The sequence below is a fragment of the Neolamprologus brichardi genome, chromosome 14 (assembly GCF_056152115.1).
Source record: "Neolamprologus brichardi isolate AB-2024 chromosome 14, ASM5615211v1, whole genome shotgun sequence".
NCBI lineage: Eukaryota > Metazoa > Chordata > Actinopteri > Cichliformes > Cichlidae > Neolamprologus > Neolamprologus brichardi.
The window spans coordinates 18,032,344-18,104,432 of record NC_142117.1 but is presented as its reverse complement, the minus strand read 5'-3'; the positions used below and the strand labels follow the sequence as shown (position 1 = coordinate 18,104,432).

At 41.2% G+C, this 72,089-nt stretch overlaps 2 protein-coding genes and 1 pseudogene across 3 annotated transcripts; all 3 read left to right on the top strand.

Moving 5' to 3' along the window:
- LOC148098860 (sodium- and chloride-dependent GABA transporter 3-like) overlaps positions 1-3,120 on the top strand; it is a 6,034-nt pseudogene extending 2,914 nt beyond the window's left edge.
- A 26,716-nt stretch (positions 3,121-29,836) lies between these two features.
- LOC148098859 (von Willebrand factor A domain-containing protein 7-like) lies at positions 29,837-41,703 on the top strand. 2 transcript variants are annotated; one of them, XM_087850929.1, is made up of 16 exons: positions 29,837-30,034; positions 30,718-30,977; positions 31,170-31,403; positions 31,523-31,619; positions 32,676-32,810; positions 32,946-33,141; positions 33,256-33,425; positions 33,860-33,972; positions 34,097-34,213; positions 34,861-34,909; positions 34,994-35,073; positions 36,553-36,685; positions 37,047-37,199; positions 37,339-37,431; positions 37,515-37,795; positions 41,184-41,703. In XM_087850929.1, the coding sequence occupies exons 2-16, from the start codon at positions 30,744-30,746 to the stop codon at positions 41,271-41,273; spliced, it is 2,175 nt and encodes a 724-aa protein (XP_087707055.1). In that variant the 5' UTR covers positions 29,837-30,034; positions 30,718-30,743; the 3' UTR covers positions 41,274-41,703. The 2 variants fall into 2 exon arrangements, with proteins under 2 accessions (XP_087707055.1, XP_087707054.1); XM_087850928.1 differs by having other exon boundaries at positions 34,861-35,073.
- A 2,162-nt stretch (positions 41,704-43,865) lies between these two features.
- On the top strand, positions 43,866-56,076 carry LOC148098858 (sodium- and chloride-dependent GABA transporter 2-like). Its single transcript, XM_087850931.1, has 14 exons — positions 43,866-44,642; positions 45,641-45,775; positions 49,811-49,951; positions 50,052-50,139; positions 50,309-50,441; positions 51,589-51,723; positions 51,795-51,898; positions 52,009-52,133; positions 53,599-53,711; positions 53,788-53,925; positions 54,080-54,182; positions 54,435-54,535; positions 54,612-54,782; positions 54,950-56,076. Exons 1-14 carry the CDS (start codon positions 44,483-44,485, stop codon positions 55,040-55,042), a joined length of 1,740 nt encoding a protein of 579 aa, XP_087707057.1. The 5' UTR covers positions 43,866-44,482; the 3' UTR covers positions 55,043-56,076.
- The last annotated feature ends 16,013 nt before the right edge of the window (positions 56,077-72,089 follow it).

Genomic DNA, 72,089 nt, shown 5'->3' with positions numbered 1-72,089 from the left:
CCAGCCCTGTATTGCAGCCCTAAACCTAACCTTATCCCTAGCCCTAACCATAACCTTTTTCCTGATCTTAACCAGGACTTTAATGATGTTAAATAGCGTGTTTCTAAGCGATTTGGAGAAAAAGAGCGAACATGTGTAGATTGAGTCCATACGGTTCTCATATTTCCTCATTTTTCCGAGGTCATCATTTAGGAACGCGGTGGGTAGCCGAAAACGTAATATGTTGATGATTTGTCACCTACTGTAAAATGTTACGCTGTGGGAGTGAGAACGTGTTGATATACACACACACACACATATAGATAGATAAATAGATAGATAGATAGATAGATAGATAGATAGACAGGAAGACATGTACCGGTGTTACATATTTAAAATACTAAATATGAGTAACTGTATTCCGTTACAGTTACTATTTAAAAAGGTGGTATTCAGGATACAGTTACTTTGTTGAAATAAAGGGATTACACGGTGGTCTTTTCAGGCAGGCATAGCCCTAAAGAATGTAGTTGTAAAAAGCTTGTTAATATATTAAGTAATCCAAAGTATTCAGAATACGTTACTCTCATTGAGTAACATAACGGAATACATTACAAAATACATTTTGGGGCATGTATTCTGTAATCTGTAGTGGAATACATTAACTAATTAAGTAACTTTCCCAACACTGTATACACACACACACACACACACACACAAAATTTAACTTCTGCATTTAATTGACTTCTAGACGACGAGTGCTGGCGATCTCAGGGGGCATTGAGCTAATAGGTAGCATCCGATGGGAGTTGCTGTTTTGCCTCATCGCTATGTGGATCATCTGCTACTTTTGTATCTGGAAAGGAGTCAGGTCTACAGGAAAGGTATTTGTATAGCTGCAGAATTGTGGTCAATAACGATATTCAGGAGATTTATATATGGTACATATTAATTAAACATTTTAATGCCCTCAAATTTTGCTTTTTCCCATAGGTGGTATATGTCCCAGCTACCTTCCCCTATGTAATGTTGTTAATTCTTTTGATTCGTGGCCTCTCTCTTCCTGGAGCATTAGAAGGAGTGATGTTTTATCTTCTGCCTGAACCCTCACGACTGATAGACCCTCAGGTACGAGCTCCAATCTCTAACAGTGTCTAATACAGGTGGACAAGTGTAATACTGTTGCTTTGTTGGAACAGGTGTGGATGGATGCTGCGAGTCAGATCTTCTTCTCCTACGGTATCGGAGTGGGTGTCCTAACTGTGCTGGGAAGCTACAACAACTACAACAACAACTCATATAAGTATGCTGATCATTAATGCGGATAGTTTCAGTATTAAAATTCCCATGTTACTAAATGCCGTGACTGCACTTTGCACTTTGTTTTTGTGATTTGCAGAGACTCTCTGATGCTGTGTTTGCTGAACAGTGGTACCAGTGTTGTAGCTGGTTTTGCTGTGTTCTCAGTGCTGGGATTCATGGCTCATAAGCAAGGTGTTCCTATTGCAGAAGTGGCCGAGTCAGGTATGTATCTTGAACATGCAATCACATCCTTCTGGAAACATTTTTACATAACTTCAACACTTTATTTGAAGTTTTACACTTCATTTTGAAGAATAATAATAAACTATATTGAATGATTTTTTTTGCTTATTAACATTTCATGTAATCCCATTACTTTTTTCAAGTATCGAGTAAAGTAAGGGATTACTATTGCAAAAAGTTAAAAGGTAATTAGATTACTGTTACTTTCCCGTAAGCACGCTGCGTTACTGCGTTACTAAAACCGAGTGTCTCATGACAATGACGTAAGAAAGTGTGACGTTCGTGGCAACAGCTGTGTGCAGATCAACAATGGATAATATATTGAGTGCGGGAGAGAGTATGACCATGCAGCGTTTAAAGCGTGGAAGTACTGACCTTACTTTGAGTTTGATTCTGTAAAAAGTGACAAAAACATTAGCGTCCGCTGTTCACTGCGTGGGAAGAAAACTTTTTTCTACAGCAAAAAAACCCCTAAACTTCCGAGCAAGCACAGAGTACACTGCCACGGAATGGGAAATTCGCAATTCAACTCGTGGATTCTTCCACTGTCCGCTGCGGCACACCTGCACCAGGGCAAACCTTAAATTTTTGCTTGATGCATGAAGTTAAAAGATTAAAGCAATAATTGTTTAAATATATAATAAAACAAATTTTAAAAAGAGTCTTTTCCCATTTGATTACATTTTATATGATAGATTAGCCAGAAAGTAGAATTGGGCTGAAAGATCTATTGCTTTATCACCTATTCACCTCAACTGTGGTCCATCTGTTTCTTTGTTATGCTCATTCTCTTGGGTCTGGATACACAAGTAAGACACACACAGCTTTGGAACTTTGCATTTATGCTTGAAATTTACTAAGTGTTTTGTCCATTCTCTGCACAGTTTGTTAACATGGAGGTGGTGATGACGTCCTTCACTGATATGTTTCCCAAAGTGTTGCGCAGGACTGGCCACAGGGAGATTTTTCTCCTTCTCTTCTGCCTGATATGTTTCTTCTCTCAGCTTGTCATGGTTACTGAGGTCTGTATGTAAAGAATGCAAAAAATGTTTTGGAAATGTATGTGTGGGTCTGAAAGAAAATATTAAACATTACATATCCTAATTTTCAGATTTTAGTAACAAAACTAAATGCATGCAAAATAAATATCTGTGTCATTGTTTCTAGGGAGGGATGTCTGTGTTCCAGTTGTTTGACTACTATGCTTGTAATGGAGCCTGCATCCTCTTTCTATGTGTGTTTGAAACTCTGGCACTGGGTTGGATATTTGGTAGGTGTGCTCTTCCTTTTATATCTGACACTAAGGATTTTGTGATGATGACATGATCAGGGAAATGTTCTCATATATAGAAGCAAATCTTGCAGACACTTGTGAGGACATTATAACTACTAAACCATCTCCTTTTGATTTCTCAGGGCTCTTTTATATGTTCTTTAATCGAGTACCAGCCTCTGACCTTTAATCGGTGGTACATCTACCCATCCAGGGCATATGTGCTGGGGTGGATACTGGCCCTCTCCTCCATCCTGCTTGTTCCAGGATGGGCCCTGTATAAGCTGGGCACTGAGACTGGGACCCTAAATCAGGTGGGATGATTGTGGTATAAGATTAAATACAGTGTGGGAAATAATTATTTTATCCCCTTCTGAATTTGAAAGTTTGTTCACTTAGAAAGAAATGAACAAGCTTTATTTGTGTTTTAACATCAAATATATAGTTAAATAAAATGTATGGTTTTCATGTTTACAGGGTAATTTTTAACAAAATAGAAATTATTATAATGATAATAGCTTTTTAGAATTGTTATAAAAGTTTTAAATAATGACCAAATATTTTTCTCCATTTTGTAGCGTTCCCAGCATCTGTGCCAGCCTAATCTTGAAAATTTAGAGACCCAAGAGAGGGAAACTGAGTTATAGATCATCAGAGAACAGAGCAGTAGTACACACACACACAACTGATACAAAATGTAATCTGATCCCAAAAACACCTACAAGTTGGAGCTGAAAATGATGTCACTTTCTCTGTTTTCCTTTACATTCTTTCTCCTTTTTCCACTTTTGTACACATTTTAGTTGTTGTTTTTAGACAGATGAGCTCAAAGTGGAGAGTGGAGAATTCAGAGAAAACCAAACAATATAGCAGCACACACACCTCATACCAACTGTCAAGTGGTGGAGAGATGATGATTCCTCTTCCTGGCACATGCTGATTCATGCAAAAGGAGAGTGATCTCAAGCACAACAGGAAATCTCCAGCTGAAAGCTGAAAAATAAAAGAATCAAAGTGTTACAATGGCCTGGACAAAGTCCTGATATCAACCCAACTGAATTAATGTAGCGAAAATATAAGACAGCTGCCCATAAACAGATGTCTGCAAATGTCAATGAACTGAGGCAATGTTATAAAGAAAAGTGGACCAAAATTCCTCCACAATAATGTGATCTGCCTTTGCAACTGATGCCACAACTGCTGTTGGGCCAGTGGAGAAGAACACCTATGTTTGTGTTACAGATCTGAGTCATTAAAAATGAAAATGCTATTGCATTTTGATATCATATTAAACATCGCACTAAGTGGACAGAATTATTTCTGATATGTTTGTATTGTTAATTTTTACTTTGAGTGTCTGTAGAGGAAAGCGCAAACCTGGGAATATTCCACAAGTTAATTTAACCTTAACATCAACACAATTGATAATTGTATTTTGACAGACATGTTAATGGCACCTATCAAGAGAAATACATGCAATAAACATGAATGCTCTGTGTGCACACTGCTGAGAAAACATGGGGAGAGAAGTTTTCATTGTGTCTGATCTGTGTAGAAGTTTGACTAAAAGCCTGAAACACTGGAACCCACTCTCCACACCTTTAAAAAGAAAACAAGATTATTACTTATGGGACTTAGCAGTGGATTCTCTAGTTAACCCCTCTTTCTAATCTTCAATTCTGCTCCATATCAATACCCCCCCCCAATAATCCTAGAATAAGAATATTAGTCAAAATTAGTCAAAAGACCAAGTTTTGGCACTGCACCCAAAACTTTAAGCCATCCAGTTACACCAGTCTTCTAATAACATCTCTCATTTCATTCCGACCTGTGCAATGGCCTTGCAATGATGTACAAGTGTTTTTAACCCTGTCCAGTATGTGTACTCCGAGGTGTTTATGGTTCTCCACAATGTTCACATCAACCCCCTGGATTGAAACAGGGGTCAAGGGTTTCCTGGTCCTCCTGAAGTCCACAATCAATTCTTTGGTCTTTGTCATGTTGAGCTACAGATGATTCTGCTCACACAACATGACAAAGGAGTCAACCACAGCCCGGTACTCTGTCTCATCACCCTCACTGATGCATCCAACCACAGCAGTATCATCAGAAAACTCTCTGCACATTAAATGCTTGGGCATTCAAAATATTTTTGCCTATTCTCCAATAAGTAATAACCACATTTTTATACCATCTTTGTTAGATACTAAATTTGAGGCCTGATGAAACAGAGGTATAGGTAGCATAAGGGAACTATACATTGAGAACACCTTTGCCATCTTTGAGCAATTATCTATAACGTATAGCCTATCAAGTACATATTTTCTACATACATTGACCAGCGTACACTATATTACTTTTTGTGCCAGGGGATCCTTGGGGTGGACCAATTTTTGGAGCAGCGTGTTTTGGGGTTTGAAAGTCACAGAGATGGAGTGTTTAGAGAAAATGTGTCTGAACAGTTCCAATACTCCTGACACACAAGGGATCACTGAGAGTTTTTGCTTAAGCAGCAGTAGTCCTTCTTGTCTTCGGGATCGCCTGAAGCTTTCTTTAGGTGACTTCTCAGCTTTGACAAATATCCAGCTGAGATAACGAGATTTACTCAGGCCCTTCTTGATATGATGTACAGTGGCGTGCAAAAGTATTCGGCCTCCTTGAACTTTCCCACATTTTGTCACATTAAAGTCACAAACATGAATAAATTTTATTGGAATTCCACGTGAAAGACCAATACAAAGTGGTGTACATGTGACAAGTGGAATGAAAATGAATGTGCTTTCATGGCCGTGGTATTTGTGGGGATGGTGTTCACTGTTATGTCTACATATGACGGACCTACAGACTTACCCAAACTTTCCTCTATTAAAGTGAATTGTTAAATGTTGTCATTTTTATGCTTACCATCTCTACATTGTTTCAAACTGTGTGATCAAAGACATTCCTTTGTCCCCCTCCCCAGCCTGTCGAGGTTGTGGGGGAGGCTCTAGTGTTTTATCACAGACACATCCCATGTGAAGGTTCTGTTTGTTGTTTGGTAAACTTCCTGCCCTTTTATGGCTTCACCTGTTTTGTGCATGGTGAACCAATAGAGGGGTTACGAGGGGAGGTGCTTGTGTTGTGTAAACTGTAACTATCATGAGAATAAAAGGCTACGAGGAGGGCTGCTCTTTGAAGGAGTTGGTTGGAGATAGGTGAGGAGCGTTAAGCTCCAAGAGCTTGGTTCCGACCAGCCTTCCCTTGCTAGCAAGTAAAAGTTGAAGATGTTCTGTCTTGCTTTCTTCATGAGGAATACGTTTCTAAACTAGCGGGGCCTGTGGAAGCACAGACCCAGCAGCCTCAGGGTGCTTTATATTGTAAGGTATACCCTACAATAATACGAACAGAGAAAAAAGCCAACAACCCCCCTATGAGCAAGCACTTTGGCGACACTAGGAAGTGTTACAGATTCAAATATTGGGGATGGATACAAGAGGAAAACCAAAATAACAACACTGTCAAGTCAAACGATGATTTAATGAACACACGCGTGGGAGATGGACACCATACAGCAGACAGCATCACATCTCAAAATGGTGGAGCCTTGATCAAACTCTTATAGCCTCTAGTGGCCCCCACCTAATCATAAAAGCCTAAACATTCACATTCTTTCTCTCACACAGCGCCTAAGCTACGACCTTGGCTCCCTGTTTATCTGCTCCTGGTGAGATGGGGCAGAATGCTCTGTTCTCTTCTAACCAGACAAATAAGGCGATGACTTTCTGTGAACAGTATTTTCTTATAACTCAGCAGTATAATGCATCATAAAACAATATCATTCATTCACAATAAATCAGCAGTCTAATGTAATGCAGATCAGTTTACCAAATGTAATAGTTATCACCTTCTTCTAATTCAGGAGAATAATGCAAACTAAAACTACATAATAATTCACAATCTTTAATTAGGGGTCTAACATGGCATAAAATAATATTATAATCCAACAATTCCCCCTGATGAGCTCTTTAGACTTAAAGAGCTCACTTACACCCTGCAATCCAGTGTTGCTGGGTTCATTTCTTCTTACTCCTGAGGCCCTTTGTCCCCCTGTTGGGTGAACCATATGTGAGATGATCTCTGTGTTTGCGCAGTTCAGATGCAAGAAAAACTATTATTACAACAACAATAGTAGGTACAGATGACACTCCCATCACTCCCCAGTTCTCCCACAGCTTTATTTCGGTGCTACCTTATATCCTCCAAACGTACTCAGACTAGAACCTCTGTCCGAGGAGCTTTTAGCCTTTATTTTATTGCTGTAGGCACCAGTGTCTTCCAGTCGGGTGATCCTCTGCTCTTCTTTCTTCGACCTCAGGGGTTAGACAACCCTTCAGTCGTTGCACAGATCAGGGGATTATTCTGCCCCGATTTCAAACAATGATCTGTGTATTCTGGGGTCACAGCTGTGTTCCCCTTTTGACCGAGAGCCTCTCGAACGTCGTTGGTCTGGTGTTCCTGGATTTCTGCCAACCCCTTCATGGTTATTGCTGTGTTTATGGGATCCATCCTTTTGAGGTAACTAGCTGGAGCCCAAAATGCCATGACACTTGAACCCAGTTGATGTTTCAGCAGTCACCGTGTCTGTCTCTGCTGCGAAGGATCCTCGTATATCTGTGACCTCGTCTGGTGTCTGTTCCTTTCTCTGTAAGAGACAGAAAACCAAAACACCTCTCTTCCCAGCTCTAACAATCTAATGTTGTTGTCTACTGATCTTTTGGTGGTTCAGAATTGGTTTAGAACATTCAGAATGTCCCAAGGACTTATCCTAATTTAGTGTATGTGTGTGTAAGCGTGTTTGCGTTTAGCCCGCTGCACTGGCATTTCCTACACTTTATCAGTCCGGACTATCGCCGAACGAAGCTTATGACCTTCAAAAGACCTAGTGCCAACTCATTATAAGCACATTTGCAAGGTATGTATGAAAATGATTAAAAACACTCATTCTAATAAAATACATCAAAAACAAATTAGCCATTTCTAATTCTAACATGTGTCAATTCAACGGAGCTAGAAAATTAAAAGAAAAGGTTAGTGACCTCATATCTTAGAAAGTATCAGACTTTCTCCTATCCAGTGTCGTTGCTCCAGTCTTGTTATCCTGTGCCAAGGAATGAAACCAATTTAATTGTCATGTTAGATCTGTTCAACTCCTGGCTCCGCCCAGAGCCTGCGTCTTCACAATTGTCTACAAAAAAACCTGTATTAATATGAACTTGACTTCAACATGAACTTGTTGACTACTTTTGACACCTGTAAATAAAAGATTAACATGAGGTTATAACAATCACTGTAATACAAATGTTAATGTAATGTCAATAGTTTCAATAAATGTTTAATGCAATGCTTGTTATATGATTCTGATGTAACAATAATGCTGATGCTAAAATAACAGTAAAACACCCCCTTTTTATCCCTTACTGACCACAGCAGGGGCATCTATGTTTTGATTCAGCCATGAATCCAGCTCACCTGATTCATCACTGAGCCCCACCGGCACTGGCATTTGACAGGGTGGCGCTGCATATTTTTCCTTTAATGTCACTATTTTCAATCTGCTAATTAGAATGCTTAAACATGAAGTAGACTACGTCCACAACAAGTCAATACAGCTGTAAATGTGGCCAATTATCAATCTATTACCAATCAATAACAAAAGATAGCTTTTATTTTATGCATGTTTTGAGTCAACCACTCACCCAGAGGATCTCCAACCCCAGAAAATTCCTTCTCCTCATTTAACGAGTCTGTCCTCCTTCCATGCCCTGGTAACTGGTCCATCCAGAGCCATATCATCTTGAAATATACATACAACAAGCCAAACCACACCTTGGTCACACCAACCCTTTTCCACCCTGAAGATGTCCAACGCCATCTTAGTCTGGACTGTCAAAGGTGACTTTAACGCTGACTGTTCCGACAATCCATTTTATAACATTTCCTGGTCAGATTAGCCAATCTCTGCACACTGGAATAAACATAATCAACATGATCAACATTTTTCCTACGTGTTATTTCACCATCTTATTGATTCCAATGCTCCATCCTTATGTGGTTTGCTACATTATGTTTATCTAGAACTCCACTCTGTCTCTAAATGTTTGAAGAATTTTTCATGTCAGGGGTCAAATTTTAAGAATTTGACCATACGTGAAATTAATGATGTTATCACCCCCATCGGGGCTTACCTTTCCCACTTCTGATGATATTCCTCCCTATTCTTTGCAAGTACCCCCTTTTGGTGGCGAGAAACTGTTGGTGTGGTCAAGTGGGTGCGGTAAAAACAAAAGCTCAGGACAGAACAGTTATCAGTCATGTACTTCATACAAAATTAGCATATATTGAATTTCATATTGATCCTCTGAGTGTAATGGTACATTTTAATTTGAATTTATCAAAGCTAAACACAATAATTTTTCTTTATTTTGCTCTTGTTCTTGTGCAGCACCACATCTCAGCACATGCCCCTGTCGGTTCTATCTTACTTCTCTAAATTATTGACTATTTCAATGGAGAACCTAAATGACCTGGACCAATGTTTGTCATTACATATCTCTATTTTGAATGTGAGAAGTCTATCATTCCCCTGTTATTCATAGACATTAATAGAAGTCTTTTTTTACTTTTTTCTTCTATAAAAGTTAATTGACTCCTTACAGTGGCCTGCTATGGTTAATAATAACATGTTCAGTCATGAGTGAAATCAAAGCTTCTCTTCACTTTAGCATTTAACCTTCCCAACAATATAATGTGATACATTAATCGAAACACAGCTAATAAAACACAATTTTCTTGATGCAAACATCAGTAACTCAAAATTAGCAACCAAAGGGTTAAGTCTGCAGTTCACACTCATGTGAAGCTACAGCCTCCCCCCTTAGTCTCTGTCATCCTTCTGTTCCTGCAAAAACAAAACAAAGCAAGACCAAACATCCACCCTTCTTTTACAGGCTGGGTGAATTGTTTGTGGGCATTTACTAATCCTAAAGTCGGTACTGTTTTTGTCTCAGTATCAAGTCAGTTAAAACTTTTGGTCGTCAGTCCATCACAGTCCAGTCACATGCCTACATTCACACACATTCATACCAGATATTGCTGATAATGGAGTCTCACACGCAACCTATTCGAGGCTCCATCACCAGCAAGATGACGTCATCATTTTAAAGGAAAACAGTTCCTTATTTTTTGGACTGGATTGACTCGCTGCAATCCTTTTAGGCTCAGGACTTCTCATGTGATCAATGTCCCATATAAGTGAATTTCTCCAGAGCCCATTATAATCATGGAGAAAAATACTTTCCGACTGTTTTCAGTAAGAATATTTTATAGCGCTTTAAAGTTCAATCTCTCAGGCCTGGATTAAAGAGCTGATTTGTTAAATCAGGAACTCACAAAATACCAAAATATCACCACCGGTGGATCACTCCTCTAAGATGTTCTTATTTCAGTGCACTGTAACAAAAGCAAAAACAAACGTAACCAATAAAATACTCATATAATAACAAATACTGGGGCCCGTTACAAACATGTCCAAGCATAAAACCATCTTTCTCTCTCTTAGAGAAGGAAAACAATCCAAACCTCACTGATAAAATCAACCTAGTGTTAAGCAAAACCCAAAATCAACCAAAACTTCACCAGAAAGTTTTTCTCCGTCCCGGGACAATATTGTGTAGGAATACAGGTACCGTAACTTCTTTTTGCACTGACAAAAACATGTTGGACTTATTTGATTCAATAGTGGACACTGGTTGCACACAAATGTTTTGCTTTGGTAGAAACTTAAACAACTGAGTTAAATCAACACAACCTTTTCATTTTCAATAAACCTGTGCATTTTGAGTTCATAAAACACGATTGAAACATGTTCAGATGGAGTAAGTTGAGCTCCTGGAATATTTTAATCCTTCACAATTCTGTCATTTTATTTCAACACTATTCAATAACTTTTATCCAAATTCTACTTGGTCCCTTAAATGCTACATGTTGTCTTCATATTGCATACGGTTCAACAAAGTCTAGATTCTGGTTACCATAAAAATTAAATGGGTCTACAACAACTACCATCTTCCTATCTTTATCCTGATTGCAGGAGGGCTGGGAAATAACCCTGAAGTGATAGGTTACGAAGCAGGGTGCACCCCGGACAGGTCACCAGTCTATCACATAGAAACAAACAACCATTTACACTTACATTCACGGATAATTTAGAATCATCAATTAACCTAGCTCTAACAGCTGCATGACTTTTCACTGTGGCAGGAAACCAGAATACCCAGAGAGAAACCACTGCAAACTAGCCAGACTGTGGACTTGCACCCAGGACCTTCTTACTGTGGAGAAACAGCACTCACCAGCATGCCAACAATGTAGGAAATACAGGGAAGCTATGATTTCCTGTTGAATTTTGTACAGATCTTTAAAGCCTGAGGCAATTGTGTTAAATACACGTGGGATGCTTACGTAAATCCAAGGGCTGGCCCCCTTTTCTTTTTTTTCTTTTTTTTTCTTTTCAGTGTGCTCCTCCTTCAATTAAATCTCAATCACAAAAATGTGGCGCTCCGAAATAAGGCTCACACCGTTAATTCATCATTTTCACTCTGTACCACTGCTCCTTATCAGGCTGTGTGAAGCACAGTAAACAATTCAGTCGAGGCCTTGAGCCATAAACAGACATCACTCACAGACCTTGTTTTCATAACCAAAGTGCTTTAGACCCTGTCCCCTAAATCTACACAAATGCCCTCTGGGTGACATGAAATGCATTTAACCAATAAACAATCAATGGCTTCTTGTTGTTGTAACAGATTCTGTATTTGGACGTTTGTGTGCAGCATTTTGCGTATCAGCATAGCATTTGTTAGTAAAGCATTCTTCATTGCATCAGCGTGTGTGTGTATCACTCTTCATTGCACAAACATGTGTACAGTGGGGCAAAAAAGTATTTAGTCAGCCACCGATTGTGCAAGTTCCCCCACTTAAAATGATGACAGAGGTCAGTAATTTGCACCAGAGGTACACTTCAACTGTGAGAGACAGAATGTGAAAAAAAAATCCATGAATTCACATGGTAGGATTTGTAAAGAATTTATTCGTAAATCAGGGTGGAAAATAAGTATTTGGTCACCTCAAACAAGGAAAATCCCTGGCTCTCACAGACCTGTAACGTCTTCTGTAAGAAGCTTTTCTGTCCCCCACTCGTTACCTGTATGAATGGCACCTGTTTGACCTCATCATCTGTATAAAAGACACCTGTCCACAGCCTCAACCAGTCAGACTCCAAACGCCGCCATGGCCAAGACCAAAGAGCTTTCGAAGGACACCAGGAAAAGAATTGTAGACCTGCACCAGACTGGGAAGAGTGAATCTACAATAGGCAAGCAGCTTGGTGTGAAAAAATCAACTGTGGGAGCAATCATCAGAAAATGGAAGACATACAAGACCACTGATAATCTCCCTCGATCTGGGGCTCCACGCAAGATCTCATCCCGTGGGGTCAAAATGATCATGAGAACGGTGAGCAAAGATCCCAGAACCACACGGGGGGACCTGGTGAATGACCTGCAGAGAGCTGGGACCAAAGTAACAAAGGTCACCATCAGTAACACACTACAACGGCAGGGAATCAAATCCCGCAGTGCCAGACGTGTTCCGCTGCTGAAGCCAGTGCATGTCCAGGCCCGTCTGAAGTTTGCCAGAGGGCACATGGATGATACAGCAGAGGATTGGGAGAATGTCATGTGGTCAGATGAAACCAAAGTAGAACTTTTTGGTATAAACTCAACTCGTCGTGTTTAGAGGAAGAAGAATACTGAGTTGCATCCCAAGAACACCATACCTACTGTGAAGCATGGGGGTGGAAACATCATGCTATGGGTGTCATGGTCCTGGGTCGGTGACCCAGCGCTTTCAGTTGATGATTATCACTTTCTAGTTTATTTCTGATCTTGTATTGGTTGTTGGTGTTTGGTTGTGTTTATCTTCCCTACCTGCGTCTCCCTCGGTGCTCTGTTCATGTCCCCGTGTTGTTATGTAAAACAGTCTGTGTGTTTCCTGTTTTACTTTGTAGGGTTGTGTCTCGTTATGTCCATTAGTTCCAGCTGTGTCCCCGCCTGTCTGCCATTACCCGATTACCCTGTGTGTGTGTATATATAGTGGGTGTCGGTCTGTGTTCGTTGTCGGCTCGTCTGTGTTTCATGGTGTCCGTTCCTCGTCTGTGTCTCTCTGCCTCCCACCCCATTTGTATGATCCGGTTTGTTATTTAGCTCACCCAGTTTAGGTTTATGTTCTGTCCTGCCCTCAGTTCTGTTATTTGTACACTGTAAATTAAACCCTCACTCATATCATCATATCGGCTGTCTGCATTTTGGGTCCTCCGTTTCCTCCACACCACACGGCTCACCCCGCCAGCCGTGACAGTACGAGCCGACCAAACATGGACCCAGCAGCATCCGCACCTTCCCAGGAGTTTCGGGAGGGAGTGATTGACTCCGTTTCAAGGTTAGTTAACCTGTGGCTGGAACATGAGGGGGAGGAATTTCACCGCGCTGTAGAAGCCAGGCTACAGCAGCTTATTTCTGCTCACCACTGGCTACTGGACTCTCTTCACCCGCTCGCACAGAATTTCATACTCCACGAACTTCACCTTCACCCTCCAGCTGCTACCGCTTCCCGACCCAGCCCGGCGGTGAATGTTTTGCACTGCCCGCCGGGCGATCTGCGGCCCGGCCCGCCGGATGTGGAATTACCCGGCCGGTCGGAGCTATCTCCGAGAAGGAAGCGACGTTCACGCCGCCGACGCCCATCGCCACAGCCGGGCCCCGAGAGTTCTGAGTTGCCGGCTGTGGTGAGTGGAAAAGGCACTCTTTCTGTTTCGCCTGAACCTGTGACTGTTTGTACCGGGGCTGTGTTTTTTGAGCCAGTGGCCCAGCCGGTAGCTCGGTTAGCTGCCCAGCAACCACTGGCTCAGTTAGCCGCTCAGTCGTCACCTCCGTCACATTCAGCCTCACGACTCATAGCCCAGTCATTACCACAGCCAGACCGACTACAAACTACGTTGCAGTCCATAGCCCGGTCAATAGCTCAGTTGGTAGAAGACTCATCAGCTCAGCCACCAATTCAGTCATCATCTTCACCATCTCCTCTGGTACAGCAAGCCATAACAGTTCAACCCATAAAGGACAGTTCAACAACTTCTTATCCCAAGCAGAGAGACAAACCTAATGACTACAAAAACGTCCCTCAAGAGCTGGCCAGTTCTGAGACTGAGACGCACTCCAGGGCCTCCCCAGAGGCTGGGTTTCAGCCCCCAGCAGACTCTGGACCCCTGGAGGTAAAGACGCCAGCTGAGGACTGCACCCGGCTGTCGCTGCCTGAGCTGAGTCAATGCTCTGTGCAGCTGCAGTCAGCCTTGTGTTTGCCAGAGGCCCGTGCGCCTGCTGGTTCTGATTTGTTCCCGCCAGAGGCCCGTGCGCCTGCTGGTTCTGATTTGTTCCCGCCAGAGGCCCGTGCGCCTGCTGGTTCTGATCTGTTCCCGCCAGAGGCCCGTGCGCCTGCTGGTTCTGATCTGTTCCTGCCAGAGGCCCGTGCGCCTGCTGGTTCTGATCTGCGTCCGCCAGAGGTCCCCGCGCCTGCTGGTTCTGTTCTGTGCCTGCCAGGGGCCCCTGTGCCCGCTGGTCCTGAGACTGTTCTCGCTGGAGGGCCCGAGGAGCCCGTCCAGCCTCCTGTCTCGTCCGCTGGAGGGCCCGAGGAGCCCGTCCAGCCCCAAGACTCGTCCGCTGGAGGGCCCGAGGAGCCCGTCCAGCCGCAAGACTCGTCCGCTGGAGGGCCCGAGGAGCCCGTCCAGCCGCAAGACTCGTCCGCTGGAGGGCCCGAGGAGCCCGTCCAGCCCCAAGACTCGTCCGCTGGAGGGCCCGAGGAGCCCGTCCAGCCCCAAGACTCGTCAGCTGGAGGGCCCGAGGAGCCCGTCCAGCCCCAAGACTCGTCAGCTGGAGGGCCCGAGGAGCCCGTCCAGCCCCAAGACTCGTCAGCTGGAGGGCCCGAGGAGCCCGTCCAGCCGCCAGCTGCAGCCTCCGTGTCTTCATCCTCGCCAGCTGCAGCCTCCGTGTCTTCATCCTCGCCAGCTGCAGCCTCCGTGTCTTCATCCTCGCCAGCTGCAGCCTCAGCTTCACCCATGCCGTCGCCTGGTCCAGCTCCGGCTTCTTCGTCGCCTGGTCCAGCTCCGGCTTCTTCGTCGCCTGGTCCAGCTCCGGCTTCTTCGTCGCCTGGTCCAGCTCCGGCTTCATCGTCGGCTGGTCCAGCTCCGGCTTCATCGTCACCTGGTCCAGCTCCGGCTTCGTCTGGTCCAGCCTCTGCATCCGCCTCGTCTGGTCCAGCCTCTGCATCCGCCTCGTCTGGTCCAGCCTCTGCATCCGCCTCGCCTGGTCCAGCCTCTGCATCCGCCTCGCCTGGTCCAGCCTCTGCATCCGCCTCGCCTGGTCCAGCCTCAGCTTCCGCCTCGCCTGGTCCAGCCTCAGCTTCCGCCTCGCCTGGTCCAGCCTCAGCTTCCGCCTTGCCTGGTGCTGCAGGGGCCACGCGACCTTCAGGTCTCAAACTGCCGCCTCGACATCGGCGGTCATCTGCCAGGCCGCTTGTTGGGCGTCATCGTCGCTATAGACGTCCTCCCAAACGCCGCCGCTACCTTCCGCGCGGCCGGCCTCCGGACTTGTGTCGCCGCCGCCGTTGCTGTCCGCACGGTCGGCCGCCTGAACTGTTTCCCCGTCGCCGCCGCTGCCGTGTGCACGGTCGGCCGCCTGACCTGTTTCGCCGCAGTTGCTGTCCGCACGGTCGGCCGCCTGAACTGTTTCCCCGTCGCCGCCGTTGCTGTCCGCACAGTCGGCCGCCTGAACTGTTTCCCCGTTGCTGTCCGCACGGTCGGCCGCCTGAACTGTTTCCACTTCGCCGCAGCTGCCTCCCGCGCGGTCGGCTTTTGGACCTGAATTGTCAGCCTCCGGGCCGGCCTCCTGAACTTTGTTTTGGGACCCTGTTCGGGAACTCCAGTGTGTGATGTGTTTTGGACAATTCGTTTGGCCCACTGGAGCTTGTTTTTTGTTTGGTTGTGGTCCCTCCGTCCTGGACCCCCCGCCGCCCGCCCTGGGTTGGTCGTCTGTTTTTGTTTTGGGCTGTCTGGAGCCAGCCCTTGGAGGGGGGGTACTGTCATGGTCCTGGGTCGGTGACCCAGCGCTTTCAGTTGATGATTATCACTTTCTAGTTTATTTCTGATCTTGTATTGGTTGTTGGTGTTTGGTTGTGTTTATCTTCCCTACCTGCGTCTCCCTCGGTGCTCTGTTCATGTCCCCGTGTTGTTATGTAAAACAGTCTGTGTGTTTCCTGTTTTACTTTGTAGGGTTGTGTCTCGTTATGTCCATTAGTTCCAGCTGTGTCCCCGCCTGTCTGCCATTACCCGATTACCCTGTGTGTGTGTATATATAGTGGGTGTCGGTCTGTGTTCGTTGTCGGCTCGTCTGTGTTTCATGGTGTCCGTTCCTCGTCTGTGTCTCTCTGCCTCCCACCCCATTTGTATGATCCGGTTTGTTATTTAGCTCACCCAGTTTAGGTTTATGTTCTGTCCTGCCCTCAGTTCTGTTATTTGTACACTGTAAATTAAACCCTCACTCATATCATCATATCGGCTGTCTGCATTTTGGGTCCTCCGTTTCCTCCACACCACACGGCTCACCCCGCCAGCCGTGACAATGGGGCTGTTTTTCTGCCAAGGGGACAGGACGACTGATCCGTGTTAAGGACAGAATGAATGGGGCCAAGTATCGTGAGATTTTGAGCCAAAACCTCCTTCCATCAGTGAGAACTTTGAAGATGAAACGAGGCTGGGTCTTCCAACATGACAATGATCCAAAACACACCGCCCGGGCAACAAAGGAGTGGCTCCGTAAGAAGCATTTGAAAGTCCTGGAGCGGCGGAGCCAGTCTCCAGACCTCAACCCCATAGAAAATCTGTGGCGGGAGTTGAAAGTCCGTGTTGCTCGGCGACAGCCCCAAAACATCACTGCTCTTGAGAAGATCTGCATGGAGGAATGGGCCAAAATACCAGCTACTGTGTGTGCAAACCTGGTAAAGACCTATAGTAAACGTTTGACCTCTGTTATTGCCAACAAAGGTTATGTTACAAAGTATTGAGTTGTATTTTTGTTATTGACCAAATACTTATTTTCCACCCTGATTTATGAATAAATTCTTTACAAATCCTACCATGTGAATTCATGGATTTTTTTTTCACATTCTGTCTCTCACAGTTGAAGTGTACCTCTGGTGCAAATTACTGACCTCTGTCATCATTTTAAGTGGGGGAACTTGCACAATCGGTGGCTGACTAAATACTTTTTTGCCCCACTGTATGTGTGTGTGTGTGTGTGTGTGGATCACTTCTCAGTGAATTGAATCAGCATTTCGATTTGTGTGCGTGTGTGTGTGTCATTTCTCAGTCAATCAACGAATGCATATGTGTTCATATGTGTGTTTCTCTTCATTCTGAGTCAGTGTATGTAGATGTGTGTGCTTGTGTGTGTTTGTGTGTGTGTTTGTGTTCATCACTTTCCTGTTCTGGTGTTCTGGGTAAACCACGGCCTGAAGCGCGTGCCCTGGGGTCCTGTCCTCCCCCTTTTCAGTCCGTTTGGGTCCATTGGTGCTGCTGCCCAAAGTTCTGTCCATACTGGTTCTGGCCCCAATTGAGGCAGTCCTTTTCTCCAGTGTCCCGCATCTTCTCCTTGTCCAGCTCCTCCTTAACTTGACCCTTTTTGCTTCTGTAGCTCCTTCAGGGTTTGCTCCTGCTGTTGGAGCTTCTCGTCAGGTTTGGCAACCTCCTGCTCCAGCAAGCTCCAGCCTGATTTCAAGTCCTTTATCTGGGACTCGAAGCCTGACAGATGGGTTCGATTAGCAGCCAGCTCCTCCTGAGCCATGCTCAGTTTCTGCTCTGATGCCTTGAGCTCTTACTGAGGGCAGAAACCTCAGAGTCTTTTCCGTACACGTCAGATTGAAGTTTACTGATGTTTTCCTTGCTTTGCTCCACGGCCTTCTGCAGCTCTGCTGTTCGGCTCTTCTCAGAGGTCAGCTCCTTGCCGAGCCCCCACAACTGTGCCTTCAGCTTATGTTCTTCTGCTGCTTTTGTCCAATCTGAGGTACCTCCTGACCTCAGTTACTCCTCGTGTCTCTGGCACGCCCTTTTTACTGCCCGATCATCCGTGTTGGTCCGTCACTGTCCTGCACAGTTTTAATGCAGAGTTGTTAAGGTCAGCATTCTTTTGCTCGGCCTCACTTTTCATCCGGGCTTAATAGGCGTCTCGTCACAGCTCTGTCAGCTGAAGCTGTCTGGAAATCTCCCCCGTGTAATGAAACGGGCCTTGGATTTAACGTTCTCCGTCTCCGCTGCATGAGATCGTTTTCCTGCAGCACTGTTGACATTTTCAGATTGTTGTTGTGGGTCCAGCTGCTGTAGCATTTGGTCACGGTCACATCAAAGATGGTAGAGGGGAGAGCAGGAGTCCAGGTCTGCCTCGGCTTTCAGGGCCGACAAAGCAGCCTGTAATTAAGCATAAAAAGAAAAAACAAAAACAAAACAAAAACAGACGAACAGGAAAATGATGTTGTTTTGGCTGTGTTGTTCAGAGAGGGGCCAGGCCTTGCATCAGCCTTCTCCCCCCCTTTTTTTTGTTTTTTCTCACTATATAATCAAGTCATAACCCACCAAGTTGACAGGACAACACAGGTACATGTTAAAATTCTTAAGATCATGTTTAAAAGCCCAAAAAAGGAATTTTTCTTTCATTCAGTAATCACTTGTATTAATCAATCAGAAGAAAACATGTCACAATTTGACTCTTTTAACCACTAAATTTGTTGTTTCATCACTGGTTGGTCATACCAGTGTCTTTCTTTTTGAAGTCAAGTTGTTTTCCTGCAACCCAGAGAGTTTATTTGTTAGTAGTGGATAAACTTTATCATTTAACATCAGGTGTATGTTAAATTTCGCTGCTTTAACCTTGCTGGAAAATTTTCACGTGTTCATGAATGTAAGCTGTTTCTTCATTGCGTGTGTGTGCGTTTGTGGGTGGGTTATTTTAACTTTTTCTCAAACAAGGCATTTCTCTAATTGTGTGTGTTTTTAATTTTGTTTCCCAAATTTTGATTTCCCACCTTAAATAACTGCATTCCATGTCTTCAGCCAGGAATTAGAGCTTGCTTGTGAGATTCAGGGACACATGGTGCCAAAAACAATTCAGTGAAAAACTTGCCTGAAAATTTCCAGTGATGGTAACCGATAACTGGAGGAGAAGATGTCCTTTAAGCTTCTTTTTCGGGTGGGGACAAAGTGAGAGGTCAAGCTGTAAAATTTTGAGCCAGAGCTTGGCCTGTCTGTCATCCCAATTTTGTTAATCTATCCTTTTGCCGCTGTACTCAGGTCTCCAGGTTGAGAGAAATCCACCTGTATTAAGAGACTAAAACATTCATTTACTATTTTTCTTAAAACATCCATTCACTTCATCTGCCTAGATTTTACTCTCTCTGTCTCGGTGCATAGTTCACACAGTCAGGCAGTTGCCTTTTATGGGCATGCACACTTCCTTTCACACAGACACTCACCCCCAGCAGCTGCAAAGCCGTCTCTCCTATATCAAAACCCAGCCAAACATTAAACATTCACCGTAGTCATTCAAAACTTTATTTGTAATATTATAATCAGCAAAATCAGCGTTTTAATTACAGGCATGTATCATTGTTTGCAAATCATAATTATAAAACTCAATAACACGCTAAACAGGAAGTCCTCTGTGTGCTTCACAGCAGCCACCTCATTTGCATGTTCACACACCGTCTAAGAATAGCTCGCAGCGCTGCAGCGTGCTGTCATCACACACAACCTCGTTTCACACTCAACTCTCTATTATATTACAAAGATGTCTTATATTTACAATCACTCTCAGGCCTGAAAGTTTTAGCGCCTACACAATTTTGACAAATTTAAGATAACGGGTCCAACCGAAGAAAGTCCAACTTTTTTGTAATCAATTAGCCAGTATCAGCCTCTAACTGTATCTGGCCTCATCTCTAAAGTCTCTAACTCAATTTAAAGTGTCCAAAAAAGCGCAGATACCGTTCGAAACGGTAAAGTGGTGCAACCACTGCATAACTAAGGGAGGATTCATGGTCACCTGGTCCAACCCTAACTATATGCTTTAGCAAAAAGGAAAGTTTTAAGCCTGATCTTGAAAGTAGAGATAGTGTCCGTCTCCCGAATCCAAACTGGAAGCGGGTTCCACAGAAGAGGGGCCTGAAAACTGAAGGCTGCCTTCCTATTCTACTTTTAAATACTCTAGGAACAACAAGTGAGCCTGCAGTGTGAGAGCAAAGTGCTCTAATGGGGTGATATGGTACTATAAGGTCATTAAGATAAGATGGGGCCTGATTATTTAAGACCTTGTATGTTAGGAGCAGGATTTTGAATTCAATTCTGGATTTAACAAGAAGCCAATGAAAGGAAGCCAATATAGGATAAATATGCTCTCTCTTTCTAGTCCCTGTCAGTACTCTTGCTGCAGCATTTTGGATTAACTGAAGGCTTTTCAGGGAGTTTTTAGGACATCCTGATAATAATGAATTTGTCACGGTTCTGGATCAGTTTGACCCAGCTCTTTCTGTTTCTTAGGTTTTGGTGTTTTTTTCTGAATTATGATTTATGTTCTCATTATTTAGTGATACTGTTTTGATTATTGATATTATTGCAGATTTAGTTTAGTGTTAAGTCTGCGTCTTTGTGATCTGTTTTATGTTTCGTGTTTTATTTTGATAGTCCCAGTCTGTTGTCAGTGTGTTCAGTTTTACTGCTCCCCTGTCTCGTTAGTATAATTTCTCCCAGCTGTGTCTCCCTCCTGTTTTTCATTCCCTGATTACGTCCCTGTGTATATTAGCCCTGTGTTTGTCTTTGCTCATTGTCGCGTTGTACCCTCAGATTATGCCTGTGTGTTTCTGGTTCCAGTATTCATTGTTCTATTCATGTTTTGTTCCTTGCCAGCAATAAAGCTGTGGTTTTCTGTTGAAATTTGGCTTCACGAATCCTGCGTTTGGATCCTCACCTCCGCCTGCCCGCACACAGAGCCCTGACAGAATTACAGTAGTCCAGCAAGTAATAAATGCATGAACTAGTTTTTCAGCATCACTCTCTAATTTTAGAGATGAACAAATTGGAGTCTATTAGATATATGATACAAACCACTGCAGTGCAGTACCTGTAATACCTACAGGGTGCTCTAATCATTCTGATAGAATGTTAACATCGAATGCTCCTGTCATGGTCCTGGGTCATTTTGAACCAGCATTTTGGGTTTTCTTTTGGTATCACCTTTTGTTTTGTGTTAATTCTGATTTTGTATTAGTTCTTAGGCTTTGATTCTGGTGTTTAGTGTTTTATTGTTCCTACCTGTGTTCCCCCCGTGCTCCATTTGTGTCCCTGAGTTTGTGTTTGTAAAACAGTTTGAGTTTCCTGTTTTACTTTGTACAATGCTCTAGAGTGCGACCAATTTGGTCGCAAATGCGACCAAAGTTTTCAGTGGTGCGACTAAAAAAATAAATTCTGTTCGGGTAACGAAAAAAAAAAACTCTGCAACTCTCCGTGTGGTCAACAACAGACACACATTATGCCCCTATCGTGGACTAAACCAATCAGAGATAGTCAGATTCTAGATTCTGAGCTGCAGGTTTTGTCTCTCTCCAACCAAAATTTATGGCGTTATTTTCAGCTCGTACTTTTCCTTTTTCTCCCTCCCTCGCTCACAGACATATAGCGGGTATGGCAGTCCATTCTCCCTGCAGCACGGACTACACTGCCCATGAGGCTACATTGTTTAGGGCGATGCCTGTAACACTCTGCTATTGCCTTCATATTAAATCATTTTTGTATAATAATTTTTAGAGGCTCTTATTGCGTGTTTTGTTTGGGTTTCCACCAGCGTGGAATTACCAAAAATAGAGAGACCATAGCCTAACATATGAAACAGGAAAATACCGCCATGTAATCCATTTATTTCAACAAACTAACTGTATTCTCAATATCACCTATTGAACGGTAACTGTAACGGATACATTTACTCATATTTTGTATTTTAAATACGTAACGCCGGTACATGTATTACGTTACTGCCCAACACTGTCTGTTGATGAGATCTTGTGCCATTCCTAAAACAACGGCCTCCAACTCCTAAAGAGACACGGGTGTCCCTAAATTTAGCAAATATTAGCTTCGGGCTAGCTTGCTACGACGACTAGGCTAATACCAGCATTTTACCACAAGTTCACCAGATGTAGCTAAAAAAAACTAAACTAATGTCCAGTCCAGCGGGACAGCAAGGAAAGATGACAAAAAATGATTACTTACTTGAGGTTTGGAGGGTCAAGCTGAAATTGAAGCAGCCATTGAAAGACAGGAAGAGAGAAAGATGGCAGCTTGGTCAGCACTAGTGGCCTCTATAATATATGCAAATACATGCGGGCCGGAATCCTGCCCCAGCGCGGCCCCGGACGCCAAAACAGCGCCAGCAGAGTGAAACTGAAAAATGGTTTGAAACCAAAAAATGGATTGAAACCGAAAAATGGATTGAAACTGAAAAAAAATTTTTTTAAGCGAAAACAAAAAAAATTACAGTTTCAATTAATTGTTTTTCACTATCATTTTTTTTTTCGGTTTCAATACAAGATTTTTCAGTACATTTATTTCAGTTACAATATTTTTTTTTGGTTTCAATATTTTTTTTGGTTTCGTTTCAAGGTGGCATCGTTCTGATTCAATAGGCAAACAACAGAATATTCAAGGAAAGTCATCATAAACATTGATTTGCACAATTTCCTTAAACTTGGCAAATTTAGAAACTCACCTTTCCAAAATGGGCTGTTCTTTCATCCAGCATTTTGACAAATGCCTTAAGTAACATCCTTGCTGTAGCCTTCTTGATGTCATAAAAAGACTGAAAGACATCCATTGAAAACAGTGTGCAGAAATTTAAGGTGCCAGGCCAATATCCACTACCCTGGAAATCCTTAACTGAGGGGGACCACATTAGGCCACAGCTGGTGCAGCTCACCACTGGCAGTGCAAGGTTATAACGGCCTTTAGAAAGGATAAGGATAAATTCAGTCATGGCTCAAAGCAATCATTTTTTTCATGTTGTGAAGATTTCATGTTGTTTTCAAAGCGGTCTGGTAAATCCAAATGACCTTTGACAGGTGCCCACATATACTGCGGGCCGAGGGTAATTCAAAACAAGATAGCAATGCACAGTTTGCAATAAAACCTGCAAACACATTTATTGTGTATGGACTGTGTGACAAAAGGGCAACTTACGATTTATGGTTACAAGAGCCACAATTGCGCCGGGTGAAACCTCAACATTACCTGCTGGGCAGTCACACACATGGTCTGGCCTTTGCACAGGCAACAGCCGAACTAACATTAAAACACACAATATATATAAAAAGGAATTGGAAATTAACTGATACACAATAAATATACAATAACAGCACCCACTCATAGTACATAGCAAGAAATGCATAAGACTTAAAAACCGTACCTATTGGCTTGTGAAACTCTGATGAAGGCTGCAAAAACCCTCCTGTTTCCTCTACTTCTCTTCTAGCAAACAAATTGATGAGTGTAGATTAAAATGTAAATAATTACATTATGTGAAGGTGTGAATTTTTTATGATTATTTACAGATAGCAACAAGAGGCGACACAGAATTCGCAAGGTCATCTTAGTTGAGAAGAAATGCTTGGCGGCTGCTGTTGATGACTACAACAAGCTTGCTGAACCAACAAAGCAAATCGTATCCAGTGATGCCCTCATCCAGACCGATATTTGGCCCTGGCAGAGCACAAGTAAACGTAAGCTCTTGATTTATAAATTTTAAATTTAAATTTTAAACAAACTCCCAGTATCTGAGAGGTAGTTGAATGTTTTGTTCTTGAATCATAATATGCTACTATGTTTTCCCATCTGATGTTGTTAAACTGTAGCTGCTGCAGACCTACAGACAAAGAGAAAGGTCTTTGAGAAGGTAATGGCTGTGAGGCGCCTGAGAGAGGAGGAGATGATCCTTTGCAGGGAGATGCGGCATCACTGGACAGTGTTGCGAATGCGATCTGTGGTGTTGGGGAAAATCTCCTCAGACTGTAAGCACATTATTTATTTATTAATTTTTTGATGAATCGATTGAAAATAAGAGCAGATGCTAAAGTCTTACTGGATCTTTTACATATATCTAGGTTGGTGGCTAACACTGCCTTCTCCCTTTAAAAAAATGTTTAATTACAGGATCCTAATTCCTTGTGTTTTTGAGGTGAGTTTTTTTTTTGGTTTTTCAGGTTTTGGAAAAGCGATGAAAAATGGCAAGAGAAAATCCACGGGCAGTTAAAATAACAGAGGCTCTGACACATTTTATTGCTCTGGATGATCAGCCAATGCCGGTCGTGGAAAATCAGGGAGATAATGGTGCCAAAACTTTCTGAAGAGGTAAAGACAAGCAGTGTGTGCGCGATGTCAGTTCTTGGTTTAACGGCACAGTGGACTGATGATCCACGGGCAGATGAGGAGTTTGTTCGTCAATGCCGAATACTTAAGTTATTTTGTTTGTTTGTTTACAATATGGACACTCTGCAATAATTTAAAAGTTTTTTTTATTCTCAAGCCTAATTTGTATTTATTTTATTCCAAACAGAAGTGTTTATTTATTATTCTGAAAGCTCGAGACAGTGCCAATAGTTCAGTGATATTTTGTTAAATTACAATGTGGAGACTCTGCAATAATTTAACAGAAGTGCTTATTTTTCACTTGAATTTTTTTGTGGTCATTTTTATTAAGATTTTATTTTTTATCGGCAGAGAATAAAATAAAACCTGTCTTCCAATTCATTGTATTTGTGTGTGTGTGTGTGTGTGTGTGTGTGTGTGTGTGTGCGTGTGTGTGTGGTAGAAGTATCGGTTTTTGTACTTTGTATCGGCAAGTACTCAGATCCAAGTATCGGTATCGTATCGGTTTGAAAAAGTTGGTATCGTTGCATCCCTAGTTTTTACTAAAGTTACAACTTGTAAATATTGGCATCAAATAAGTCATCTCACACACTCACTGACTCAAATCATTCAGTACAAGTGCCCTCTAGGGTAGTGTGACATCTGTAGTGCTTTTCTACATTACAGTACAGTACATTAATAAATTAATGAGTGTGACTATAAATCACAATGACTTTTTTCCTCTGATGACACTACTTTCCTGACTTTGTAGTGCATAACATTTGACACTTCAACCTAGTGCTGTGACTTAAGAGTTTTGTACAATGGTGATGCTAACTACCTCAGGAAGGTAATCAGGTAACCTCTTAAGAAGTATATAAGTTATTTAAGAATCTTGGTGTTCATATTGGTAACATTATATAACATTTGTTATACTAGAAAGTCTCGAAGAGAATTATCAGGTCACGTGCAGCACCTTCCGCTGGTTCGATCTGAGTGATCACGTCCCCTACTATACGGCCCTTACGGTCAAACTGTCCAAGAAACAGAATAGGCTGGTAGCCCAGGGCATGTAGCTGGCGCGCTGTAGATAAATATTGCAATTTGTAAAAAAAATAAAATAAAATAAAAAAATAAAATTTGCAATTTGTAATTACATAATTAAACACTGGGTCAGTTTATTTTCGTATTATTGCTTGTTATTATTTTAGAGTAAATAAAGGAATAACAGGTAGCACCAAGCTGTTGATTATCTTCATTTCCATAGCAACGGCGGTTGAGGATTATGGGTAGTGTGCAGTTGCGGGATTAGTGCGCCGTCTGCGTAAATTGGTCTGATTGGTTGGAGCCGAGTGCATCCAAAACTAACAGGAGTGGTGAATGAATCTATAAATGTGTTTTACGTGTGAAATGAAAACAATAAACCTAACAAAGGATTATGTGTCATGATCCTGGGTCCTGTTGACCCAGCGTTTTGTGTTTTCTGTTAGTGATTTTGGTTCTGTTCCTCCTGTTTAGTGTATTCTGTTCTGCCATCTATTCCTGTGTTAAGTCCACGTTTCCTAGTCTGTGTCTTTGCGTATGTGTGTTTCCTGTTTTATTGTGAAGGTCTGCGTCTCATGTGAGTGTTTTCAGTTTGCCTCCCTAGTCTCGTCACGTTTATCACTCCCAGCTGTGTCCCCCACCTGTGTGTAATCTCCCTGTGTTCTCTGAGTGTTTTTAAGTCGTGTCTTCTGTCATAGTCGTTGCTGGTTCGTCTGTGTTGTTTCCCCTCGGTCTCCCTGCGTCTCTCCATCCGTCTCTCTGTGTGTATTTCCCCGGACTTCCCTGCTTCCACGTTTCTGGTTTGTTTTGTTAGTTTGCACAGTTTAGGTTTTCTGTTACTGCTTCACCCGCGCCATTGCTGTTGTATTCCCTTTTGTAAATAAATACTCATCTGCACCTGAGCTGCCGCTTCCGGGTCCTAAATAACTACCACACGGCTTGCCCCGGCAGACCGTGACATTATGTACCTTAAATCTGCGCACTTTCAGATCGTGAATCACTTTGGAAAACACTGTGTGATGGCCACAACATGAAGTGATTTTATTGTTGAATTATCAGTGATACTTTCATGTGTTTTTGTTGAGAAATGTTAATGATGTCATTAAAAGAAAGCATTAAATTAGAGAGAAAAACACGTTCATGGAGACGGTCCCCAGTTCTCCAGTTAGATTGTACTTCAAGGCGTCACGTTTCGCCGTGACGGGGTTATTATTGGAGTAAATGGATGGCTCGAGCCTCTGCTCAAAGCGTCTCTTATCACCGCGAGCGGGTTCATATTGGAATGAATTGACAACCCACCGCGTCTCATGAAAACGTGGAAGGGTACCTTTAACGTCAGCATGAGAAGTTAAGGGACGTGACAAATCTCGTCAAACTCCGCTGCCCTCTCTTCAGAGCATCTACCATCGCAGAGTCCAGCGGAGAGCTGCCTCCATCCTCAAAGACCTCACACACCCCCAACACAGACTGTTCACACTTCTGCCCTTGGGACAGAGGTTCAGAAGTGTGAAATCCAGAACATCCAGACTCAACAACTCCTTCTTCCACACTGCCATCAGACTCTTGAACAGCTGACCTATTTTTGAACAGTAATAATAATTTTTTGCACATCAGGTCATCCAGCATATTAAGCATATTAAGCCAGCATATTAAGCTATAGCTCTTTTGCACACATCTCTGTTTCACACGTCAATATTTTCTCTCCTTTTCTGTCTTCATTTATTTATTTGTACTATTTGTATTTTATGTGTTCTATTTCTATATTATATATATACTTGTGATAGGTTTTAGTCTCCCTGAAGCTTTCTTCTGCCATCAAATTCCACTGCATTTCAGTCTGTGTATTACTTCCCAGAATGCCTCATCACTGTTGTATAGTCAGGCAAAAACTTAGAGCACAGGCCATCTCTGGAAATCACATCTATCAGAAATGGAATGCTGGGCTGGCTGAACAAACTTTTTTTTGTTGCATTTATCTGGAGGCGTTTGAGGTCTGCCTACATGTGTGGATCATGGGCATTCTTGGAGTCTCCATAGACCACAATGTTATAAATGTAGTTTTGCACCCCAGGCAAATCTCTCAGGATGTAGGAGTTTAAGCTCTCCAGAAACCTTCTTTTTATGCTCAGAGGTAGGGATCTCAGTTTCTACGATAGAATTTATTTTGTTTTGTTCACTTGTATCTTGTGAATACAACCATTCACAAGTCCAAGGTGATTGGCTTAAGCCATATCAATAGCACAGGTCGTAGTTACTGAAAGAAGTTCTGAAGTGCACTGAAGTGGAGTGTATAGGTAGATGCTGTAGATATTAAATCTATGCTGACATTGCAAGTTTGTTGTAATATATGTAAGTATTATTGAAAAAAAGTAGACAGCTATCATTCATTTTCTTGAAATCAGCATACCAAGACCTAAGAGTAAAGTTCATATCTCTAACTTTAGGTTAGAGATATGAACTTTTTTTTTAAGTAGTCAGTTCTTAAATTTAGATGAGAGTGTTCATAAATGTGTTACATAGTTTGCACAACGCTATGAACAGAAAACATGCAAAGTCAATAATTAAAGGAATGGAGCTCATTTCATCCAAAGCACTGGGTTTATTTTTCAATTGCTGCCAAAAAAAGATACATACAAGTAAAACAATTAGAATTAAGCTAAAGAAGCATTCAGAACAATTCTGAAAGTCTTTGATTTTTCACAAATTTGACTAAATAATGTCTATCTCCTGAATCCAAACTGGAACCTGGTTCCACAGAAGACTTTGCCTCCTATTCTGCTTTCAAATACTTTGGGAACCACAAGTAAGCCGCGGTCTGAGAGCAAAGTGCTCTAATCGGGTGATATGATACTATAAGGTCATTAAGACAAGATGAGGCCTGATTATTCAAGACCTTGTATGTGAGGAGCAGGATTTTGAATTCTGCATTTAACAGGGAGCCAATGAAGGGAAGTCAGTATAGGAGAAATATGCTCTCTCTTTCTAGTCCCTGTCAGTACTCTTGCTGCAGCATTTTGGATTAACCGAAGGCTTTTCAGGGAGTTTTTAGGACATCCTGACGATAATGAATTACAGTAGTCCAGTTTAGAAGTAATACATAAACTAGAACTAGCATGAACTAGTTCTGAGATAAGATGTTTCTAATTTGGGATATAATGCACAAATGGAAGAAAGCAGTCCTAGACATTTGTTTAATATGTGTATTGAAGGACATATCCTTGTGAAGAATGACTCCAAGATTCCTCACAGTGTTACTGAAGGCCAAGGTCATTTGAAAAATGTCTTTAAGACATTCCTGCAGTTTAACTAATTGGTGTGTGTAATCTGGCTTAATGGATAGATAAAGTTGGCAATGCAATGAAAATGTATGCTATGCCTTCTGATGATACTGCCTAAGGAAGCATATATAATGTAAACAGAACTGGTCCTGGTACTGAACCCTGTAGAACTCCAATATTAAACTTTGTCTGTGAAGAGGACTCTCCAGTTACATGAATTATAAAAATAATAAGACACAAACTGTACTGTTCAGTATAGAAAGAAGCTTTTGTAACACTTACTTGGTTTAGGTGACAGACAGAAATGTCAATGTGGTGAACTAGCTTACGTTACTGCAGGTAAACAGGAAACAGTAACCTTACCCTCAACAACCTCAGCACTCTTCTGGTAAATTGCAAAAGTTAGCAGAATTGTTTAGCCTCTTTCTTGCTATGAGTGCCTGCATGGAACCATGTACAATGCACTTGTCCTTCATTATAACTGCAGCTCCATAGCAAAGTCTCCCACTGATCACTTTCTATAACACATTAGAATTTCCTCTTGGGTGTGTTTTGGTTTGTCAGGGCAGGAGAGTGAGACACAGCAACAAAACAACCGTTGAATCTTGTGTTTCACTTTCAATTGTAATAATTAATTTTAATAATTAAAATGCGAAAAAAGGGAAAACAAAACAGCATAAGAAAACAACAACAAAAACACAAAGCAGAGACATTCTGTATTCTTTATAACCTTAACCACATTTCAGTCCTGCAAGGTCAACACCCTCTTTGGAGTTGTCTAGCAACTGATTCCCCTCTTTGCAACGCCTTTGCAAAGTGCTTTTTTTGGTTTTGTGAGGAACACAGAGTGTGATACATTGCAAAGAGGGGGTTGGGGTAGGCCTTAGTTGAACACCCTGACTGGTAATATATTCAGCCCTATTGTGGTGAATCAATGCACCGTGCTTTAATGGGGAGATAAGGAGGGGCAATGGGGAGCTATGACGAGATATCTTTTGCCCCACAGTGCACCCCTAAAGCTAAGAGGCACACCCAAGACTGTGCAGTATCACCTAAACTCTCATCTGAAGAAAGTGCCTCTAACATTCAGGTCCTGTTTTTTTTTTTTTTGTGGGGGGTGGGAGGGTTTCTATATCCATGAGGAGCAAATAAGAGACAAGAGCTCAAGGACGCACAAATGTGAAGACTTTGCTATTTTGTTTCAAAGATGGAAATGTTGTGATTTGCTTAACCACTGACAAGCATGTGTTGTGGCGTTTCTTGATACTCTTGATGCAGTGCTACGTGATCAAACAGATCTACAGAGCTAGACATACAGGATGAACTGAGGTGAGACTGTTTTTACCAAGTTCTTTGTGTCTGACTACAGCTCTAAAGAAATATTTGCATTTGTCTGCTAATTTGGAAGCTAATAAAAATAACCATTATGGCATAAAATAATTCATAATTCATGCTCATCTAGTGCTCATTTTTGCACTGGAGTCAGTTAACGTATTAGGCTAAAGTGTTAAAAAATAGATTAGTTGTGTTGGTAAATGGCAAGTGATTGCTTAAACTGACCAACACTACCAAAGTTTTTGCTTTGTGAAATGTTAAAGTGAATGACTGTCTTTGAATCAATCCTGGAGAGTTTTAATTGGGACTGTGACATAGTAAAAGGAACAGGTTGTTTTTATAGGCCTTGTGCTTTGTTGCACTCTCTCCTCGTGAAAGCACAGACTGTGAGAACAATCCCAAAGAATGTATCTGAATTAAGATGAAAAAGAACAATAGGAGGCTCTGTACAGGCAAGGCTGAGAAAAATCTGAGAGGAGCTGTCGGGGTGGTGGTAAGGACCGGGTGATGACAGAATAGTACGCATGGTTGAGTGGCACAGCTTGATCAAATTAGCACAAAACTTTACTGAACAATAGAAGTCAGGTCAGTTCAAATCCTTTCAATTAAAAGACAAAATAATGAGTCTTAGCAAGACTGATATCAAGCAAATGACATTTAGTTTTTATTTCATGCAGGTAGGACGTGACCTGCTCAGAGCACAATGTCACAGCACAGAGGCATCTGGGGGAGGCAGGTGCACCTGTTTACCCTCCCTTACCTTCTTCTCCTGGCTTCACCGTGTGAGGGTTTCCTCCCTGACATTTGGTCTAGAGTGCTGACTCTGTCCTGGGACTCACACACTCACCAGTACATTACAGAGCGGGCCATTCTAAATGTAACCCTGGAGACTCTGAGGGGACTAAAAAAACACCATGGAAACCATGATAAAGAGGAGGTGAGGTCATGTTTGCAGTCAGGAGAATTACTGAGTAAGGCAGCATCAGTGGTTCATAAAGTGTTTGAATTACCACTTTAAGTAATTTTGCAAATTTAACTGAATCGCTCTTTCTCCCTATGGTGATATTTGAACACAGACGTATTGAATTTCTTTCAAATAATGATAAAAGTCCTGGTCTAACAATTGCAGATCAGACTGGGACGTGGATTTTGGAGAGCTGTGGGAGAAGTGGTGAAATCCAATGCAGCCATGGACTTCCGGAGCTCCACAAGGTCTGACCCAGTTTACCACTTTGATTCAGAGCATATTGAAAGTGCCACGGTCATGTTACGACGGTTCTGGACCCACATTGTGCTCTCAGTGCGGGCCAAAGAGTACCAAAGTGCGCGTCATAGCCTGGGTCAGCTATTTCATTCACTGCAGGTAATTTGCCACACAGAACTGAATTTTAATAATAGGGGGAGGGTTAGCTTAACCTTAGAGATATTTCATGAAGTGAAATGTTTTGGCTATGTTTTTGTTTTGAACATCTGCTATGTCAGGACTTCTACAGCCACAGTAACTGGGTGGAGATGGGCCAGCGTTCTATTTACCTCCATCTGCTTCAGCCAGAGGAGCCTGCCGTGCCTGTAGCTAAAGGTGATTCATGAATGTGACATTATAGTCCCATTTAATCACAAAAAACAAAATTAGTTGTATCTACACATTATTGTAGAGGTCTTCTTGAAAAGACTAGTTACTGAGGTACCAGCTTTACAGAATTTTTTCATTTTGCATCATTTTATCATACTGCATAGCTTCACGTGTTAAAGTTACAGCTCTTCCACAGTTTTCCTTCTACTGATTTTGCTGCTTCTTCAGATGTCATTCTATTGTGGTCTAATCTGTTTTAATATGCTACTGTATAGTATTTATTTCATCAAGTAGAGATCATTCAGTTATTATTTAACAGTTCGATTAATATGTTATTTTGTAATCAGACTTGTAGCAGAATGGAGTCCCAGCAATGATAGAAATTAGGACAATGAGAGTGAAGATGAAGACGGAGGCCTGGGTGGGGCTATTAGTGACAAGAGGGAGGCAGAGATGAAAAGGAAGTGGGTTTCATGAATGAGAATCTGAAAGGCAAAATGACTGAGTGCTGAGATTTAAACTAGGCAGAACAGAGGCTGACTGACTCAACAAAATAAAGAAAACGATTCGATCAGAACAATTATGTCAGTGTTTAGTTTAGCAGGAAAATGGAAGTGATGTAAAAAATAAAGTAGTAGCTGGAGCACCCAGGAAGGCAGGGTGCATAATGTTTCATTTAAAAGAATATAATATTTATATAATGTGTTGGTTTTTTTCAAAACTCAATGTGTCACTCAGTGTGTATATGTATATACACAAATATACACATACACATATAATTATCCACGTCCTTTAACTATTGACCCACCAAGTCTCGTAAAGCACTCCCCATCTTTACTAATTAACTTGACCAGCCAAACTAATGTTCAACATTCTTTCAAATGTGGCTTTAAATGGTTCAGTGGAAATCAGCTATCATTTCTATTGGTCATGCATTTAACACAGACTCCCAATGTTTTGGAAACCTGGCTGTACTTATGTCAATCTAATATATTCATTATTACATTACAAAAAAAAAAGTTTAAATGTAAAAACTAAAGCCTTCATTATTTCTGCTTTCAGAAGACACACCTACCTGTTTGGAGTGCCTCAGCACCACCTGTCGAAACAACCTTCTGCCAAGACTGAAAACCACACAGGGAAACTCTCAGCTGCTCACCACTGGATATTTCAGTACATTTCCTCCAAAACCTCAGGGTAAACCTCGGCCACCTGCAGGCAAAGTGTTACGAAAACACAATAAATAAACACATTTGGTTTTTAGAATATTTTAAAGACTTTTTCAACTATGTTTTCATCTACAAAGCTGTAAAGATGGGTTTTTTTTTCTAGGCAAATGCAGTCATGGAGGTATTCTAGACAGCAGCCGCTTCTTGGGTGCCAAAGGGGGCATCAACAAGGACAGCACCTCACCTCTCTTCTCCCCTCATCATTACCTCCATCTCAAAGCTGCCACTTTGGCTACTGAGGCCACCCTGACTGTGCTGAGAGACCTCAGAGACTCTGTGGGCCACAGAAACTTTCTCAAGTAAGTTTAAACCACTGTTAAAGCTCCCTGAAATGTAGACTTGTTACATGATTCAGGTGATGCCTGTGCTGCATGAAATGACTGTCTTTAATTGCTGCTGAACTCTCTTTGAAGACTCTTTAGTGTAAAGCAAGTTCCTGCACTGGTTTTTGTCATGGACACCACAGGCAGCATGTTTGAGGAGATCCACGCTGCTCGTCTTCGGGCTCAATCCATCATACAGAGCCGAGCCAACAGCCCAGGGCAACTCGGCACCTTTGTGCTCGTCCCCTTCCACGATCCAGGTGATAGCTGGTGGTAAAAAGCGCCTGCAGGTCAAAACAGATAAACCTGTAGAGGCTTTTGCCCCCTGTTAATGTGTGATTGTGTTTACCATTATATACATACCTTTATATGCTTCTGTAGAGGGTATAGTTCTGATTATATATGTTTCATGCCTACTGTATGTTCTATCAACAGTGAGCCTCTAGATTTGTGCCATCTGTTTCCCTCAGTTCAAAGAATGACTGTATTAACTTCTGTGACTTTCATGAAACCAATGAAATGAGAAATAATATATTAATATAATAACTTATAGAAAGAGCCTCTTGATAGCTTAAAGATTCCGTCTTATGGTACTGTTAATATTTTTTAAATAGACAATAAGGGTCTATAAAGACTGCAAACAAGCTGTTCCTCATCACAGTCTGTAAGCATTTATATTTACTGTACTGTGCAGGAGTAGGACCGGTATATGAGACTGATGATCCAGGCCAGTTCATGCAGCACATGGAGGGGCTGATGGCTCTTGGAGGCGGAGATGAACCAGAGATGTGCCTCTCTGCAATTCAGGTACATTTAGACGCTAAACACTCAGAGAGAATAAGTGATGTTGTGGGTGTGAGTGCATGTTTGCGTGTATACAGTTGTATAGATTGGACATGTCACCACTAACTTGCTCTCTTCTTGTTATTAGCTGGCACTCACTCACAGTCCACCTCTGTCTGAGATCTTCGTGTTCACTGACGCTTCCCCTAAAGACGCCCATTTATTCGGTGTGGTGAAGGCCCTCTCCCTCGAGAAACAGAGCAAGGTATATGCACCTTTGAAGGGAAGTCTTTTTTTTTTTTCATCTGTCACATAGCATTGTGTTTAGCAAAAGTCAGAGCTGCTTTAAGGTTGACAGCGAAGACAAACACCAATCGAGACCTGCTGTTTAATAACCTGTTCTCAGATTTTCAAAAATTTAAAATAAAAGCCTTCATCTGATGTGATTGCTACTGGTTATGCAGCTTCTGTTTGTATGTATATTTATAAAGAAAGCACTGCGTGAATTACATTTTTAGATGGGTTTTAAAGGAAATAAGAATTTCCTGGAGAAACTGTGCCTGCTGAAAGCTGGTGGAGATTACCTGCCTCATGTGGCCGGCAGGTGGCAGCAGCTACACTAGTTGAAAATGAAAAGTTTAATGGAATTGTGGTTTTTGTCACTGGCCACACAGTGGTGCTATTGTATCATGAGACCTTTTAACCAAAGGACAGTTTTGTTAACAAAGAAAATAATTCATCCAGCAGTTATACTAATAAGGAGCAAAAATAACATGCAGCCAGATTGAAAGACTGAAAGAACCCCCTTGTTTGCCTTCTCTTGCTCACTGTGAAATTACTTTGGACAGGGGGACTGCAGTAAAGCTACATGTATGTCAGTGTACTTACAGCTCATGCTGATTTTCCCTACAGGTGACTTTTCTCCTTACTGAAGATCCCAACTACACCAAAGAGAGCCGAGGCAGGTTAATGAGGAGGAAGAGGAGAAGAGAACCTTTATCCCCTGATCGTTTTAATCTCTACTCTTCACTGTCCTCCCTGTCAGGAGGACTAACAATATTCACCACCAACTCTGACATACACAGGGTCTCCACAATAGTGGAGGACAACACAGCAGCTGACAAGGTGCCAAAATAAGATTATTTACTGGAAATTCACTCCAAACAAATTTAACAAGTTATTTAAGGAACTGAAGTAGTACATTAGCTCACAGTAGGTGTTAACTTCCCTCATTCTAGCAGTCTTAATTTCCCACCTTCATAATTCATCAACCATTTAATATTAGAAAATTTCAATTAAATATGAAATTTTCCGTTGACCTAATGCTCTAATTTTCACAGACAAACATGGCAACTGCTGCTTATAAAGCATTGAAAAAACAATATAATTTCATTTTCTACATGACAGTTAGCACATGTAAATCTTTTTTAATCAAGTAGTCCATCTTAGCTGCAACTGTTTGCTGAGCAGAAATGTGTCAGATTTTATAAAAAGTTATATCACAAAATGTATTTCTAATTTTTTTTATTAGTTTCTTTTCCAGCAAGCCGATTAATTTCTCTTTTATACCTTTAATTTCATAATGATATCACTTATAATTACTCTTCATCAGTGTTGGGGAGTAAGGAATACATGTACCGCCGTTACGTATTTAAAATACAAAATATGAGTAACTGTATTCCGTTACAGTTACCGTTTAAAAAGGTGGTATTTAGAATACAGTTACTTTGTTGAAATAAATGGATTACACGGCGGTACTTTCCTGTTTCATATTGTCGCGGGTCAGGACTGTTTGGGTTTTGTTTGACAGCTACGTTCTGTTTGTTCCAGGCGGCAGCGTTACGGTTGCCATGGTTACAGGGTGACGCTCTCTCTCTGTGTGTTTCCTGGGTGAGAGAGGCCTTTTTGTTGTTGTTGTTGTGCTAAGCTAATAGGCAGAATGCTACAGGTATAGCTCTAAAGAATGTAGCATCATAGGCAGTGTAGCCCGTGCTGCAGGAAGAATGGACTTCCATACACGTTATGTGTCTGTGAGCGATGGGAGAAAAAGGAAAAGTACGAGCTGTCATCGAGCAAAAACGGGAGCTGGAAGCATGTAAATATAATAATAACCACTGCAGCCAAGAAGAGTGCCTGACAGTTGTAAGTAAGCTATTAAGACTTGGCTGTACACCGTGTTCGTGTTTTCCTCCAAAAACAATAAGTTCCTTTGGAGCAGCTTTTCAACGCCTCTCTCTGTCTCTCGCAAGCAAAGTTGACCCAGACAACAAAGTAAAGCTATTTTTCGGCTACGAGCCCGACACAGGACCCACCGTATTAGCCAGAGGTCCCTTTACTATGGTTCGGAGCCACGGACCTTCAGTAACAAAGTAACAGTAATAAATCACAGCAATAGTACATTCACGTAGTTGTAAACAGCATGATAATATATTAAGTAATCCAAAGAATACGTTACTCTCATTGAGTAACGTAACGGAATACGTTACAGAATACATTTTGGGGCATGTATTCTGTAATGGAATACATTTTAAAAGTAACCTTCCCAACACTGCTCCTCATTACCTTCATTACCTATCACAACTTATTTTTCTTCTCCTACCTCAGGTGACCCTCCTCCATGTGGAAAGTCACAAAGACCTGATGTCCGTTCATACATTTAGAGTTGACAGCTCGGTAAAAAATGTCACCCTACATGTCTCTGGCACTATGACGGAGTGTATCCTTACCAGTCCATCAGGTAATTCTCACATCATATTAACATCAGCTATGAAGTCAGGGTTAGCTTTTTTTCCCATCACGACACTGCACTTTGAACTGTACTTTGGAATTGCTTGAAATATCATGTACAGGGTGCAATTTCCCTGTAATTAAATTGAATTTCAGCATATTTTCTTTTAAATAGCAATATAATTATATTTACATGTAAATATTGAAAGGTATTTACACTACACTGAAATTCAGTTTAGTTACAGGGGAATTACGCCCTAGATTTATCACACATACTTTAAAGTGTTACCTTGCAAAGATCATTCTTTAACTTTTTTTTCTTTGTAATTTGAGGGTAAAATAAGCTCAGCTGTTTATGCTTCTCTTCTCAGACCAGAGTCAGTCACTGTTGAATGAAGAAGGTCCCCTAGCAGTGCTACAGCAATTTCAGGGACTGTACCGTGTCAACCTGTTTCCTCCTTTACAGCCTGGCCAGTGGAAACTGCAAGCCAAGAGCGATGGACATCTTACGTTCAATGTTATAGGTAAAAGAAATAATATCGAGTACATCAAGCAGATCACCTGGCAGATATTCATTTTCAATTCAAATGCAGCTTTACTGTGGTATGAGATTTTTTTTAAACATTTTTTTAAATTGATTTGTCTTTTGATCTACACCACCAGGTGACAGCGGTGTAGACTTCCTGTATTATTTTGCAATTATAACCAATGAGACTCACCCGGGTCTGGCCAGAGTTGATGGTAATCCTACAGCAGGTGAGGGATTTTGATAAATTTACACGATAATGAGGATTTGTAAGTAAACAATATGTTTAAGAATATATCTTTCTAATTTTCAGGTGTTCCTGCCTTTCTAGTGGTGGCTGTTACAGGCCTGGGTTCAGATGAAGAGGCATCTTTTAGTCACGCAACACTGCTGGGGGCTGAAGGAGAAAGTCTTCAGCAGGTGAAGCTCAACTCCTCCTCTTCATCTATCTATTCCTTGGAGGAGCTGGTGGGCTTGGTGGACCCTTTTCCCAGAGTTCCCTTCTGCATTAGACTTTCAGGCGAGGACAGCAGAGGAAACAAACTGGAGAGGGTTTCCACAGAGATGGTGGAGCCCACTCACATTCAGATACAGGTAATCATTAGCAATAATGCTGAAGAGGACAGAGGCTGCTTTCTACTCCAAGTTTACTATAGTTCATCTCCGTTACTCTGTTATGTACATCTATTTTTCAATTTTTCTTATATATATATATATATATATATATATATATATATATATATATATATATATATATATACATACATATGGTCTCATAGTTGAGACTGTATGTCAGAGCACAAACCAAGCCATGAAGTCCAAGACCTCTGAGGCACAGATCTGGGAAAAGGTTACAGAAAAACCTCTACAGCATTGAAGTTTCCAGTGAGCACAGTGTGCTCCATCATCCGTAAATGGTAGCAGTTTTGAACCACCAGGCCTCTTCCTAGAGCTGGCTGCCTGCCCAACCAGAGTGATTAGGGTACAAGGGCCTTAGTCAGGGGAGTGATCAAAACCCAACAGTTACTCTGACAGAGCTTCAGCATTGCTCTGTGGAGAGATGAGGACGTTCTAGAAGGACAACCATTTCTGAAGCAATCCACCAATCAAGCCTGTATGGTAACATGACCAGACAGGAGCCATTCCTCTAACTTTTCTCATCACTGCATATTACCTGACCGATACCATCCCTACAGTGAAGCATGCTGGTGGTAGCTTCTTGCTGTTGGCCATATGAAGACCATATAAAGACTCTCTAAGACCACTCCTTTGTTAAATCCTGGAGTGTTCCAGCCAGAGACCAGATTAGTTAATTAAAAGTATCAATGAGTTTTATGCATCTTTGTTTTTTTGCGCAGTGACAGAAAAACAAAAAAACTCCCTCTCAGCTTGTTCGTGGCCAAAAATGGCCACCCCCTGTTTACATTTACAAAATACTATAAAATTAATATATATTAAAACATTTTTCTACTTTCATTGACTTGATTTTTTAAATTAGCACCGCTCCTAGTCATGAAAGCCAAAATATAATTCAAATTCAGATATTATACCCTTTGAATACCAGTCAGATTATGTATTATTGCTACGCTTTTGGGGGAAAATAGTAATAAAGTTCACATTTCTTAGCATATGAATGGTGAAACCTAATATTTTTTTATCATCATTGCAGGTCAGTAACAGTAACTGTAACAATGATTTATTTTTACTTTATTTATTTATTTATTTATTTTTTCTTGGGGGGGAGGAATGGCCAAAAAGAAAATCACAAATGGTGTGTTAGTGGCCAGAAAGGCAATTTAATGACCAAATAATCCCTGAAATCACCAATAAAATGATCAAAATTTATATCCCAGTGTATACTTCTGTGTGCATCCTCATTAGCAGCAAGATGTACTAACCACATTAGAGTGGTTTTTGTTGGCACACTTTCTACACCTGGTGCAAGGGGCTGCTGTTCCAATCCTGGAGGTGCACCTTTTGCACCTTCTTCTCATTTTGTTGGTGGGGTGTGGGTCACACTCTGGTTCAGACTACCGTATCTTGAGATCAATTGCAGAAGTGGCTGAGAATCAGGGACAAGGGTGTCTTGCAGTTGTTGAGGTTACCAGCATGTGTCCCAGCTCTCCCAGGATCACTCTTCATTTGTAGGTTGTAGAAGACTCCCCCACTTCAGTGAAGTTGTTTCCGGCGGAACAAAGGCATCGTATCCCAAGACATCCAGGAAATTAGAGAAAAGAGCCAACAGCCATCAGTTAGTTATCCTTCAACAACTCGAAGTGCCAACACCCTCTCTAAGTTATCAAAGCAATATTTGTGCCTATTGCAGTCCAGGATTGCATATTGCTTTCACGCATCCTTTATTCCCCATCACTGACTGCTGGTTCCTTGAGTGTTGCTGTCAAAAGAAGCACATTCCTCCGTTGCTTTGGCATGTGGGATATTGCTGTGGTAGTTTTGGTGAAGCCAAAGACAGACAACAAAATCTTCCTCTGTTGCAACTGGAGGAGCTGGGGAGGAAGCTCTGGGTTGTTTCCCCTGTGCCAGTTTTCATCTGAGGGGTTCCTCTGCCAAGGTGCCCGAAGGAAAGACGTTGTCCTCGGAGCTCCTTCGTCAGTTGGAGTCTGAACCCCATGCCTTTTTTTACTTCCTGAGCACTTCCAGTGTTGTCATCCAACATGCTATGTATTGGTTTATTCTGGTGTAGGCTTTATCTCTACTTCATCTATAATCCTCCAATCCTCACACCTTCGCCTCCCGTGCAGGTTTGTAAGGGTGCACAGCAGCTAAAAGATTTCCTTTGTTATAAAAAAGTCAAAAGTAGATCTCAGGCTGCTAATGTAGGAAACTACATACAGGGTGACCAGTATGGAACGCCAGGACTGCCATAATGAATTAATTAAATACACCATTAAATAATTCATTAAATTTGGCAATAATTAATAAAAATAATTAATTACATAAATATTTATGACACATATAATTAATTAATTATTGACACATTCAATTATTTATTTCTTTATTTCACATTTTAATTAATTATTGACACATTTAATTAATTATTTCTTTATTTCACATTTTAATTAATTATTGCACAGTTGACTCCTTCAGGTCTCACCATGAAATAATTTCATCTGTCAGCCTCACCCATCAAACTCAGGGGGCGAGCTAACTCAAAACCATTTGTCAAGATAGAGCCTCTTTGCTTTTCTTTCTCTTTGCTCTTTGTCGGCGGGTCCGCGCTTTGTGTTCACGCCCTTTATGCGCTGATTCTAAAGCTGTTAGTTTGATGTCTCTCCAAACAATATTGACTGAACCAGCAGCAAAAGAAGATCCAAACTACGCATCACATAAACATCGTCATGTATTCACTCTTACTTTTATTGTTTTGCTTCGACCACAATGCACAGCTCTCTCTCGCGCGCTCACTCTCTCCCTCTCTCTCCCCCTCTCTCTCTCTGTACTGTTTTCTGCATTATTCGCTTGCTTGTTACGCACAAGTCTACCGTTGTTTACAGCGCTGTCGGCCGATGTTTTTTTTTCTTCATTTTATATACTTCTGAAAAGAAAACCTAATTCAGAGGTAATGTTCATGTGTTGATTATTGGTTTTCTTTCGTTTTTGATGTACTGCAGAATATTTTTATAAAATCCCAGGCCAGGAAAATCGCCTTCATGTTTTTCTGTGTTTTATCCTCAGCTACTTTGACACAAAGGCATCTGCTGTGATGGTTACACCTTTGATAAAGTCTTGCGTGTGTCAGCTTCCTTTTTATAGATACAAAAATATGTAAATGTACTGATCTGAATTATAATATTTCTGACTGTCAAAATTTCCCAGATTCAAATCGAAGTGAATCGAATCGAATCAAATCGAATTAAATTGAATCGTGGATCGAATCGATTCGGGACCTTGTGAATCGGAATTGAATCGACTCTAGAAATCAGTGACGATACCCAGCCCTATTTGCATACCGCACAAACAGATCCACAGAAGACGCCATTGCCACAGCCCTCCACGCTGTGCTGAGTCACCTAGAGCAGCGGCAGAGCTACGTCCGAATGTGCCTGGATAAAGGACTTTCTCACAAACCGGCCCCAGACTCTAAAACTCGGCCGTCATCTCTCCTCCACTCGCACACTGAGCACCGGCTCCCCACAGGGCTTTGTGCTGAGCCCCCTCCTGTATTCTCTCTACACCCACGACTGCAGTCTGACCCACAACAACAATCTCATAATCAAGTTTGCTGATGACACCACGGTAGTCGGACTCATCTCAAAGGGAGACGAGGCAGACTACAGAGAGGAAGTTCTGAAGCTGGCAGCCTGGTGTTCAGAAAACAACCTGGCACTGAACACTAAGAAAACCAAAGAGCTCATTGTTGACTTCAGGAGACACAGCACTGACTTGGCCCCCCTTTACATCAACGGGGAGTGTGTGGAGAGGGTCCACACCTTAACAGCCATAACCATCCTGAACTCACACATGCACCGATAACACAGCCCCCCCCCCCCCCCCCCCCCCCCCCTTTTTTTCCTTCCCACTTCCTCTATGGACCACCACTGTGCAATACCAGTTCTATGTGCAAAAACCCAACTGTATATACAGTTGGGTCTGATTGGCCAATGTCATGTCAATCACAAATTTAACTATCCAATCACAGAACAGATGGGTTTGGCTGTCGGAGGGGCGCTTTTTTGAACTGCAGGTCCTTGAAGGGTGATACAGTTTGAAGCTGGAGGATCTCTATATAAATATCCGATAGAAGCTAGGTCCCCTAACTTTCAGCAGCTGTTGAAAGGATAAAGTTGTGGTATATCAGTGGTTAGAAATACCATTATTACTTTAGGATTAGTTTAACACAAAGTCAGGGCTGACCCAGGACCATTGCTGTGAGTCACAGTGCGCAGCATAAAGGTCCTTTCACATCGGACGCAGGATGTGCTGCTAATGCTGACTAAAAGCCAAGGATCCAGAATTTGTTGCGCTGGTTGCTGAACTCTGTGGGTTTTTGCAGCAGCTCTACTTGTACTAGATGCACCTGCTCCTTGTTGTTTCTATCTCGGACTTTATGTCCAAGAGTTTCTGGGTTTTTTTTTTGCTAGTTCTTCAGATGTTCAATAAAAACATGTATGCTAATTCATAACGAAGAAAGCTTTGTAACTATCCCCACTAGTGAAGACTGTCATTTCCAAAACACTGCCCCTGCCCCACAGCCCATACATTGGCTCCTAAAAAGTGAACATATTACAGTATCAACACAAAGAAAGGCAAAATGCAACACAGATTAATACTCACTTATTATTCACGTACACATCTTTGCAATTTTTATTTCTCAATCTTAAATAAAAGAAAAAAGTAGAAACAAAGTATTGGTAAATAAGTCTGTAGTGTGTTCACAAACCATTATCATTTAATGGGAAATATGAGAAAAGCATTTCTTAACAGATTTTTAAAATGTTGTTTTACAATGATATCATACAGACACCTGACAAGTTTAGGAAGCAGTGTATGTACACCACTATTCAGAGTAATTTTAAAGAGTATCCCATAATTGACTGATGGGTCTTCACTTTTCTTCTCTGACGTCCATTTATCTAGAAAAAGAAAGTATAGAAAACTCTAAGTGTCTTTAGACCTTAAATACAATCTGGCAAAGGTAAGAAAGTTGGAAACAAAGAATTATGCAGAGTCATGCACCTTGTTTATATTTAACTGAAAAATCACACATCACACAAATGTACTGAGAAACCTTCCTTTGTGCTTCAGCTGTAGGACTTTAACTTAAATAGTTAAACTAAAATTAAATATTTAACTACTTTCCTACGACCCTTGCTAAATCCTGTTACTCAGCTATTCATTTGAAATTCGGCTCTCCCCACCTTCTGGGCCAGCCTTAGAGAACCAACAGAAGCTACTGCAACCACCAACACAAATCCAAAGTCAAGTTAGAGACAGGAGACCCCACTTTTAAGTGCACCTCCTCTTTTGCTCCAACCCCAAGATTTTTACTCGCAATCTCCTCATGATGGTTTCCTTCAAACTTTTACTTTGACCAACACAAAAGACTGGCAAGTATAGCTTAACGAACGGCAGTTGTAACATAGTGATGCAGCACAACTAAATTTTAACCCCTCCTATATCTGAGATGCATCTTGAAAAACATAGACCCCAACAAGTTAAAAGTGAAAGCTTTAAAATCTTGAAACATTTTTTTTTCCACCCAGTTAATCTAATGGAGTTAATTACCCTTTAAGACCTACCATAGAACCAAGTCCGCCAGAGCTTATATTTTTACATGTTGTAGTGCCATTTTTGGGAGCGTTTCAAGTTGATATACATCAATACAATCATTATAGCCCAAATTTTAATAATATGTATGCATTAAGTAAATAGAAATTACATAAATTGCAAGAAAGTGCAATAAACTACAAAAAAATTGAAAATCGTTTTTGTTTTTTTAACATATATTTCTAGTTAGAGAAATTTAAGAGGCTTATCCCTCAAAACTGTAAATACAAAAAAGTTGCACAAAATAGTTTCCCACCACAGGAAATTTATTTTGAGTGTCTTCATAGTTTTATTTTTGAAATACACCAATTTTTATATACTGCAGGAAAAACGAAAATAAATATTATAGTGCAAATTTGCAAAAAAGCAGCATATGCATCAAAATAAACTTTTTCCAGCTGTGCAATTTTAGTTCTAAGCATCCCAGAAACGACACAGAAAGTCATAAAGTCAAACATAACTTTTAAAAACACCAGTATAGGCTCATGAGGCCCTGATAGTAAAAAACTACATTTCCGCAAAAATGACGTCACTTCCACTTTCGGGCAGATAATGGCGGACATGCGATAGTTCACGCTGACGTCTATTCTAACGTAGGAAGTGTTATGAACAGCTGATCGGATTGGCAAAGCGTGTTTCTGGAATATTATGTTTGTGTTCCTGCAAGCGCTTTTTATGCCGTTTTTGCAAAGCTATAGGAAGGAAACCGTGACCTAGGACAAGCTGATGGCATAAGATGTAAGTACAACTCCTCCACTTTCATATGCAAAAAAAAATGATTGCGCTAGCTTACGTGGTTGCAGTTCTACAAGAATTTAAAAGTAGTTGCGCAAAACGGAGCATGCCCGCTCTGACCGGTTTTAAAGGGTTAATGTTTCTACTGAAAACTTATTAACTCATTCCTCAACACAGAATTGGCAGAGAATATAAAGGCAGTGACGATTAGAGCACCAAGCGCAGTGCCATCATTTTCCGCACCCTGAACCTTTGGAAATGATGAAAAGAAAATCTATGCAGAGAGACACACAGCCAGAGGTGGAGGAGCGAGGACACTGGGGAAATAAGGTGGAATTTCTCCTTGCTGTGGCGGGAAATGTTGTCGGCCTGGGGAACGTGTGGAGGTTTCCCTACCTCTGTTACAAAAATGGAGGGGGTAAGCAAATGGGGTTGGGAAACGCATCTGTAACCAGAAGGTTGCCGGTTCGATCCCCGGGCTCTCTGTCCTAGTCGTTGTGTCTTCGGGCAAGACACTGTACCCTACCGCTTACGGGTGTTGGCCAGAAGGGCCGATGGCACGATATGACAGCCTCGCTTCTGTCAGTCTGCCCCAGGGCAGCTGTGGCTAAACTGTAGCTTGCCTCCAGCAGTGTGTGAATGAATAGTGGAATTGTAAAGCGCTTTGGGTGCCTTGAAAAAGCGCTATATAAATGCAATCCATTATTATTATTTAATATATTTATTTTACATTAACTAACCAAAAGGTGTATTAATCTTGTAGTATTATATTGATTGGTAAAGCATGAGCAAAATTAATTGCTTGTTCAAGGTCTATTATTACTAGTTCACAGTCACTGAAATGAGACTGAAAGTGTGACTTCAAACTCCATTGGTATGCTAGGGAATGTTAATTTTATCACTTGAGGTAGCTCACATGACAATTGTAGGTGAAGCCAAGCAAGGCTCTCTATCTGTTTGAAGCATTTTGGATTTGTCAGCAGGTTGATTCCCTCAAATCTGATGCTAGCATTCAAAGTGGAGACTCTGCTCCATTGAATTCAATAGTATCCAGTCCTCAGGCAGCTTGATTACTTGCAACAGGATAATTATAATAAAAAAAGAGGAAACAAATATCATTAGTTTATAAAAATTTGACTCATGTAATTTTACTTGTGAAATCAACTTTCACAAATGAAGTAAAGTTCTAGTAAAAAGTAGTTGTAGCAGTAGTAGTAAACGTACCAATCAAATAATTAATTAGTAAAAATTTCATTTGATAACTTCCCAATATGTTGTCTTAATTCTGGTAGTATGTTTAAACAACTGATATATGTTTTGTTTTAAAAGTATATACCTGGTCCGTCAGTAATTGAGTAAGCTTGTTACTCAGAAGCTGCACAACAGGTATGTTTGCTGTGTATGTTTTTAATTCAGGTGCATTCCTGGTGCCATATCTGGTATTTGTGGTAACCTGTGGTGTACCCGTGTTCCTGCTGGAGACAACTATAGGGCAATTCACCCAGGAGGGTGGCATTACCTGCTGGAGGAAGCTGTGCCCACTAGCAGAAGGTAAGCTGTTCAGGGATCAATAATAACAAGAAAACATCATGTTATCCTTCTCTTCGATGGCCATCACAGTCTTGCACAACTGTGTCTTAAACTGTAGTGAACAAGTTAATAAGTATTTAAAGCCAATTCTGTACTTATCATAATCCTGAAGTTAAAAGTTCAAGCCTTAACTGAGAACATACTGTGGTGAGCTCAGACAAGGAGGAGACAGAGGTGTTGTTTGGTCTTGCTTCCCCGAATATCCAGGAAGCACAGTTGTTTGTTTTCTCAACACTGAACACAGTGTCCAACTGCTCGGCGTAGCTTAGCATAATAACGACAAAGGTGCTCTCTCCACCCAGAAAACACACAGTCGCACAGAGAGAACGCATCACACTGTAACCATGGCAACATAACGCTGCCGCCTGGAACAACAGAACATAACTGTCAAAGCCCAAAACAGCCCTGATCTGCTACATAGCCCCCACCTAAGGGGTCAGTCGTCCCCGACAACCCTATTACCCAACACAAAGTCCTGCAAATGTCCAGGTGTCTTCATTTTGGCGCACAGGCTGATCTCGACCGACGGGGGGAGAGTCACTCAGATCCGAACATGGGGTGCCACCAGCATCCCCTGCCCTGGTGGCTGCTGGAGCGAGCGATCAGTACGGTGACAGTCTGTCCTGATGCAACACCACCATGCGCCCCTGGCCCGGCATGCGGATCCGGTACACCCAATGTTCCCTCTAATTTTTCATGTGTCTGAGCGAACACACAAACTCCCTGAGCGATCCCTTGGACCACTGTGAGCAACAGCAGACGTGTGCACTGTGGTCACGCCAGCACCGAATCCACCCAAGTTACATGGTTTATTAAAATAATCAAATTACAGCATTTACATTTATGTTATGTTACTTTTGATTAACTGCTTTAGCCCACTTACAATGAAAATTTAAATAAATCTTGTTCATGACCTGCGTAGTATGTTAACACTATTGGAAGTAAAAATAACTTGAACTCCAATTTTGAAAACAAAACTTTCTTCTTTTTTTTTTTAACCCTTGCGTTGTCCCTGGGATTTCTATATATTTGTTTGCCATTCACCTACGGGTCATTTTTGACCCGAGGACAACACAAAGCTCTGACTTGTATTATGAGTATGAGTCTGTGGTCTGGGAAAGAGTCCTGTAACTCTCTGTCTGCAAAATACAGACAGAGAGAAGAGACAGGAACAACAATGACCAATGTTGGGCAATTATTATTATAGTTACTTCTTCAAAAAAGTAATTGAGTTATGCAAACAACAAAGTTTTTTTTCTAAAAATGCAGCCAAGGCATTTATTTAAAATAAACATTTAAAACTATTTACAGAACAATCAGCTGTTCTGCTTTAGATTTGATGTCACACAGATTATTTGTGCTACTCCAAAAAATAATTTCTGTCCACTATGAGATAAAGGAGAACAACAGCCTGATACCTGCAGGCCTGACAACAGGAGATGTATCACTCCTGTAACACCTGTAACATTCAGTAGTCGTCTCATTGTTCTGACGCACACAACAAAACTATTGACTACACTACACACTAACTACACACGATTTGCGCTAAACGTTGCAAATCTCTCACATCTCAAAACACCGCCGTCACTCCTAAAACTTCCCCCTTTCCTAAACAACTTGCCATATCATTTCTTGATTGGTCGACATGGTACTTTTTTCAACCAATAGGAAAGGGTGGGGTTTTTTTTGGTTTTGCTTTCCTTATAAAACTCAGTTTTTACCGTTTCTTCCCGCAGTAAATATAAACAACGATAGTATTCAGGAAGAAAACCAAACATTACATATTTTTATCATAACTCTGGTTTTACGTGGCCTATCAACAATTTTAAAACTGGTATAAAGTCCACACTTTTTCTGTCAGTTGTTCCGTCTGTCCTGCTCACATCTCCAGTGGTTGTACACGTTGTCATTAACGTGGCTTCATTCCACATCAGCCACGCCGCTTTGCTAGCTAAAACACCGGTGTCGGCACATAAGGACGCTGTCATAGCCTGTCAACGACGTTGATTAGCTGCGTATACATGAATGTGAATCGCATTATTGGCTGGACTATGGGATAAGGTGGCATCATTCTAATCCCATACAGGAGCAGCCAGTCACTTACTGACTAACACTGCAAAACAGAATTGTTAAAGTTTTAATTATAATTTCAATTCAGGTTATATTTTTCTTTGTGCGCAACGCAGATTTTCTGTGTGCAGAGACCGTGCCAGCAGTGCGCAATTGCGCACGCGCGCAGCTTAGAGGGAACATTGGGTACACCACTTCTGTTAGCCGCTCCACGACCTCTGCCGGCCCCTGCCAGTGACTGCACAGCTTGGGGGACACTCGTTTCTTACGAACAGGGCAGTACACCCTAACCTTGTCGCCAGGCACGAAAGCAGCCCCTCGTTATCTGGTGTCGTACACTCTTTTCTGTCGTACTCCGGCGCTGGCCTGGGCCTGGTGGGTGTAGTCATTAACCACATGCAGCTGCTCCCTCAGCCTCCTATAGTAGTCCATCTCTGGCCCACCTTCGTGAAATAGTCCATAGCCACCAACACATACTGGTTCCCTAACTCGATGATGGGGAAAGGCCCTACTCCCACTCGCTCCATCGGGGCCCCCACCAAGTACTGCTGCAGGGGGGCAGGGGGGCAGGGGAGCGTTGAGTTGGGCTCTTCTGTGCCATGCAGGTGTCACAGCAGTGCACATGAAGTTACACATCTCATAGACAACCAGAACCGTCCCCTGAGATGGCAGAGAGTTTTGGGATTCCCATAGTGGCCGGCCCCCACCGAGCTGTGGACAAGCTCGAGCACCTGCGACCGCAGCGACTGAGGCACCAACAGCTGCGGGAGATCTTTGCCCTGACCGGGGGTCCGCCATCTCCAGTATAGGAGGCCATTGTGGGTCTCCAGATTGTTGTACTGAGAGTGATAGGCCTTCACTTCGGGCCCCTGTCCTGACACCCCCGTACAGTCCAGGGGTTGCGCCGCCGGATCAGCGTTGCCATGCTGCCGACCTGCCCAATGCTGGGTCTTTAAGTCGTAGCACTGAAGAACCTCCAGCCAGCAGGCCACCTGACCTGTAGGGCTGACGTTGCCGCAGTGTGCTCGCTCCGTCGGGACTTGTCAGGGGACTTACATGGCCGGTCGCTTCCTCTCACGTCAATCGCCAGCTCCCCAAGCAGCGACTGCTCTCCTCGACAGCTTGCTCCAGCCTCTGAATCTCTTTCTCCATTCCGGCGAGAGTGAGCTATCCCACTTCTGACACCAATGTGTCATTTGGTCTTTTCTACATTTTCTCAAATATTTCCCATGATGGTCAAATGCGAAATACTCAATTTTATTAAGTACTGACATGTATGTGTCCCCTTTAATTCAGACCCTGCTACCCTGCTAATGGCTAAAAGAGTGTTTGTGGCGCTCATTATTTATTTTTTTTAAAGGATTCTTTTGACCGTGAATAAGCATTGAAAATACAGGCAAGTAACAATTACAGCTCACCCAACTTTTCACTAGGCTTCCTTTTCACATGTAACCTACTACAGTATCTTGACATATTATTGTAGCAAAAACCTGAATACGGACACATGGATTTCAAGTACCCACACACAAATCAAATATGCACATGCAAAATGAAACACACACACACACACACACACACATAGAGACATCCAATATATCCTGGGAAACCGTGTGCCCTTTAGTACCAGCTGCACATCGTTTAAATTCCAGAGCCTACTTAAGTATTGCTGCTGACCTTGTCCATCACTTTATGACCAGAGTGTAGCCATCTTCTGATGGCTACTTTGAGCAGGATAATGTCATATTATCCTGTTATATCACAAAATCATCTTAAACTGGTTTCTTGAATATGACAATGAGTTCATTCAAATGGCCACCACAGTCACAGACCTCAAGCCAAAACTGCTGAGTAACCCCAAAACAACAAGAAGTCTGAGTAATTGATAAATGGAGATTTTTGTAATTATTATCTGTAAATGCCTTTCAGGGATTGGATTTGGTGGACAACTAATCCTCTTCTATAGCTGTATGACCTACATCATTATTCTGTCCTGGGCTTTGTTCTACCTCGTGTTCTCCTTCAGCTCTCAGCTCCCCTGGGCCTCCTGCAACAACGACTGGAACACAGGTAAAATGCAAAGATTATTTCCAATTTCCAATAAAAAATTGTCAAAGTATGTTTAGGTATTTAAACTTTTGTTCTGACACTTTTCACACTCTCCTCTCAGAGGGCTGTGTAGACTTTTCAACAAAAAATAACACCGTCCACTGGACCAACCAGACAAACTCGACCTCTGCAGCCACCGAATTTTGGGAGTATGTCTATGTAGATGGACTGAAAAAGCCTACATACCAAGTTATTTAAAGCCCAACAAAACATTTTGTACCTTTTCCAGTTATATTTATCTATATCCTTCTACCTATCGATCTTTCTGTCTGTCTGTCTATTGTTTTTTTTTACCTTCTGCATTTAATTGACTTCTAGACGACGAGTGCTGATGATCTCAGGGGGCATTGAGGAAATAGGCAGTATCCAGTGGGAGGTGCTGTTGTGCCTCATTGCTATGTGGATCGTCTGCTACTTTTGTATCTGGAAAGGAGTCAGATCTACAGGAAAGGTAGTTTTGCTGGTAAATGCAGTGGGGGAATAGTTATTTGATCCCCTGCAGAAGTTGTACGTTTGCCCACTTACATGACTCTCTAATGACTCTCTAATTTAAATGGTAGATTAATTTCAATGGAGTGAGGCAGAATGTGACACAAAAGTTATATAATGAATTGATTTGTATGTCATTGACTGAAATAAGTATTTAACTTGAGGTGTTAGCTACCTCCACAGATTTCCCATATTTTGTGGACAAAATATAGAAAACTGTTGTCAACGATCTGTGGATACAGATTGTGTGTGGCAATGGGAGGACCCCTGTGAAGATGGCAGTGGGAAAAAGGAACTTAATAACAAAAGGCTAGCATTTTATTTAGGAGCAAAAACACAAAGGTACAAAAATAAGAAAAAACAAAAGCCAATAACTAATCAAAAATGTGAGAAACTAAACGCAGGGCAACACACAGGACAAATAGACATAACGACACAGGGGTAACTGTGTTGCTGTTTTTATTTGTTTGTTTTCATTTTTGTTGAAACAAGAGGCAAAATGGGCTGTGGAGAACGAATGAAAAACAAGGAGGGGAACAAGTAAAAAGAAAAGGGAAACAAGACGCAGAGACGCGCACACACCAACATGCACCTAGGGAGCGAGGGACACACGACAAAGGGGGGAACAAAGGGACTTAATAAACAAGGAATTAAACTGAGATCACAAGAAAACTCTGAAGCAATAATAAGAATAAATTCAGGACTGCCTGTTGAAACTTAAATCATAATGATAACACAAAACACTCAAACCCCCCCCCCACAATAAACTCAAAAGCTGGATCTAAGATCCAGAACTGTGACAGGAGCATCTGTAACCAGAGTTCTGGCTAGGTTGTAAGGGCTCAAATACTTATTTTCCACGTCATTGAACTTATTTTGTTCAATGACATGGAAATCAATTTATAACTTTTATTTAATGTGTTCTCCATTAAAATTAAATTACCACAAACATTAGAGACTGTTCACTTCTTTACAAGCAATCAAACTTACAAAATCAGCTGGAGATCAAATAATTATTTTTTCCTCACTGTAGCTCTATATACAGTATGTATACATAGTACATATTGAGTAAACACTTAAATGCTCTGAAATGTTGCTTTTTCCCACAGGTGGTATATGTCACAGCTACCTTTCCCTATGTGATGTTGTTAATACTTTTGATTCGTGGCCTCTCTCTTCCTGGAGCATTCGAAGGAATCATGTTTTATCTTCTGCCTGAACCCTCACGACTGATAGACCCTCAGGTACGAGCTCAAATCTTTAACAGTGTCTGACACAGGTGGACAAGTGTAATACTGTTGCTTTGTTGGAACAGGTGTGGATGGAGGCTGTGAGTCAGATCTTTTTCTCCTACAGTATCGGTGCGGGTGTCCTAACTGTGCTGGGAAGCTACAACAAATACAACAACAACTGCTATAAGTACATGATGATCAGTAGTTATTTACCTTAATTTTAAATAGATATTTAAATAATAACAACCTCATATTTTGTCACATGCAGTGACTGCACTTTGTTTTTGTGATTTGCAGAGACTCTCTGATGCTGTGTTTGCTGAACAGTGGTACCAGTGTTGTAGCTGGTTTTGCTGTGTTCTCAGTGCTGGGATTCATGGCTCATGAGCAAGGTGTTCCCATTGCAGAAGTGGCCGAGTCAGGTATATATCACAAACATGCGACCATATTCTCCTGGACCCATAAATATGACATAACAATGATCCATAAATGGACTCAATCTTACATAACAATATTATGGGAGCATGTCTCAACTGGTCACAGACTTGGTAACAGAACGAGAAAGACTTTAAAATTTTCAGGGTTCTGTTTTAATTGTTAAGCTTGATTTGGGGGAACAGTATTTTTTTTGAATGATTTCTGTCAGGGCTCATTGTGCGGGCAGGTGGAGATGTGAATCCAAATGAAGGACTCTGAGATGGAAATGTAACTGAAGACCACAGCTTTATTGCTGGCACCAAACAAAAACAGAAATCAAACCATAAAAACGCAAACTGGAACACACAGGCAGGATCTGGGGGTACGAAACAACACTGAGCACAGGAAAACACAGGGCTAATATACACAGGGTGGTAATCAGGGAATGGGCAACAGGAGGGAGACACAGCTGGGAGAAATTGGACTAACGAGACAGGGGAGCAGTAGAACTGAACACACTCACATGAGACACAGACCTTCACAATAAAACAGGAAACAAGAAACCACTAAACAAAGACGCAGACAGAGAGGCAGACAGAATATAACACATGTAACTCAAACAATACATGAAACAACAAATCCTTAAACACGGATAAACAGAAACATGAAACTCTAATAATCATCACCACCACCACCACAAGCACTACAAGAGAATAAGAAAACAATCCATAATGCAAAAACACACCAAAAAATAACAACTCAAAATACTGGGTCAAAGTGACCCAGAACCGTGACAGATTTCAACATTTTTTGTTTACAAAAGCTTAATTTCTCAGTAGTGAGTTTATACCTAATCTATGGGAACTTGTTTCCAGCACTGGAAGAAAAACAATAAAGTACTTTTGCCACTGAAAATTCAAAATTTACGATATCTCAATAAGAAAATTGGCATCCAAACATTGTGTGAAAGTTTCCTTGTTATCTTGATTATAGGAAGAGGAGGAATGTGGAACAGAAGGATTGGTTTTTCTGTGGTATTCACATTTCTATAGGAAAACAGAATGCTTTGCTAAATGTTTGTGTCAGGAAGTTGACATTTTGTGATGCTTAACTTGAAATTAAGACTTAGGTCTCATTGGCAAAAAAATATTTTTACAGCTGTGGAAACTAACTACCATACTAATCAGGTCTCAGCATCCTTTGAGTTCCAATAGTCAAACTATATTATGTGGGCTAAATCAGTCAGTGCCATTGTGCCATCACAGTCAAACACGTGAGTAATGGTGAAAACCTGATGTCATTTGATTTTTCCCTCTTAATATGAACAGGCACAGGTGATTGTTCAATTTTCTGCATTTCTGCTGTCATATTTATGCCATTACACACCACAAACTGTACAAACTAAAACACAAACATTTACCACTGGCTGGCATGTTTGATATGTTCTGGCATCATGCTGTTGTGTTTCAGGTCCAGGCCTGGCGTTCATTGCATACCCTCAGGCTGTAGCCATGATGCCCCTGCCTCAACTGTGGTCCATCTGTTTCTTTGTTATGCTCATTCTCTTGGGTCTGGATACACAAGTAAGACTCAAAACTTTGGAACATTGCATTTATGCTTTGAAATTTACTCAGTGTGTTTTGTCCATTTTCTGCACAGTTTGTTGCCATGGAAGTAGTGATGACGTCCTTCACTGATATGTTTCCCAAAGTGTTGCGCAGAGCTGGCCGAAGGGAGATTTTTCTCCTTCTCTTCTGCTTAATATGCTTCTTCTCTCAGCTTGTCATGGTTACTGAGGTCTGTATGTAATGTATCACTGCCAGAAAATGTTTTGGAAATGTGTGTGGGGGTCTAAAAGAAAAAAATAAACATTATATATCCTAATTGTAATCTTGATTTTAGTGAGGAAAATAAATGCATGCAAAATAAATATCTGTGTCATTGTCTCTAGGGAGGGATGTTTGTGTTCCAGTTGTTGGACTACTATGCTTGTAATGGAGCCTGCATCCTCTTTTTATGTGTGTTTGAAACTCTGGCACTGGGTTGGATATTTGGTAGGTGTGCTCTTCCTTTTATATCTCACACTAATAATGTCGTAATGATGACATGATCAGGGAAATGTTCTCATATATAGAAGCAAATCTTGCAGACACTTGTGAGGACATTATAATGGAGTCTTTACATGACTGATTATGACTCCTTTGGCTGTCATTTGACCTTTATGTGAAAAAAATACATCCACAGCGTTCCATTGACACCAAGTGTGATCTTTATACGTTGTTTATCTTGTTTCTTCTCCCATTAAGGGGTAGATAAGTTATATGACATAATAAAGGACATGACAGGAACACGAGCCAACTACTTCTTTAAACTCTGCTGGCTCTACCTCACACCACTGGTCTCACTGGTGAGTTGGGCTTTAAGTATTAGCATACCAACACTCAATTCTCCACCAACTAAACCATCTCCTTTTGATTTCTCAGGGCTCTTTTATATGTTCTTTAATTGAGTACCAGCCTCTGACCTTTAATCGGTGGTACAGCTACCCATCCTGGGCATATGTGCTGGGGTGGATACTGGCCCTCTCCTCCATCCTGCTTGTTCCAGGATGGGCCCTGTATAAGCTGGGCACTGAGACTGGGACTCTAAGTCAGGTGGGATGACTGTGTTATTATATTAAATATATAGTTAAACAAAAATGTAAGACTTTCATGTTTACTGGGTGATTTTTATCATAATAGAAATCATGGTAATAATAGCCTTTTTAGAATTATTTTAAAACTTTTAAATCAAGTTTTTCTCCATTTTCTCCATTTTGTAGCGTTTCCATCATCTGTGCCAGCCTAATCTTGAAAATTTAGAGTACCAAAAGAGGGAAACTGAGCTAGAGACCATCAGAGAACTTCTGCAGTAGTTCACACTCAACTGATACAAAAGGTCATCTCATCCCGAAATCTTTGTAACACTTATGATTTGGAGTTGAATGTGATGTCACTTTCTCTGTTTTCCATTAATTTTTTTTCTCTTTTTTTCCACTTCTGTACCCATTTGAGCTGCATCATAGTGATTCTGGATACTGAAGCTGCAAAGAAAAATATCACTTAATTTGGCAATTCGTTCTTTCTTCATTATTTTGCAAAAATAGCAAAAATAATGAGGCCTTGGTTAGCATATTCAATTGTAAAGTTAAATGCAGCTCAGTTACTAAAACAGTGAGCAAGTTTTTGTTTGCTTAGTTTGGAGTTGTTACCAAGTCTCTAAGAAACGTTTACAAAGTTGGATCTGAAAAATCTACAACACTTCTTGAGCATTGTCTTTGCACAGATGAGACCAGTGTTGAGCAGCACATTTGGAGAAAACCAAACAGCATAGCAGCACAAACACCAGTTACTCTAGCAAGAATTCAAGACAATTGTTCATAAACAAATGCCTGCAAATGTCTACGAACTGAGGCTATTTTGTAAAGAAAAGTGGACTAAAATTTCTCCACAATAATGTGATCTCCTTTTGCAACCGATGCCACAACTGCTGTTATGGGCCGATGGAGACATGATACACATATGTTTGTGTTACAGAATGACACAGAGAAAATGCTGTTGCAATTTGATATCATATTGAACATAGCACTAAGTGGACAGAGGATTATTTCTGACATGGTACCTATCAAACAAAATACACACAATAAACATGAATCTTGCTCTGTGTGCACACTGCTGAGAAAAGATGGGGAGAGAAGTTTTCATTGTGTCTGGTCTATGTTGAAGTGTGATTAAAATCCTGAAACACTGGAACCCACTCTCCACACCTTTAAAAAACACAAGATGTGTCCTTGTGTGTGGATTGTCTTTCTAATCTTCAGTTGTGTTCAATATCAATAAAATCCCAAAATAATTCTGGAATAGGAATATGGTCTAAAGTCTAAAGTTTTTTGGGTTTTTTTGTTATGGACTTTAGTAAGGAAAAGGAGTTCAAATTAAAAGTATAATTTCATAATGAGGTTGGCTTGTTTTCCCTGTTGCGTGCGGGAATATGGAGGGGGATTTTCGTTTTGGGTTTTTCTTTTTCTTTTCCTTTTACCTCTCTGTCAGTTACTTTCTCAAGAATAGTTTTGCTCCTGTCATCCAGGACGGTGCTGGATAGGATAGAAGAGTGCTCAATAAGTACTTGTCCATTATCCGATCATTCATTAGTAAGTATAACTATTCACCCAAATTATTTTGACCCTTATTCATGCCAATGGAGCATGAATCCATACTTAATGAGTAGTCCTGTATTTATTGATTATATCACTAAACAGTGGAATGTTTTTATGGCCACAAACAAAACCATCTTTACTGTGGGAAACTGCCAAAGCCTATCTTAGCGGTAGTATTATTTCATATATCACAGCGCAGAAAAAGACGTCAATGAAAGCACAACTCAATTTAGAGAACACAATACAAAAACTGGAAGTACAGTTCAAAATCATTAGGTCTTACTTTCTAAGCTATTAGCGATGAGACTGGAGGACATTCTCCCATTGCTTATAAACCCTAATCAAAAAGGCTTTATTCAAAATCGTTTCTCATTTACAAATATTAGACGATTATTAAATATTATCCAATATTTGAATCAGACAAATTATAAAGCTTATATTACATCTTTAGTTGCCAAAAAGACATTTGATAGAATTGAGTGGGCATACTTATTTACCGTTGTAGGAAGATTTGGCTTAGCTAAGGGTTTTATTGCATGGATTAAAACTATCAACAAACTTCCAGAAGCCTGTGTTATAACAAGTGATGTACAATCATCAGCCTTCCCACTACAAAGAGGTTCAAGGCAAGGCTGTCCTTTCTCTCATCTCCTCCTCCGCATTAGCACTTGAACTTCTAGCCATTTGGCAGCACCAAGATGTGCATGGTATAACAGTAGGTGGAACAAATCATAAAATAGCATTGTATGCTGATAATATTTTGTTTTTGTTTTTTTATCAAAACCAGAACTATCAATGTCAGCCATTGTGTCTATTACATATGAGTTTTGCTCATTCTCTGGTTACAGAATAAATTTTGGGAAATCAGGTTTTGCCACTGGTTGACCAGGTTAACTCTCCTCCAGATATTTGCAATCCCTTTCAATGGTCCTCCAGTTGTTTCACATACCTCAGGCTAAAGAATCCACCAGATCGTAAAGACCTATGGAAACAGGACATTTCCTCTGTCATGGTCTGGGTGGGTACCTGAAGGTCTCCAACAGCTGCTCCTCCTCTTTTAGTCGGAGATCGGTTGCTCCTCCCTGGCTGACCACCTGTGGGCAATTATTCCGGCAGCATATAAGACCTGCGCACTCAACTGTTCATCGCGTGAGTATCTGCTATCCCATGTTAGTCAAGTGGTGTGTGATTGCTTTGTCCAGAACCCATGTGAAGGCTTACCTGTTTTTTCTTGTCCTCAGAGGTAGCTCCTGGAGTAGGGGTTTCGCCCCCCTCATCCCCGCTTTCCTGGACCTGGGCCACCTGCTGCTGGTACGACGTTGCCAACTGGCCCGCCACTCACTTGCCTGCCTCCCCATGCCGTGACCGCATCCGGGCCTTCCACCTGAAACCAAGTAAGGCAACTTAGTTTAACTGTGGAGGATCGCTGATTGTCTGCTGGATCCCGTTGTCTGTGCTCTCCTCTCATTACAGTGCCCCGGCCACTTCATAGTCCAGTTTCCACCTCCCCACTGCCTCAGCTGTTCAGCTGCATCCTAGAGTTGTCTAGGTCACTCTTAGTTGACTTAGTTTTTACTGCGCGCCACTAGTGTGGTGGCGTCGTTTTGATTTCGCTTGTGTTTAATTGTGGGGGGGGGGGGGGGGGGGGAATAAACCTTTTGTTCACTTACTGTCTCGCTTCCGGTTTGGTTTCTGCACTTGTGTCCATCTCACGTTCCTCGTGCCGCTGGGCCGTGACATCCTCAGTTCTAATAAAAAATTTTAAAAAAGATTTGGATAGATGGCAAAAAATGCTGCTTTCTCTTTTGGGGCATGTGAGACTAATTAAATTTTATCCCTCATTTATTATATCTCCTACAAATGCTACCTCTATGCATTTGCTACCTCCATCCAGAAGGTTTCGTCTGATATAGAAAAAGTTTTTTCAAAATTTATCTGGCATGGCAAGAAATTAGAATCTTACACCTCCCTACAGATATGGAAGGCATAGGGTTGCCAAATTTAATTCTCTATAATTGCCATGTCTGTTTTTTATGGGAGTGGTTACATGCTTATCTCAATTCTTATTCCCACCTAGACTCTTGGTCTGTTTCACCTTCTTCACTTTAGAGCCTAGTTGTCTGTGACGAAAAGTAATTACAAACAGAGATTAAGAATAATCCAGTTATCTATAATGCAATAAGGGTTTGGAGGGAAATGTGTAAAAGGTTGGGTAGAGAAGACTGCACTTCATTCTTGACTCCTTCATTGAGAAACAAAGACTTCCAGGAATGTCTTGCAGTCTGTTTTATATGTGGCATAACAATGGGCTATTGGTAACTGGTAGAGATGGCACGATACCACTTTTTTATGTCCGATACTGATATCATAAATTTGGATATCTGCCGATACCGATATGAATCCGATATAGTGTGTTTTTTAATCAGTAAAACTGTTTTTTTAATATCTTGCTGCTTTTTGTATAAGTTCATACTCAAGTTAAAAAAGAACAACAACACTAAAGCTATTCTGTTATACCTGTATGTAAAAAAAACACACTGCACCCAAAATATTTCATAGATCAGCAACACTGATCAATCTAATAAAGTTAAACCTGCACCATCCTCCCTATTCTGGTATTTTAAAGAGTACTTAGCAGAAATATTAAGCAACCTAACTAATAGGGTTGCAAACTCCCAGCAAAAGAAAATAGGGAACCACCCTCTTCCTCATGATGCTTAATCAATGTAATCAACTTTAATTTGATGCAGGGTGAAAAAAATTCACAGAAATAAATTATTTTTCAAGAATAATTAAATAGATTCAACATCTTTCTTCAACAGAATTGCAGACTGCACAGATGGTACCTTCCCAAAGGAAAAAGTACTACTACTAAAAAGTACTAGGGTATATTAGACTTAACAGTTACTATATACAGTAATGGACTTCTACACATTTTACATCAGATTAAAACTTTGGGTGTAAGATTCAGATAATTATTAAATAATTAAAAGCTAGATATTTTAAATGAGAATAAGAAAGAAAAGTATGTCTTTGTGCCCCCTTTTGCCTGTTCATGCCCTATCGGCCCCCCTGGCTAAACTTTGCTAGATCCGCCCCTGCACAGTTACCAGCCGTCAGCTGCATAGAAAAAGATCCTGGTCTAGAAAGTAATATTAAATAAATTCTAACAACAGCTTATCAAGCTTAATAGTGCTGCTGTTGTTCAGCCGCTGGTTTCCTCTTTCTGGTGAGAAGTGGGCCAAAAACAAAGAAGAGAGACGGACTCGCGACAGAAAAGCCAATCAGCTGATCATTAAGCAGTTTCACGATTGAAGTAGCAGCAGGAGAGAGAGAGAAGAGGCAGTTGCTCTATATATCGGTTGTTAAGCTTAACGCGGGAATGCTTTACAAACATTCAGAGATGAACTTACACACTTGCTTTACTTCTCTCTGAGATAACTTCCTCGGAGATGAAATGTTTGCTAGCAGGCTACAAATACACACAGCCGCTCTATCGTGACCACACTGCTCCGAAGTGCTACGGCTCGCCATGTCGCCAAGTTTTGTGAGGTGCTTTTTTGATATTTAATGGATCGGATTACATTTTTTATTTCTCTCCGATATCCGATCCAGTAATTTAGGTCAGTATCAGACCGATACCGATACGTAATATCGGATCGGTCCATCTCTAGTAACTGGTGACTTGTATCAAAACAACACATTGAGGAACTTTCAGCAAGTGCAGTCAAATTTTCATATTCCTAGAGACCATTTTTTTTGGCATTTGACCATTTATTCTTTTTACAAAATCTCACATTCTGCAGAAACAGGTATGTATGATGATTTGGAGACATTTCTTATCAAGCAAAAAGACAGAACACATTTTATTTCTGCCTTTTATTCTTTACTATATGCTCATAGTAGCAGCACATTGATGTTCAAAATGGGAGAGAGATCTTAATAATCAATATACAGAGGAAGACTGGAAACAATCCATTTACATAGCTAGATCAAGTTTTACTTGCAACCGCTTGCGAGAAATCCAATACAAAATTTTACACTGCCCATATATAGCTCCTAATGTTTTGCATAAGAGTACACCTCCTGTTTCCCCCTTCTGTATCAAATGTCAAAAGGAAACTAGTACCTTTTTCCATCACTTTTGGGAATGCAAACTAATTAAAAGATTTTATATAGCTCAAGAACTGAGTAATATCTTTAAGAATCGGATCCAAAGGGACTCTGGATACTTTCTTCTTAGTTTACCTTCAAAAGAATTAAAATTAACTTGCTTGCAGCGTAAACTATGTGATAAACTATTGCTGTTAGCTCGGAAATGTATTCTTATTAAGGTTAAGGATAAACCTCCCACTGTTACTTTGTGGTACAGGGAGTTACATTTAATTCCCAGCAAGTCGACTTAAAATTTCATAAATAAATAACTTAATTATTAGCTTTACTCCAAGGTGTTATGTTACTCACTCACACACACACACACACATATACAAAACAACACTGAGATCAGCAGGGAACAGAATGTTTTTTTGATAACTCCCTGGTTGCATCTTAAAGAGAATAATAATTCCAACATCACAGTTTATGAAGTGCTAAGTATTACGGCTGCTTGATTATGTCCAAAAAATTAAAGAAGCCATAATTGTGATTACTTGTTTGTCAGAAATACAATCATTATTATTTAGCATTTTTTTGTAAGGACAGATTTTTGAACCTTTACAACATTTTTCTCAATGGCAGAGAAGTAACATTATGGTAAACTTCGATTAAACATTGTTGAAGTTACCTTTGCAGCTCTAGAAAGTGTGACTAGTATTTTGCAAGGGCTGCACATAAAACGTAAAGAATGGCAATAGTGTCAAATAACAACTACCTCACCTAATGGTGAAGAGGAATGGCTCAAACTTGTGGTTTCATGAACAGCTGAGACATGATCTGTTTCCTCACAAGTGAACTGGGGATTTATTGCTGTGATGAACCACAATTTTACTGCCACTATTGATTTTTAAAGCAGACCTACAGGATCCTTATATCTTCACTCAGAGCTGCAATGTAAAGATACAAATTGTCCAAGCCCTGATTGGCGGTGGCTTAATTTTCCATGAGGACATGTGTATATTTGTACATTTTACATTTCATTTTAGGTTCCCTGTAACAGAACAAGGGACTTTCCATGACTAAGTGTAGCTCTACATTTCTTCCACAACACAGCCAGGGGCAGCGGTTATGCTTACACTAACGGATCTTGTCTCTCCTGACTCAAATTATGCAGTGGCCTTATTGACTGTGGCCCTCGGGTGAGCAAGAAAAGAAACCGCAGGATATTTTGCTTTTTATGCCTACATTTCTCTTACTTTTTGTTTTTTTGTGTCTGATAATTTTCTATTTACAGCATTCAGACACATCCCCACCATCCTGCTCTGCTGCACGAGTCCACTCTCAGTGTTCTATGATTTGCAGAGCAAATACAATAGAATAGAATAGATCTTTATTGTCATTGTACACGCACAATGGAATTATGGGCGCTCTACACAAACTGTGCAGGAATAAAATACAAATACTACGACAAAAGGAATAATAACAAAAAAGAGAAATATATACAAAACAACAGAAAGGCTTACAAGAGAAAGCCACACATTGGAGGCAGTCTTACTTTGTTCCAGTCCCCTAACCTTATAGGACAGCCTTGGAGAGCCTCGTCTTGAGCAATAACAGACACAGAGTGACAAATCACTCAATAGAGCCAGCTACACGAGAGACATGAGTGTTCATCTTTACTGATGTTTACTTTGCTCCTCTTAATGTACACAGGTACAGTGTAGAACAGGTGAACACAAATGTACAATAAAATTATATTATATTACATTAAAACATTTTACAATATACAATTCACTATATATGTATGTATATATATATATATATATATATATATATATATATATATATATATATATATATATATATATATCTCCTGTCTTCATATATATATATATGAACACAGGAAAGGGAAATGGGAACCATGAAGAGGCCGCTGGGAAAGCTGTCACCACCAAGTACCTGGAGAGGGTCAGGCAAGTCCTGAGGAGTCAGCTGAACGGTAAGAGCAAGATCCGGGCTATCAACACCTACGCTCTGCATGTGATCAGGTACCCTTCTTGGATAATAAGTTGGCCAAAGGAGGAGATAGACGCTGTTTGAGTGAATTGTTAAATGTTTGTCATTTTTATGTTTACCATTTGTACATTGTTTTAAGGAATTCTTTCTGTCCTCCCCTCCCCAGATTCTCAAGAATCTGGATGGGGGGCAGTAGTGTTTTAATCACAGGAACATCCTTGTGAAGGTCTGTTTGATGTTGGTAAACTTCCTCCCCTTTGTATGGCTTCACTGTGTTATCTAGGGTGTGGGGGAGACTACCCTCTTTATGACCAAGGATGTTCCTCCTGCTTTTATGTTATATGACCCTTTGATCAGCAGCATAACACACACACAAAAACACACAAACACACACATTCTCACATAACACACACACACACACACATTCTCACATAACACACACACAGTGCCTTGTCTTTGTAACCAAGGGGGGTTACGTGGAGAAGGTACTATTGTTTATTGTGTGAACGTTGTCAATAAAAGGGAGTGAGAGGGGGTCGTCATCGAGGTCATTTGTGATGAGCTGAGATACCGACAAGGCCTCCCTTGCAAGTGAAAAGATCGATCGCTGTTGCCTTGTTTTTCTTTCACGGGAATAAGTTCTGGGATCAGCGGGGTCTGACCCAACAGACGCCACTGACATCGAGACAAGGAAGCTACTTACCATGCATGGAGGGTTTCACCCCAAGTCCAGCACCCCGAGGCTGTATGCTAAGCAGAAGGAAGCAGGCCGGGGACTGGTGAGTGTCAGCACCACAGTCCAGGATGAGACAATGAACTTTCACAAATACATTACGAAGATGGCCCCAACTGACAGCGTGCTCTATGAATACCTCAGGTAACAGAAACCCAAAAAAGAGGAAGAAGAGAGAAGGAACCATCATGGAAGGACAGGCCCCTGCACAGTATGTACCACCGGTAGATAGAGGTGGCTGATATCCAGAAATTCGACCAGTCGCTGGACAAAACTGGGCTGAAAGACAGCACCGAGACACTAATCATGGCAGCACAGAAACAAGCTCTGAGAACAAGATTCATAGAGGCTGAGGTCTATTACACCAGGCAAGACCCCTGGTGCAGGCTGTGTAAAGATGCCACTGAGACAATCCAGCACATAACAGCAGGGTGCAAGATGCTAGCATTCAGGGTATACATGGAACGCCATAACCAAGTGGCCACTAAGATCCTGTTGGAAGTCAAAATTATTTCAAGAAAACTCGATTTTGAGAAAATATCGTAAAATGTCAAATGGCCTCTGTCAATTAAGAAGCTCTGTGAAGGTATGTCATTCCCTGTTCACCAGGAAAGAGAAGGCGGACAGCAGATAGTATGGATAATATGGAGTGCGGGAGAAAGTGTGACCATGGAGCATTTAAAGCTTGGAAGTACTGACATTACTTTAAGTTTGATTCCGTAAAAAGTAAAGAAAACATTAATGTAACGCTGTACACTCTGCGTGGTAAGAAAACTTTTTACAGCAAAACATTAAACTTCAAATCTGAGCAAGCACCAAGCAAGCCGGCATGGTAATGTGAAATTCACAGAGACACTGACATGACCGCTGTGGCACCGAGCAAAACTCAGATGGCCTTACTCCTACTAAACAAGTGAAAATAGATTTAAGAGTGACAGAACTTTGCGCTACTGAATCTGATTTCATTTATTTTTGCTGTGTTTTACTTGCATCTATTTAAAAGTGAGTGTAAACATTTTAAAATGAAAAAAAAATTATATGCTAGAATATGCAGTAAATAGGTTTAACCTCGTAGGACCTGGTATATGCATACATAGATATACAGACATCACATTTTGGGTTGTCTAGACCACAGCACAAAACTTTGCTCTACAAGGGCCTGATATCCACTTACAAGGACATTATACTGCCACCTGGTGGTGGTAGAAGGGTATTTCTCATTACACGCTTGATTCAAGATGGCTGACAACACACCCAGAAGTTCACATGGCAACTCCCGAGCCGAACTTCGACCAGGTAAAAAATTCATTCACATTTCATGGCTGATTCTTGTTCAGATATGTATAAAAGTGGGTTAAGATTAGCAACATATGCAAACAAAATGTGATAATGAAATTGTATTTTTGGATGATTTAGGTAGAAAACAATAGTTTACTACTGCAGATAACTACAAGCAGATATAGCATGTTTTATAAATAAATCTCTATAGTTTTGTATTTGATTTTTCTCATGATGTTTTTTCAAGAGCATTATTCTCTCACAAGAGCAATGGGGTTACTGGGGTTAATTGATGGAGACAACTCAGAGGCGGAAGATTTGTCAGACATTGACAATCCCGTGGGGGATGCTGAATATCAGCCCCCACAACAGGAGCTGAGAACGGAGTAATATGCTAAAAAAAAGGGCAACAAGATTGCAGGTGCAGCTGGGGGTGGGGCTAGCTTGACTATGACTTCTCATGTGAGGGCTCACTTGACCGCAGTCACATGTTCACTGGTATTTTTTTTTTTTTTTTTTGAAATGGCAACTTTTTCTATGCCTTTGCACCTTTCGTCCACACGTAAACACCATTTTGGATCACTTAAAACTGAGACTTTTAAAAACTCCTGCCAGTGTGGAGATTTTCAAAACCTCCATTTTGCGCTTAGGTGTGGTCAAGGGAAAACATTTATTTTTCACCCAAAGTCAAATGTGTGCGCCATTTTTGACGTCACGCTGTGCGCCACGTTATTGCTTACATGAGATGAATTTGTACAATGGTGGATATAGACAAAATACTGATGCTGTTATTCTTACTATCTCCAGTTTTTACATGCTTACATATACACACGCTGTCAAAGGAAAATTGTGTATATGTGATCAGCTACATGAAATGTATTCTTTTATTTCTCACTAAGCAAATGTCTACGTGACTTTTGCCATGAAGTCTTGTGTGATAAACAACTAACAGCTTCCTCTTTCTGTAAGAACATACAGATTTAGAAAAAGGGGAAACTCAGCTCAGAGTTCTTAGAATAACTCTGTTTTATTTATACACACACACAGACACACAGAAAAGTATAAATAAAGCACGCAGACAGTGATGAGACGCAGGTCTTGCGTCCATGACTGCCCTCGCGAGTAAAGACAACTGCAGTGTTTGTGTTTTCTAACTCAGGTGTCTTAGCTGAAGAACTGCGGGGTGATTTTTAGAAATCCCCTGTCACACGCAGTTGCTGTCCCTCCATTTAGAAAGACAGAGGCGTCAGAGTGAACTTAGGACGTGGCTTCTACATTCAACACAGACGCACTCATAACCCAAATCCCGACGTCGGTTTTGAATAAAAAAAAAAAAAAAATTAAAATTATGTATGCCGTATGCATTTTGTTCATTCCTAAGTTGTGAGTCTACACCAGCCAAAATACTGTCTTTATTTATTAATATTTGAAATAATGAAGGCACTTGAAAAGCAACACAAAATTAGCTGCCTTTCCAGAAAAACACAAAATTTTTTCAGAAGTACTTAAGGTTTCGTGAAGGTATATGTTGGCGCGCTCTAGGGGGTGTATGCATTCATCAAAATGGCCGAAGGCTGATGTCTGTTTATTCCTCCCCTAAGTATCGTCGGTGAAGTTTGCCATGCACGTCAGATTTTCCTGCGCATTTTCATACCTCTGCCAACAGGTTATAGGCCCAGGGAGCTAAGAAGTTTTCCATAAGAGTCCATGTGTTTTTGCCACCGAGAGAAACGCCGCAACGTACTGCGCACTCGGTGATGATTAGCATACCATGCTAGCATCATGAGCCGACGAGCCGCTGAGTCAAATAGCCGTTGGGCTTGGCTAGTTTTTGATGGAGACAAAAAGAATTACGAACTATGGGAGACGAAAGTTTTGGGCCACCTTCGCTTGCAAGGTTTAAGAGACATTATTTTGAAGCAGCCTACCGACGCGGAGGGAGAAGAAGACAGAGCAAAGAATGCAGAGGCCTACGCGGAGCTAATCCAGTTTCTGGATGACAAAAGTTTGTCTCTTGTTATGCGAGAAGCAGAGATACGAGCAGAGACAACAATCACAGCCCTGAGGAATGCTGGAGAAACATTGAGTGATGGGTTATTGGTAGCAATGGTTTTGAAGGGACTGCCAGAATCATTCAAACCGTTTGCTATCCATGTCACACAAAGTGAAGTTGAAGTGACTTTTGCTGAATTTCAAACTAAACTGCGAAGCTATGAAGACAGAGAAAATGCGCAGCGTCAGATGACAACATTATGAAAGCACGTGCACGACCGAGCAACAATCCCACATTTGAAAAATCGCTTGACCGTGGGACGCAGACATAGTGTGTTTCAGATGCGGACTAAAGGGACACAAAGCCAGGACGTGTCAGCGCAAGCAGTGGTGTAGCGAGTGTAAAAGCACCACCCATCGCGACTCCACCTGCAGACGGAAACGGCAGCAGGACAACGCACGGAAAGTTTCAGAGGAGTCGGGTAGTAAAGACTACGCATTCCGGGTAAGCAGCGAGGATGCAGCCTTCCAGTCAGAGCATGGCATCAACAAAAAGGGTCTGATGGTGGACACAGGGGCAACTTCGCATATTGTTGCAGATATAACGAAGTTCAGAAGATTCGACGACAGTTTCCAGCCCAAGTCACAATATGTAGAGTTGGCTGACGGACCAAGTGCACTGGAGTTGCAGAGCAAAGAGGGGAGGCAGAGTTTTGCTTGATGGACAGCAGGGGGCAGTGCCACAAAACAACCTTGAAACAGGCACTGTACATCCCATCGTATACACAAGACATCTTCTCTGTGAAAGCAGCTACCTCAATGGAGCAACTGTGATCTTCAAGCAAGGAAAAGACACCCTGCGACACAAAGACGGTACAAGGTTCCCAATATATGAGTACAACAGACTGTACTACCTGCAAACAGTAAACACTGAAGGTGTTGCTATGTGTAAGGGTTGCTATGACATGCAAACATGGCATGAAATTCTTGGTCACTGTAATTATGATGACATTCAGAAATTACAGGGTGTTGTTGATGGTATGGCAATCAAAGGAAAAACAGATAAATCTGTCTTACATTGTGAAGTGTGCACACAGGGAAATTTTGTTCAAACTAGAAACAGGAACCGTGATGCATGAGCCAAAACCGCCTTAGAGCTGGTACACACAGATCTAGCTGGTCTAGTAGACCCAGAGTCCAGAGATGGATATAGATTTGCACTATCATTCACTGATGACTATTCCAGTGCAGTGTTTGTGTATTTTCTGAAAAATAAGAGTGACACAGCAAAAGCAACACAGAAGTTTTTGGCTGATACGGCCCCGTATGGGCAAGTTAAATGTATCAGGTCTGACAATGGAACAGAGTTTATGGGAGATGAGTATCAGGCACTCCTTAGCAAAAATGGAATCAGACATGAGACCTCAGCACCATACTCACCACCAATGTTCCCTCTAAGCTGCGCACGTGCGCAATTGCGCACTGCTGGCACGGTCTCTGCGCACAGAAAATCTGTGTTGCGCACAGAAAATCTGTGTTGCGCACAGAAAAAAAAAATCTAACCTGAATTGAAATTAAAATGACTTTAACAATTCTGTTTTGCAGTGTTAGTCAGTGAGTGACTGGCTGCTCCCGTATGGGATTAGAACGATGCTATATGGGCTAAAACAATCAGGCCGAAATTGGAACAAGTTGTTGCATGAATATCTGAGCGAGAACAACTTTGTGCAAAACCCCGCTGACCATTGTGTTTACACAAAAATGACAGAAAATAAGAAGGTGATTCTGACAATATGGGTAGATGACCGGATCGTTGCTGCTAGTGATGAAAGTGAACTAACTGTTGTGAAGAAAATGCTTGCAGCAAAATTCAAAATGAAGGATTTGGGTAAACTGAGACATTTCATTGGCATAGATTTTGACCAGAGTGATAACTGTGTAAAAATGTCACAAAAACAATATGTGGAAAAAATACTTGAAAGATTCAACATGCAGGATTGTAAAGGAAGACAGACACCTTGTGAGCAAAAACTGAACTATGCTGATGATGCAGAAAGGATGAGTGATGTCAAAAGGTACAGAGAAGCAGTTGGTAGTCTGATCTATTTGGCTACATGCACAACACCAAACTTGAGTTTTATAGTCAGTAAACTTTCACAGTACTTTACTGAGCCACCTGAAGACCAATGGACTACAGTAAAACATGTGCTGAGATATCTGAAAGGGACAACCGAGAAAGAACTGTGTTACAGGAAATGTGACAACAAAGAACTGGGGTTGTGGGCATACAGCGATGCTGATTGGGCAGCTGATGTAACAGACAGACGGAGTACAACTGGTTATTTCATAAACTTGTCTGTAGATGGTCCTTTAATTTCATGGAAAACCAAAAGGCAACCTACTGTTGAATTATCTACCTGTGAAGCTGAGTACATGGCTTTAGCTGCAACCCTACAAGAAGTTTTGTACCTAATGCGACTGTTACAAGGTATCGATGGACAAAAATATGCACCGCCGAAAGTTTATGAAGATAATCAGGGTGCAATTGCGTTGGCGAAGAATCCTGTGACGAGACAGAGATGTAAACATGTTGACATAAAGTACCACTTTGTGAGGTCAACTGTGAGTGCAGGAAAAATAACTCTTGATTATTATTCAACAGAAGAGATGGTAGCAGATGTAATGACAAAACCTGCAACAAAAGCTAAGTTGTTTAAGTTTGAGAAGTTTATGTTTGGACATTAACATGGTATATGGACAGGTATACAGTACTGAGGAAGAAACACTATCTGTGTTTGTTTGTTTTGTTACTTAAGAGCATCATAATATGAGAGCAAGTGGGGGTGTTAAGGAGAGAAAATGCTCTCAATTATGGAGACAGTCAAATGGTTCATCTATGTTTGATGTGTGCTTTACATGTGTGTGGATGTTAATAAAGTTGGCGCGCTCTAGGGGGCGTATGCGTTCATCAAAATGGCCGAAGCCTGATGTGTGTTTATTCCTCCCTAAGTATCATCGGTGAAGTTTGCCATGCACGTCAGATTTTCCTGCGCATTTTCATACCTCTGCCAACAGCATAAAACCCTGTTTACTCTTTCATTCCCAGGTTTCTAGACTTCTGATTGGCCAACATTTCTACAAGGTTAGGAATTGGGATTTTCTTGACAGCTTTAGGGTGTTAGGGGTGTTATTTTACTTCATTTTTTGCATTTACATTTGAACTGAGATAAACTTTTAAAACTGCACATGTGGACGGGATTTTTCTTTTAAACGAAATCAGAAAATCTCAATTTTCAAAAATACCCGTGTAGTGTGGAAGAGATAACCTCACCTAACGTGGCTCCAGCCCTGCCGGTCCTCAGGTGTTGTCCCATCTCTAACAAGAGTTCAAACTGTCCCACTGACATCCTGAGTACCTCCTCGATCAAACCATAATAGTTTTGTTATCGTTTATTGTTTATTTATTTATACTGCACATTTGATTACAACAACAATGTTGACCAAAGTGCTGTACAAAAATACAAAATAACTAATACCAAATAACTTATAATATTAGTACCAAACAACAAATAAATACCAAATAACTCTCATACTGTATTAAAAGCCAATGAATACAAATGTGTTTTAAGATGAGATTTAAAAAGTTTCACAGTAGGAGCCTGTCTGATATGTAGGGTTTTGTTCCACAGTTAAGGCGCTACGACCCCAAACGCTTGATTGTCTCTGTGAACCAGCCTCGACCTTGGTATCCATAAAAGCAGAAGATCATTTGATCTAATGGATCTAGAGGGCGCATAAGGCTGCAAGAGGTCAGAAAAATACCCAGGAGCCTTTCCATTCAGGGCTTTATAAGTCAACATTTTAAAATCAACTCCAAAGTAAACAGGGAGCCAGTGAAGATTGGAAAGCACCAGGGAAATATGTTTGCGTCTTTTGGTTTGTGTCAGAAGACGAGCTGCGGCATTTTGGACCAACTGCAGTCTTACAAGGCAGATCTGGATAACTCCAACATATAAGGAGTAACAGTAGTCCAGCTGGGATGTAATAAAAGCATGGCTCGCCCGATCAAAGTTTTTAAAAAATAAAAATGATTTTACCTTAGATAAAAGCCTCAGTTTGAAAATAGACCGCTGTGCAAACTGAGTTAATCTGTTTTTCAAAGGTAAAATTCCTGTCAAATATAACCCCCAAATAATTAACTTAATAAAAGGCTCAATACTGTGCAGGTTCAAATCAGAGGTGCTGGGATTGCCACTTGGTCGAAAACTTATCACTTTGGTTTTGTTCTCATTAAAGGGAAGATATATATGAGATCAGAACGATGCCACCTTGAAATGAAATAGGAAAAAAATATTGAAACCGAAAAAAAATATTGTAATTGAAATAAATGTACTGAAAATTCTTGTATTGAAACTGAAAAAAAAATTGATAGTGAAAAACAATTAATTGAAACTGTAATTTTTTTGTTTTTGCTTTCGCTTTCATTTTTTTTTTCAGTTTCAATCCATTTTTTGGTTTCACTCTGCTGGCACTGTTTTGGCGTCCGGGGGCGCTCTGGAGGGGGCGGGGATTCCGACCCGCATGTATTTGCATACATTATAGAGGCCACTAGTGCTGACCAAGCTGCCATCTTTCTCTCTTCCCGTCTTTCAATGGCTGCTTCAATTTTAGCTTGACCCTCTAAACCACAGGTAAGTAATCATTTTTTGTCATCTTTCTTTGCTGTCCCACTGGCCTGGACATTAGTTTAGTTTTTTTAGCTACATCTGGTGAAGTTGTGGTAAAATGCCGGTATTAGCCTATTAGTCGTAGCAAGCTAGTCTGAAGCTAATATTTGCTCAACACTGCGCCTAGCATCCTGGAGCACTTCTGTTGTGTTTTGTACGTGTTTTGAATTTTTATGTGCTTCTGAGTTTGTACGTGCTTCGGAGTTTTTACGTGTTTTGGAGTTTGTACGTGCTTTGTCTCTAGGGGCCACCGTAAATCTACTTTATTTATTTACGCCACATAAAATATAATAAATAAATCATATAATACAAAAACCAACTATTCACATTTCAACTTTTAACTATTTAAATTTTCAGCTTTTTCCTTTTACAAATTAAAAATGAAACAACACAAAACACTGCAAACCACAACACAATTAAATATAAACTAAAATATGAAAACAAAAAGAACATGCATATTCTCTGTCATATGGACCTGCATGAATAAACTTTCTGAATCCTTTATCATCTGCAACTGAAAATAGTTGTGGATGATTACTATACCTTTCTAATGTGACGTTGTTGTCCCCTGTTGTCCCTCTTTCTCTCTCTCTCCCTCCTGCTCTGTTCCTGTGCTACTGAGTGTAACTACCGCCCCTCTCCCCTCATCCCAGCATAAAGCACAAGGCTCGCATGCGGAGTGAAGCGGGAAAAAAGTGCGAGAGAGAGGGTTAGAGAAAGAAGAAAAAAAACAACCCACGGCTCGCGATAAGGAGTCGGCTTGCGTCGTTCACGTCAAAGATCCGGCTCTAAGAGCCATTTCGTTCGCGACCGACACATCACTAATATGAAATTGCTGCAAAAAGTGCAGCCTTACCTAATGTCCACCCTACTGTTACTCATTTTATATTCAGATTTAAACATCTAGTTGGTGTTGGTATGGTGA

Coding starts and splice junctions, on each gene's coding strand:
- LOC148098859 (XM_087850928.1), top strand. CDS start 30,744: ATGTCACAGCACAGAGGCATCTGGGGGAGGCAGGTGCACCTGTTTACC. Junction 31,404..31,522: donor AGCTATTTCATTCACTGCAG/GTAATTTGCCAC, acceptor CTGCTATGTCAG/GACTTCTACAGCCACAGTAA. Junction 33,426..33,859: donor CGTCCCCTTCCACGATCCAG/GTGATAGCTGGT, acceptor TGTACTGTGCAG/GAGTAGGACCGGTATATGAG.
- LOC148098858 (XM_087850931.1), top strand. CDS start 44,483: ATGATGAAAAGAAAATCTATGCAGAGAGACACACAGCCAGAGGTGGAG. Junction 45,776..49,810: donor GCTGTGCCCACTAGCAGAAG/GTAAGCTGTTCA, acceptor AATGCCTTTCAG/GGATTGGATTTGGTGGACAA. Junction 54,536..54,611: donor TCACACCACTGGTCTCACTG/GTGAGTTGGGCT, acceptor TTGATTTCTCAG/GGCTCTTTTATATGTTCTTT.